General features: G+C 55.8%; 3 protein-coding genes across 9 annotated transcripts in view; 1 reads left to right on the forward strand and 2 right to left on the reverse strand.

Moving 5' to 3' along the window:
- Positions 1–620: 620 nt before the first annotated feature.
- MAPKAPK3 (MAPK activated protein kinase 3) lies at positions 621–28678 on the reverse strand. Its single transcript, XM_034998533.1, has 11 exons — positions 28529–28678; positions 27978–28254; positions 9920–10059; positions 8063–8127; positions 7517–7596; positions 5529–5652; positions 4251–4326; positions 3793–3917; positions 3051–3136; positions 2701–2781; positions 621–2019 (listed from the first exon to the last, which is right to left on the reverse strand). Exons 2-11 carry the CDS (start codon positions 28200–28202, stop codon positions 1867–1869), a joined length of 1155 nt encoding a protein of 384 aa, XP_034854424.1. The 5' UTR covers positions 28203–28254; positions 28529–28678; the 3' UTR covers positions 621–1866.
- A 5264-nt stretch (positions 28679–33942) lies between these two features.
- On the forward strand, positions 33943–40803 carry CISH (cytokine inducible SH2 containing protein). Its single transcript, XM_034997145.1, has 3 exons — positions 33943–34080; positions 37139–37359; positions 37606–40803. The coding sequence occupies exons 1-3, from the start codon at positions 34061–34063 to the stop codon at positions 38136–38138; spliced, it is 774 nt and encodes a 257-aa protein (XP_034853036.1). The 5' UTR covers positions 33943–34060; the 3' UTR covers positions 38139–40803.
- Positions 40804–60407: 19604 nt separating this feature from the next.
- Positions 60408–68644, reverse strand: part of HEMK1 (HemK methyltransferase family member 1) — a 10973-nt gene continuing 2736 nt past the window's right edge. For 6 of the 7 annotated variants that reach the window (XM_034996907.1, XM_034996906.1, XM_034996905.1 and 3 more), the window contains 7 exons: positions 64792–64926; positions 64402–64466; positions 64081–64130; positions 63006–63114; positions 62063–62158; positions 61798–61911; positions 60408–61633 (listed from right to left, as the gene is read on the reverse strand). In XM_034996907.1, the coding sequence (XP_034852798.1) occupies positions 61540–61633; positions 61798–61911; positions 62063–62158; positions 63006–63114; positions 64081–64130; positions 64402–64466; positions 64792–64926 (663 nt within the window). In that variant the 3' untranslated portion in view covers positions 60408–61539. The remainder of the gene's footprint in view (positions 61634–61797; positions 61912–62062; positions 62159–63005; positions 63115–64080; positions 64131–64401; positions 64467–64791; positions 64927–68644) is intronic. The other variant, XM_034996904.1, reaches the window with a different exon arrangement.

Raw genomic sequence — 68644 nt, forward strand, 5'->3', positions numbered from 1 at the left:
TTCTCCCTGCCTTCTACCATCTCCACCCCTTCCCCCACGCCTTGAGGGGACAGGAGGTGGAGGGAGCGCTGCAGGTGCTAGTTGAGCTCTTGGGAAACTGGGAGGGTTCAAGATAGGAGCTGAGGGAATATGCCACAGTCAGGCCCCACCTCGAGGCTGCCCGCAAGGGCTCCCGAAGGCTGTAGGTGCTCTACTGCAGGAATAGTCAAAAGACAGTCTCCAGCGTCCCGCCCCCCCCCCCCCCCCGATATTCTCGCTGCCAAATGAAATCTGGCAGCTTCTGAAAATAGCTCAGTGCTGCAGCAGGCTCTCCGCCCGCCCTTCAGCAGGCTGGCATGCAGCTGGGGGTGGCCGCTGTGGGCAGACGCTGGCGCACGCGGGGCCCGGGGGTGGGTGTCACACACACGGTGCGCCAGGCGCCCCATAGCTGGTGGCATGAGGAAGCTGCCATGCGTCTGCCTCTCTGTCTGACCTGTCCACGCCCGGCAAGGCCACAGTGACCCTGGAGCCAGCCCGCATGCTTACTAGGCCTAAGGGGGGGGATCACTAGTAGGTGTGAGCAGCTGCCCTTGGGCCACTTTTGTCCACTCGTGTAGACAGAGACACCCAGGAACCAGGAGGAAACGCCAAAATGGTGTTTATTACTATCTACATGTAAAACCCAGCAGTGTTTTCCTATCTGATGTGGGCTAGGGTTTCCCAGCCAGCGAGAGAGAGGTCAGGGACCAGGCTGGGTGTCAGGCACTTGTCGGGCCCATATCAGGCACTGAGAACCCTGAGGCTACCCGGGGCAGCCGTGGGACTGGGTAAGCTTAGACCAGCAAGGAAGGGATCCTCTCTGTTCCGACTCAGGCTGGGACTCAGAACCAGACCTTCTAAGCATCACTCAGTAGCCCTCCACTGCCTGGAGTCTGACCCAGAGTGTAGAAAGAGACCCCTGATTAATGGGGAGCCCCTGGGTCCTGCCCCCAGCCATCCACTCTCACAAAAGTCCACGAGGAGGCAGCCCCTGCCATCAACCAGGACAAGGTGGAGGATGAACCATTACAGAGAAGCTTTCCTGCCTGGGAACCGGTGAGTGGGTAGGGGCAAGAGAACTGTACTGGCTTGTGTCACAGTGACATTTTCCAAAGTAGAAAAGGGTTAAAAATACCTCCCACCCTCCCCTGAGATGAGAGGCCACTCTTTGGGTAAGGGGTAGTAACAGCATCATTAGGCCCAGGGACTCTGCGGGGAGGGCGTTCCAGGGGCCCTATGGGATGGGGTTGCAGCAAGATAGGGCTGGACCACCCAGCGAGGCAGGCAAACTGACCGTGGGCCTCAGGAGACCAAAGGGAGGGAGCCTGAGAGGGTGGAGCAGTGTGAAGGAGACCAGCCGCCCCAAGGACGCAGAGGCAGACCCCCATTGCCCCTTCTCCCTCCCTTGCTCTCTCACTCAGCATTCACAGACAGCAAGCCGGTCCCTGGTCACCATGGCAACCCATGGCCAGATGCCTTTCCCAGGGCCAGGCCCATCTGTCCACCCTACAGGGGGGTGTCTCCAAGGGAGGAGGGAAGCCCGCCACAACTGCCGGTGGCCTAGAAGTCTAAAGCCATGCCCCAGCGTGCCCAACAGAGCTACGTCTCACTCAGGCTGCTCTGGCCAAAGGCGCTGCAGCTGGGGCAGGTGGCTCCCTAACTCCAGGGCTCCCTCTCTAAGGAGGTTTGGAGTCACGGTCCCCCATCCTGAAGTTCTAAGTGACAAATTAAAACACAACAAAATGATCCTTTTGTTAAAAACAGTGACCCGGGGCGTCAGCACGCTCCTGTCTGTCCCCAGGCTGAGAGGCCCGGCCCATCCAAGGCCCTCATCCAAGGCCCGGCGGGCTACTGGTTGTTGCAGCCCTGGGAGGCTGAGGAACCGCCTGCCTGCTTCTTTCTCCGCTTGTTGAGCAGTCGGTTGTTAGAGGTCTTCAGGTCCTTGATCTGCACCTGGTCGTAGTCCACACGCATGGTTGCCAGGGCACTGGTCATCTCCTCCTGGTGACAGATGTCCGTGGAGGTCAGGACAGACTGGCCTCAAGAGCCATCACCCTCCTGCCTCCAGCCCCTTACTAATGTCAACGAGGGCGGCAACAGTTCTGCTGCCTGAGCGCCCACTGCGCGCCTAGCACTGGGCCATCCCCTGTGTCCCCTAATCCACACTGTAGTGCTCTGTGGTGGACACTGAGCTTATCCACCAAGGCACAGAAAGTATAGTGACTCCCTGTGAACCCACCTAGGGTAAGTAGGTCAGGGACCTGGACCAATGTCACCTGCTAAGAACCACAGGTCTGCAGGGGACACCAACTTGTGGGGCACACAGGGCACTAAAGCCTGAAGATTGGGCCTGGGGTGCCCTGGGGCTCTGAGCTGCTGTCCCCTATGCTGAAACCAGGCTGACCACCCTCCCAGATGTAGATTGTAAGGGGGGTTATGGCCAAAGCCCCTTCCTTCACTGAGCCCCCGGCCCCGAGTCCCAGTGAGCCAGGAGCACCACCCTGAATGCAGTAGTGCGGCCCAGTGCTCTGGGTGCCCCAGCTGGACCCCTGGTGCAGTCTGTGACACCCCGGGCTCTCACCCCAGGGGAGGGGATGATGACCCAGGCTCTTGGTGGCCACCACCCTGGAGTCCCTTTTCCCAAAATCCTGGGAGACTGAGACAGCAACAGCGTCCACCCACCTTGACCTCATCCCAGTGGTCTCTATCCTCCTGCAGCACGCGGGCCGTGTGGAGTGGGGTCTGTGGCACCACCATTGATTGCTGGAAGGAGCCCCAAACCCTTGGATTAGAACAGGCACCGGAGACGGCCCTGGCTCCCCAGCCCCACCCTCTCTCCTGGTCTCAGATATGGGAAGCAAGGCTCAGGGAGGTGAAGGAGCCGGACTGGAGCAGGGGCAAAGTCAGGCTCTCGGCGGGGTCCTGCTGCGTATCTGTGGCCTGCACCAGGGCCTCCGGAGCCACCACCCTCCTGCCCACAGCCCCCCCTCCAGCTTGCCACCCTGCCCACCACAGGACAAGGAGGCACTCACATTGATCCAGGGATGGTTCATGAACTGTGTGATGGTCAGCCTCTCTGTGGGGTCTGTCTTCAGTAGGAGGCGGATCAGCTGCTTGGCTGGGGAAGACAGGGGAGTGGGGAGGCTGCAGAGTTCCTCAGAGCCAGTCGCCCCAGTTCTGCATGGGCTCCCGAATTCCTAACCCACAGAAACAGTGAGCTAACAATTCACGTGTTTGGGGGTAACACGTTAAGCAGCCATGGAGAATGGGTACAGGGCAAATTTGTCTGTGGTCCCCAAAAGGGAAATACTAAGAAGGGGTAGGAGTTAGAGGATGTTTTGAGGAGGCAAGTTTTGAGCCCATTTAGCAGATATAGAAACTGAGGTTCAGAAAGTTTGGGTGACTTGGGGCGCCTGGGTGGCTCAGTCGTTGGGCGTCTGCCTTCAGCTCGGGTCATGATCCCAGGGTCCTGGGATCAAGCCCTGCATCGGGCTCCCTGCTCGGCGGGAGGCCTGCTTCTCCCTCTCCCACTCCCCCTGCTTGTGTTCCCTCTCTCGCTGTGTCTCTCTCTGTCAAATACATAAATGAAATCTTTAAAAAAAAAAAAAAGGAAAGTTTGGGTGACTTGCCTAGGTTCCCTAGCTGGGAGATGGGACGTGGGATGTCACACACCCAGGATGTGAACACAGGTTGCTTTGACACCAACGTGGTAGGTCCCAGAATGAAGGCTAATGGGGTCCAGCAGAGCAAGCTGGGGCAGAGAGGTTCACTCACCATCTTCAGAAACCTCCGACCACTCAGGATTGGGGAAGCCATACTGGCCTAGGCGGATCCGCCTCTTCATCCCTGGGGAGATGGCCTGGCCCGTGTTGGAGTAGAAGGGCGGGAAGCCACACAGGCTGGGAGAGAGTGGAGGTCATTCGGCACAGGTGTGAGGGCAGCACCAGGGTGGACCCATTCTCCTCCCCGAATCCCTGACTGGGAAGACAGGCAGCCACCAAGGTAGCCACCTGGGCAAGAAGACCAGCCCTCTGGACTCTGGGCTCGTCCTAGGAATGCCATCTGCCCTTGGCAAGGAGAGACCTTCAGGCACCCTGAAAGAGGGGTGTCCCCAGCCTGCATGAAGAATGACCCACTCAAGCCCCTCACCAAGGGTTGGGGGAGAGGAGGCAGAAGCGGTACTGAGGGTAGCAGGGGGCGGTGGTGTAGGAGGCAGAGGCCGTGGTACTCACAGGATGTACATGATGACGCCCAGGGACCACATGTCACACGATTTGTCGTACTTCTCTGGACCCAAGACCTCAGGAGCTACCAGGGCAGAGGGCACAGGAGGGCTCTCAGCCCCAAGGGTCTTGGAGCCCAGACAGGAGCCTGAAGCCTGAGCAAGGTGGGGAGCAGGTACCTGGGTTGGGGGGCGGGGCAAAGCAGACTGGTGTCTGGCACCTTCTGGGAAGGCAGCATGTGTGTGAAGTTGGGGGAGGAAAAACAGCTCCCAGAAAAAATAAACCCACTTTTAGGCTGGGCTGTAAGGAATGATAGCCTCCTAGCTTCTTTGGGCCACTATCGGCCTTTGGTGAGGGAGGAAAGGGAGGAAGGCCAGTCTGGGATTTGGTGGGGTCCTGCCATAGGCAAGAGGGCCTCCTCCCCCCAGCAGCCCCGTGTCCCTTGTCCCCCTGAATGCACATCCTAGCCCACGGGCAAGGAGGGGCCAGGGCAGGGCTCTGGTTTCTGCTTTCAGCTTGGCTACCATCCCATGGGGCCTTGCTCTTCCCACCTGTGCAATGAGATGGGTAGGCCAGAAGATTTCTGAGCCAAAATACTGCAAAACACGTCCTGGTAAACAGGATACCATTTCGGCTGTCTTGGGGGCTCCCCACTCCTTAAGCAGCTCTCCTGGAAGGTCTCCCCTGAGGGGAAAGACCCTCTGTAATGCGAGTCATCGCCTCTCGGATAAGGAGCACCTTCAGCAGGGGCTTTTCCAGATCTGGGCTACCTGCTCATAAGGGAGCAAGGAGCTTCTCCAAGGAAGGAAGCATGGGTATGTGACACCCCCAAGTCCTATCCCTGCCCTGGCCTAAGGGACCCTCGCCCTGGAGACAAGGGGCTGGTGCCCTGTATCCTTCTAATGTAATAGGAAAGTCCTGCCTACTTTCTGAATATGAATCCCAGAAAGATAAAAACTGGAGAAAAACAACCGCGGTTGGGCTCTGTCCCAAGCTGATGGCAGCCTTTTATCACGTATATATTTAGAGCTGCTGTGATGTCATTCAGCTCACAGGCCACAGCCAGAATTTTCCTGGATCTATTTTCAAAAGCAGAAGCTGAAGTTTGGGAGAATATTTTTGCAGCCTCCGGCCCCCCACATCACCGCCTCCACGAAAACAGAATCCCTCCCTCCCTCCTTACTGGGCTTTAACCCTTTGGCTTCTGCAACCCACGGGCTGCCTGCCCCACACAGCAACAGGGTCCAGTGGGGGTAGGGACGTACAAACCACGTCCCAAGGACTCACCCACGTAATAGGGAGTGTAACAGGGTGTCTGCAGGGCATTTTGGGTGGTCTCCTTGGCAAAGCCAAAGTCGGTGAGCTTGAGTACTGCATCTTTCTCCTTGGACGTGTAGAGCAGGTTTTCAGGCTGGGCCAGGAAGATAAAGCATTGGTCTGAAGTTAGGCACCAGGTGGGGGAAGAGTTCCCAAGATGATCTTCAGGCAGACTTCCTTCAGCCCAATCAATTCAGGAGGAACCAGCTCCATCTCATTAAAAAGACCTGGGCCTTGGTCACCAACAATGTAGGTCAAATATGGAGAAGACCAAGGTGGCTGGGAGGTGATGCCTCCTTTCGCAGAAGGGAAACAGAGGCAGGTGTTCAGCCAAAGCTGAGAAGAGCTAAGTACCACAGAGAGCCCAGGAGTAGGAACTTCAGAGCCTGAGTTGGTGATGCTGTCATGAAATACCAAAATGAGGGTTCCAGGCAAGGTAGGCAGCTCATGTTGCCAAGCACTTGTCCAGTACCCAACCCAGAACAAGGCAGCAGGGCAGCCCACCTGAGGCCACTCGGGGAGAAGGCCCCTGCCCCTCAGGCCCCAGGCGCTGCACAGAAGCCGTTCTTCCTGGTTGCAAAGCACAGAGAGGCCTAAGAGGAGAGGGCAGTGAGGAGGTCTGCATGGAGGAGGCAGCCCTGAAGCTGGTTTTTAATGAATGGATAGGACCTAGGGCCATGGAGGAAAGGGGGGACCCTCAAGCAGAGCTGGGGTAGAAGGACAGGGTGTTGGATGGAGTTCCAGTTTGGGGCCAGTGAAAGCCTTTTCTCTGGTTCTATTTGAGATTATCCGACCTTGGACTGGGGTGAAAACAGGAAAGCACATTTAGTCTATACAAGGGAGTCACGTCTACAGAAGACTGTTCTCTCCTTGGGGAAAAAAAGGAAGGCAGGGCCAAAATAAAGCAAGGGTTCAGAAGGTGAGTTTGTCATGGCTCCACGTGTACCCAGAATCAAGGGATAAACGGGCTGGTGGTACTCAGCCAGAGGAGGAACCTGATGCCACAGCTGGGCCCTCAGCAACTCTCGGCCCAGTCTCAGGACGAAACAGGCCTCAGGGTAACGCTCCAGGCCTGGGGCAGCGGGCTCAGGACTCGCAGATTCTGCTCTATGGTGGCTGGCACGTACGTGCGTATGCACGTGGGGGGCCTCACACGGGTCGCGTTTTTCCCATCTGGTCCTGATGACCTCTAGGACCCAGCCCTCCCTACACAGGACATTTGGAGAGCTGAGCCTCCAGAACATGTCTGAAGCCCATCCACTGAAAGGGCAAGCAGGCCCAGGAACTGGGACTACCTCTGCTCGTTCCTCCTTGCCTCCCAGCTAACGGCTTCTTTCCCTGAAAATGCTGGCATTGGGGGCGCCTAGGTGGCTCAGTCGGTTGAGCCTTTGACTCTTGATTTCAGCTCAGGCCATGATTTCAGGCTCCTGGGATGGATCCGTGCTCAGCCGGGAGTCTGCTTGAAGGATTGTCTCCCTCCGCCCACCCCCTCACCCTCTCTCTCTCTCAAATAAATAAATAAATCTTTAAAATTAAAAAAATCCTCACTGAAAGAATGAATGAATGAATACCGGTGTGGCATCTGCGCAGGCTTAGGCAAGACACAATCTCTCTGAGACTTGTTTTCCTCATCTGTAGAATGGGTAATGGCAATGATCCCACAGGGTTATGTGAGGATTAAACAAGATGCTTGTCAGGGCCTACTGACTTGAGGTAGGCACTCAGTTGTTCTAAAGCCTATTGGGATTACACAGTGTTTGAAAGAAACAAGGAGACCCACCTGGCTAGGGCAGGATGAGTATGCTGGAACCATGGGAGAAGTGGCTGAGAAGAGCAGTCTGGGCTAGGGGACAGAGGCCTTGAATGCCAATCAAGGAAACTTGCCTCCATCTAGTGGGTGCTGGGAGCCGCTGGGGGTTGTGTACTCCCTTCTCTGGTCCCCTAACCTTGAGCCTCACCTTGACATCTCGGTGGGCGATGTTCTGGCTGTGCAGGAACTGGATGGCAGTGCCGATATCCCGCATGATCTCTGCAGCTTCTGCAGACACAGACAGAGGAAGGGCCAGTGATGCCAGGCCAAGGTCGGGCAGCCTGGGGCTTCCACCCAATCATCCCCCCTGGAACAGCACAAGATGGTGAGAGCAGTCCTGCTACCCAGGACCCATCCTATACCCCCACCCCAGTCATCCTAATTTCCTCTGGGGATGTCACAGCCCACCTGGACCTCTTTCCTCAGGCCTGGGCCACCTCTTCCCAGCTCAAGTGTTGGTTGGTACCAAGAGGCTTTGAAGCCTCCATCCCAAGGCCATGGACAGTCCATCTCTGACAAGGTGTTATGAACTCATAGAACTCCTTGGGGTATGGACACTCTGTCCCATCCTCTCTTGTTCAGTGGGGGAGACTGAGGCATAGAGAGGAGCAGGGCCTTGCCCAGCATCACACAGCAACTCTGTGCAGCCCGTCTCAGTCCAAATGCCCCCTCTGGTCCTGCTGCACACACCTACCTCTCTCGGTGAAAGCCTGGTCGCCACGCTCCTGAATCCGGCTGAAGAGCTCACCACCTTCCATGCTAGAAGAGAAAGTGACTAGAAGCAGGGCCCCCTGAATCAGGTGTCAGCCTGCTCCTGGCCTGAATCATGGGCCCAGAGCTTAGGCCCGGCCACCCTGCCCCTGGGAAATGGTTACGGGCAGCCTCCCTGTGCCCTGCAGAACCTGGTGCATAGGAGGCCATCAGCTTGGGTGGGTTGATCTGGACTCTTAGAACTAGGGTAGGCTCAGGTCCTCAGAGGGGGGGGGGGGGGGGGGGGGGCTTGTATTCCCACGGGGCTGCCCCCACCTGGCTGAGCCTTGCGCAGCCCAACCCTCATCCAAGTCTCAGCTCCCTCAAATAAGGGAGGAGATGTCAATTGTCATCATCATCACCACTGTTTTCTGAACACCTACAGCGCTATGTGACCCTGGCCTGGTCCCTTTACCTCTCTGCGCCTCAGCTTCCCCCTTCGTAAAATGGGATTTAGAGCACCAGCGTCACAGAGTGGACTGTGCAAAATGAGTAAGCAGTACGCGTGGAGCCCTGAGAATGGAGTCAGGTACAGGGCGAATAGCACGTTAACATCTTCCTCCACGTCTTATGTGGCAGTTACAGAAATTCAGAGAGGTTAAGAGCTACCCAAAATCATAGTTAGTTGGTGGTAGAGCCAGGATCTGAACCTCAAATCTGACTCAAGGGCTGCTAACCTATAGGATGAGGGCTGCTTAAAGGTGGATCGGGAGGAGCTCGAGGTCCAGACACGAGACCCAGCATCTGAGGAAGGCTAGGGCTGAGCCACAGTGCTGTTGGGAGAAGCCCAAGGTAGAAGAGGCCTCTGGCTCCTGGATTACCCCGTGGTCTCCTGGGACCACGGGAGCCCAAACCCAGGTAGGAAGGAGAAGGTGGAGGTGACAGTGTGTGTCCTGCTCCGCCCAAGGTAGGAGGCTTTGAAGCCTCCATCCCAAGGCCATGGACAGTCCATCTCTGACAAGGTGTTATGAATTCATAGAACTCCTTGGGGCATGGACACTCTGTCCCATCCTCTCTCTTTTTTTTTTTTTTTTAAAGATTTTATTTATTTATTTGAGACAGAATGAGAGAGAGAGAGAGCACATGAGAGGGGAGAGGGTCAGAGGGAGAAGCAGACTCCCCGCCGAGCAGGGAGCCCGATGCGGGACTCGATCCCGGGACTCCAGGGTCATGACCTGAGCCGAAGGCAGTCGCTTAACCGACTGAGCCACCCAGGCGCCCTCTTTTTTTTTTTTTTTTAAAGATTTTATTTATTTATTTGACAGAGAGAGACACAGTGAGAGAGGGGAACACAAGCAGGGGCAGAGGGAGAGGGAGAAGCAGGCTTCCCGCTGAGCAGGGAGCCCGATTCGGGGCTCGATCCCAGGACCCTGGGGTCATGACCTGAGCCGAAGGCAGACGCTTAACGACTGAGCCACCCAGGCACCCCTGTCCCACCCTCTCTTGTTCAGCGGGGGAGACTGAGGCATAGAGAGGAGCAGGGCCTTGCCCAGCATCACACGCTCAGGGCTCGGCTGCCTTCTCTGACCCCTCTTCCAGCCCCTCCTCACAGAGTGACAGCACACCCACGGAGGCCACACTGGAGCCCCTGGAGTTCCCTTCCCACACAGACGGAACGGCCTTGTGGCCAGCTGCACAGCTCCATGGGCAAGGCCTGCAACTGCCCTCCATTACTCCTCAGGGGCTGGGGTGCCTCCCGCAGCTGCTATCTTGAGAGCAGAGAGGGCCCCTAGAAGAAGGGTGGGAGCCTGGGGGCCACAGGAGTACCGATGAGGCCCCGACGCAGGGTGGGCCAGCATACCACTCCATGACGATGAGGAGACAGCGCTTGCCATGGTGCATGTTCTCATACACGTCCAGGATGCGCACAATGTGAGGGCCCCCCGAGGTCTGCCAGTGGTGGTCCACCTCCTGCCGGGCCTTGGGGCTGTCATACAGGAGCTGAGGGCAGGTAGGCACAGACAGCATGAGGCACACAGCCCACTTCCCCAGCAGCCCCCCACTAGTGTCACCGCCCTCATGTGGCAGACAAGAATATGTAAGCTCAGAGAGGCCTGTGACCTGCCCAAGCTTGCCCAGCCTATGGAGGGCAGAATGAGGATTCAAATCCAGGTCTCTCTGACTTGTGGTCCAATGACCACAAGAAAGCCCCGGGAGGTGGCTGACAATTGGAAAGGCTCAGAGGCTGCTTACAGAAGCCCTGCCTCCCTTCTTGGGGGCTGCAAGTCAAGTGGCAGTTGCGCGGGCTTTGTAGACAAATCACACATCAGATGTGAGACCCCAGGCCAGGGGCCACACATCCCTGGAACTGCATTTTTCCAATGGGATGGCATAAGAGTTGTAGACCCAGAGGTAGAGTCTGGGGGCAGGAGTGACAGCCTGGTCGGGTGAGGCCTGGGTTTGGGGCTGAATTCCTCCAGTGACTCAGTATGACCTCAGGTGAACATTCACAGCTCCAAGCCACAGCCCACAACTCCGTAAAATGGAGTCATAACGGAGCCATCCCCACAGGATGCATCACGGCAAGGCACGCAGTGGGTGCGCGGGCATCAGGATCCCTGCTCAGGTTAACTCAGCCCTAGGCTATGGCCGCCAACCAGAAGGCCAATCACCAGAAACGAGCAAGGCCCCGGAGGTCCTGCTCAGAGGAGGAGGTGTAGGGGAGGAAAAGTCAGCATGCAGGGTGAGGTGGTCCGGAATGCGGACAGCAGGACAGGCCATCCTCCCACAGCGCTGCTCACCTGAGACCCCGCCCCATTTGTTTTCTAGTTGATCAGGGTTGAGGACCAGGGTCAGAACTCAAGACTGGGGCTCAGAGCAGCTTCATCTTGCTCAGCCCCCACAGGACCCTGGGCCATTCCTGGCCTTGGTCTCCTCGTCTGCAGGATGGTTTCCCCTCTGCCAGGGCACTGTGTGGGGCAGACTCTGGGACCAAGCTCTCTAGGCAGAGGCAGACTGAGGCACGGAGGAAGTCAGCAGGTTCTCGCATCTGCTGCCCCGTGGCTGTTCCTCCATCTCTGGAGCTGCTCACCTTGACCCTAGCCTGGGGGTGAAAGAAGCCGGGCAAGTCCCTCCACCAGTTTGGGGGGTCCCTGCTCCATTAAGCAGTCCAGGATGGGGGTGTGCATAGAGGCTGCTGTGGACAGACTCCCAGCCTGGAAACCATGAGTCCCTTGCTCATGCTGCCCTTGCCTCCCAGAACGTCCTCAGCTCCGTGACCACACAGCTCCTGAGCACCAGCTTCTTGCTCACGGTGCTGGGGGCAGGGGCTCAGTCACCCCCACTCACCACACCAGCTCACCCCCACTGTGGCTCTAGCCAGGGGTCCCCCAGTCTTTAGCCACAGGACCCAAGATGCACCATCCTCCCTCCCTGCTCTGTCTCTTCTGCACCCTTTTCTGCATGGCCTCCCTACACTTCTCCCTGCCCCCCTGCCATCTCCTCCCCAGTCTGGCCTGACTCTCCAGGCTGGCTCCTGGATCCCCTCCTCACTCCGCCCTGCTCCTGGCATCTCACCCCTACACCCAAGTCCTCTCTCTCCTCTCAAAAACTCCCAAGTACACAGCTGGAAACCTCCCAGTGGGGTCCCAAGCCCCACCTATCCTTGTCCCCACTCTTTAAATCCCCACTCCCATTCCTCCAAATAATGGCTACCTCCTCCCCTGGCCTTCAGGCTTGTCTTGCTCTCATTGCCTGCTATCCCTTGCCCCCAGCCCTTCCCATTCTTGTCAGAATGATGTACTTGCTGACCCGAACAGCCCTCACTCTGCCTATTCCACGTACACTCTTGCCCTTCTCCTTCTCCATTGGGTCAACGCCCTCTTTTTGAGGAAGCTTCTGGGCTCAGTTCAGATGTCCCCTCCTCTGGAAAGACCTCCCAGCACCTCCCCTCTAGGGTTTTTGCCTCTATACCTCCCACCAGGCTGAAGGCAGCTTTAGGGCAAATCAGGGCAGGTTGGCCTGCAGGTTCCTGGCTAGGGCCGACAGAAAACACTGGGCTCCTGAACAAACAAAGGGTGGGAGGGTGGACATGGTGCTAGAAGGAAGGTGTGGGAGGGAGAGGAGGAGGGGAGTGTATGGCCAAGGAGGGCCCCAAAGGCCTTATGGCCTGGGCCTGTGCCCTGTCTTTGCTGAGGTGGAGAAGCAGGTGGAGCTGCCCTGAGCTGGAACCTCCGAATGCCCCCCACCCGACTTAGTCCATATTTAGGAACCCATTTCCCACATGGATTAAAATTGTCCTTTTCTGAGTGCCAAGACCCTAAGAACAAGCACAGGGGTGGGGAGAGGGCTGCCCCCAGAAAACACAGTAAATGTCCCCACTGGCCTCCCTGCAGGGGAGATCACAGGGGCCAGAGCCCAGGCCCAGCTGCCAAGAAACCTCCTGGGCTGTCACTCTTGATCCCTGAGTGTGGCCCTGAGTGTGGCCCCAAACCTCCTAAGCCTCAGTTTCCTCATCTGCCTTCTCCATAGCCAGAGCCTTCTCCTCTTCCAGGAGTCCCCCCAGTATCACCTCCTCTCAGAAGCCCTCCCTGACCACCCTGACTGAAGAGGACCTCAAGGATCCCTCATTCTCCCTTCAACTCTTCTTTACATATATATATATGTGTGTGTGTGTGTGTGTGTGTGTGTGTTTGTGTGTGTTGTTGGTTGAGGTACACTTCACGTACAGTAAAATGCACACGTCTCAAGAGTCCAGCTCAATGAGTTTTGACAGCTGCACACCCCGCCATGACCCACACCCCCAGCAAGTCAGAAACACTTCCAGCTTCCCAGCGAGCTCCCGCATCATCGCCCTTTTTACCTCCCTCCTGTGCAGCGCAGGCTCACAACCTACAATTAGTGTTCCTTTGATAACTCTTTAAACAAACACACGCATATAAGTATTGCACTTTCAACGTACTTGGCTCTGTTCTGAGCACTTTATAAATATTAGGAGGAAGGGGCTTCATTATCCCCGTTCCTTAGCTGAGAAATGGAGGCACAGCAAGGGGAACTAACAGGTCCCAGACCACGTGGCTGGTACCCCAGCCAGGCTGGAGGGAAACAGAGGCCCAGAGAGGCAAAGGAAGGGCAAGGGCACCACCAGCCTGCCTGGTCATCCCTGGGTCCCAGTACTGGGCCTGGCACAGAGCACTGGCTGATGTAATATTTGTAGATTTATGGAACAAATCTATGAAGTGGGGTTAAGAGGAAGAAACACTCACAACCCATCATGAGGACAGAATAAGATTAAATTGAGGAAGACCTAGGAAGGCTCAACAACGAGAGACATGACAACCTGGCCGAACTTGCTCCCCACTCCACCTCACCCACCCTCCCTGGTGAACCAGACTTTACCTCCTCTCCCAAGGAGCCCATCCTGACTGCTCCAGCCCACAAGGCCATTGCTATAAATGGCAATTCGTTGGCTTCATTCACACAGGTACATGAGTCCACACAACCCTTCATAAAAGATGTCCCCAAGCAAGAGCCCCATTTTCCCAGGCATGGAAATGAGCACAGGGCTAGGAGATAGGAGGCTCAGATTCTACTCTCACTGTCAGTGTGACCTTTGGTGGCTCCTTTGCCTCTCTGGGCCTCTGTTTCTCTAATGTTGAGCTACAGTGCTTGAGCTAGATTGGAGGAACAGAAACCTCTGGTCAGGGGCTCCTTGCAAAGTAACTACTGTAGCCCCCCTCCCCCATCACCGCCCCCATGGAGCAGTCCCTGAGGCTCCACAGACCCATATCCAAATTCCTGAAACAGATGGGCACCACCTGGTTCCCAGTCACAGCTGGGAAGAAAAGAAGATGGCATAGCCTTCTGACGAGCCAATTTGGCAGACCCCACCCTAACCTCACTCCCACCACATGTCCCTTGGGCCCCCTAGGGGTCCACCAAAGCTGAGGGTCTGTGATGGCTCCTGGGCAGCTCCATGAAGCGCCCAGCAGGTACCCACACACCCATGAGGCAGAACCCTGGCTTTCTCCCAAGGGAGGGGCTCCTGGCTGTACTGAGGTGTGGGCCCCCAGTGAAGTTAGATGAACATCGAATCTGAGATGACATTTCTTTGAACAAACGACACTGCTCTAGCCTCAGGCTTTGACGAAGCAGGTTCAACCTCTCCCTTCTCCCTCGCTCTCCTCTGACAAATTCTCCAAGCTGCCCCCAGAGCCTACAGCCGAATGGCCGAGACCCCTGCCAACCCCGTCAGTGGACCCCAACAAAGGTTGAGGCCGAGGGGCCCATGGGCCCCCCCGCCAGCAGCACCAGGCAGAATGGGAGGCTCAGGACTAGCCAGGCCCCCTCCCTCCGTGCATGCTGCATCCTGCCCCACCCAAGGACAGGCTTCACATGTGGGTGGAGGAGCTCCCCAGTCCAGGAGCAGGGAAAGCGAGAGCAACACTGGACTGGAAAACAATCTGCAGTTTACAAAACAGTCTCCCCCCTCATCTCATGGGAATGCTGGCACTGCCCTGTGAGGTGAGCCGGGCGGGGCTGGCAACCCCAGTTTACAGACTGAGGAAAGAGAGGTTCAGGAAGATGAAGTCACAGCCCTGGGGCCACCAAGCCGGAGTGTGGCAAGACTGAACAAGGAGAAGAAGGGACTTTTAAGAGAGTGTCCAGACAACCCCTCCCTGAGGGGAAATGAGAGGATGGGGTGGCACCAACCAAAACTACCGCTACAGGCCTCGGGAGACCTGCTCTGGAATGAACGTGTGCACAGGTGTGGGTGCGCAGGGGGTGGGGGGCACGGGAACATGGATACAGGCAGGTATAAGGGTGTGTCCTGGGGGTGCATGGGTATAGGGAGCATGGGGGTGGGGGCCGTGGGCATGCATGTCTCCTACCCCTGCAATAGTGACTCTGAACCCCCAGAGAGTGGGACCCATCCATCTGTCCATTCATTCATCCAATATTTTCTCTCTCTCCGGTGCCTACCAGAGTACTGGGCACAGAGAGGTGCCCAGGAAAGACTGGCGGTCTTGCTGCCACTACTCACCCTGTGACCGCCTTGCCCAAGCCCAGACCCCTCCACCCAGACCTCCTCTCCCACTGAGGCCCTGTCTCCTGCATCACCTCACATTGCCCAGACCTGTAAAAGCACTCCATCCGCTTTCCTAGAGCATCACAGGGAGCTGGGATGTCTGTGGCGGCTCTGTGAGGACACAGCTTTGGGACAAGCCCCCAACACCCTACTCCAGCCACCTCCCAGCCCCAGAAGGGCCACCTACCCAGGCCCTTATGCTCACCCATGTATCTAGTGTCCACATCCAGCTAACCCCAGGGCCGGGCTCTTCTCAAGTAAAGAGTGTTCACAGTCTCCCCATCTGTCTCATACACAGGAGGCCCCCAGGCCACCAGCCTGGACAGGCAGCCTCCCCTCACCCAACCTCCATACTCCCAGCCAATTAACCTGCAGCCCAGGCCAAGCTGCTCTGTGGCCACTGTGGGAACACCCACTCCTTCCGGGGGAAGAGAGCTGGCTTGCAATCTCTCCCATCAGTGAAGCACTAACAAATTAAGAAATATTTACTCCAGATTTCACGACAACCCACAGCCTGAGAGACATCATCCTTACAGCAAAGAGAACCTCCTGGAGGCCAGGCATCCAGGTGCTCTCACTGCCCAGTGAGCCACTCTAAGTCTCATTATTTCCACTGCTCTACTCATTGACAACAGGAGTTCAGGCATTTTATAACCCTAAAAGCATGACTAAAACAAAAAACGTCAGATTCTCTTTAGAATACAGAGAAAAATAAAATGTACCAGAAACCCATGTAAGCTCGTAACTATAATTGAGGACATCTTTTAATTCTGAGCTTCCTGGGAGTCTTGGCAAAGAAGGAAACCAGATAGGTTCTGCTGCTTTTATCACCCCATGAAGAGAAGCACAGACATTCATTGAACTTTTTCCAAGACCAAATTCTTTTTTTTTTAAGATTTTATTTATTTATTTACTTATTTATTTGAGAGAGAAAACAGAAGCGGTGGGGGCGGGGGGGGTTGGGGGACGGCAGAGGGAGAGGGAGAAGCAGGCTCCCCCATGAGCAAGGAGTCAGATGCGGAACTCGATCCCAGCACCCTGGGATCGTGACCTGAGCCCAAGGCAGATGCGTAACCACTTAACTGGCTGAGCCACCCAGGAGCCCCTCAAGACCAAATTCTTAAAGGGATTTAACATCAGACCTTACATGAGGGAAAAGTATAACATTCCGACAACATCTTCAATAATAATTCTGCAAGATACAGAAGGATTCGCATGAACTTATCTGATACAAATTCCCTCCTAAAAATTGAGGCCGGCACGTGGCATGGTAGCCTGGCACGACCACCAGCAGCCCGAGGTAACATCGCCAGACCCTCTACTTTCTGGGGATTCCAGCTTTGTCCTGTGCCAGAGTACAGAGAAGAGAGAGGCGGAAGGACCGGTATGTCCCCCCACGACACCCCTTCTCCCACTTGGGGGCCTCATCCCAGCCTCAGGCAAGGGCAGACCAGAACACTGAAGAGCTGCATTTCTGGGCTATCGATTGCATCGTGGTGCACCCATTCAACGCCAAACGCTCGGGCAGCAGAACTGAGTGGAATGGTATCGGAAAATACAGGTCTTCAACTCCCATTTTGTTCGTTGTGGGAAACCTCTATCCTCCAGAGAGAGGTCATAGGTAAGAAAAAGCACTTTGAACCTACCACGCTCCCTCCTTGACAAGAGCATTCAACTCAGCCATGTCTAAGGTCCCTTCGGGCTCCCAGTTCTGATTATTTAGGATTATTTGTCCCATTAGACAGAGCTCTGCTTTTATGAGAGACACACCACTGGAGAAGCTGAATTCATTTTATAGCCAGCTGTTGAGACCACTCCTGCCTTGTGCGGCTAGCACCAGTGAGGGGTCCCAACACACTTCACCCTGGCCCCTGGCCGGCCCCTGATCCTCACGAGCTGCTCTGTCCACTCAGAGCCGAGGCCACAGCCTCCGGGATGGGACGGTATAGACTGACCTCAAGTCCAGGATTCAGGCCTTCTGGCCTCAGTGTCTCCTTATAAAGCCAGGGCCGTGCCCCCCGCCCCCCACCAACCCCACCCCATCCGAGGGCGCCAGTGCTGTTTAGAGAGCTGCTGACCGTGTCAAGTCTAACTTTTTCGCCACAGTTTTGAATGAGAGCCTCCAACATGTGCCACTGTTCTCACACATACTCATTTCCCCAGCTTTTGTAGCTCATGAAAGGAGCTAACGGAACCAATTTTGCAGCTATGGATTAGCTGGCCTCGTGCCAGATCAGACCTCACTTCATTAAGCTCTGGCCGTATCCTGGCCTCCAGCTTGCCCTGTCCATTCACCTCTCCTCCTCAGAGGCTAAGTTCCAGGGAGGTCAGCTCACATGATACCACTGACCCCGAATGCCCAGGCCCCAGCTAGGTGCTCAGGGACCGAGAGCGTCAGATCCGTTTTAGCCGCCCCTTCATGACAGCTATCTCTCCCTGGTTCTCGGCCAGTGGTGTGTTGGCCACGGCATCTGATCACAGACCCCACCTCATTCAGTGCTCACCATATCCTGAGAAGAGCCAGTATCATCCTTTTAACTGTGGGGAAACTACGACTCCGAGAGGTTAAGTGGCTTGTCCAAAGTCACACACCGGGGCAGTGAGAGTCAGGACTTGAACCCATCTGTTGGCTTCTAGGCAGTGGGGACCACGCCGATAGCTGCTTTGCTCCTTTTGTGTGTGGGGTTTGGCCCCACACTTCGGGATCTAGATGAGGCTCTGCCACTTGGTGGCTATTATAACAGTGGCCCAGGAGACTGAGGCTCAGGGAGGTTTTGTGGCTTCTCGGGGTCTCACGGCTCACACATGGCCACCTCTGCACCTGGGAGTCTTTTGGGAACCAAGATTCATCCCTCATGCCTAGGGAGGCCTACCCATTTTATAGATCCCTCCCCCACTTCTGCCAATGTTTACTGGCCCTGCCTGAGGGCTAGGCCCAGAGCTGGGGCCGGGAATGCAGCCGTGGGCACTCTGTCCCCAAGGATTTGGGAGTCTATGGATGATTTACTGCCAATCAGAGTGCTTGATGAGGATGTAAGCCCTAGGGAACTGGTCCTGGCTCCTTCTCTCCCTCTTCTTTTCTTTCTAGAGCCAGAACCTGGCAGAGCAGACAAGACGGGGAAGCCCAGCCAAGGGAGCCCAGGAAGAAGAGGAGCCCCCAAACAACCCCCTTCCAGGCCAAGGCCAGAGCACCTGATGGCAGGGGGTGGAGTGCAGGAGGGAGGGTAGGACTGCTGATAGGCTGGGTGCCTCCCACCACAGTCCCAGAAGAGGAGAGAATGGCTGAGGCTCCGAGCCTACAGGAGATCCAACACACATTTGGAAATGGTTAAGTCTCAGGAACACAAGACTCCTTCAATTTGCTAAATTTTGATGGCCTCAGTTTACCTGTTTCCCACCAGCCACACACGACCGAGAAACAAAGGCAGAAGTGCCAGGTCTGGGGAGGGAGATGGCTGGAGACACGTGGGAGAGGGGAAGAATGCTTCCAGAAAGAGGGAGTTGAGCTGGGCTCCAAGGCAGGGAGGGAGAGGGACAGCAGGAACATAAGTGCTAGCTGGGGCAGGCCCAGGGGTCCCCGTGCCCCTGGCCGGAGACCATGTACTATGAAGGACCAGCTGTGGGCACGGGACTCCAGGGCAGACATGGACTGCCATCTTCCACTTGCCTCTAGCTCTGAGCAGGCCATTCAACCTCTCTGAGCCTCACTGGTCCCAACTGGAAAATGGGAACAGTGACAGTACGCATGTTCCCTGGTGGCCATGAGGATGGAATGAGAACACAGAGAGAGCTCAGATTAGCACAGTGCCAAGTACATACTGAGTGGAAATGGCCCTTGAGGTTTGCTTGGCTCCAGGATTCCCCTGGGTCTGCCCTGAAGTGGCCCCATACTCTTCACCTGCAGAACTTGGGGAAATCCAGATGCAGCCTCTGGGATCAAGGGGAGACAGACCCCCTGCAAACCAGCAGGTCACAGGAAATGGTCTCAAACCCTGAGAGGGGCAGGACTGGACATGGCTTTGCAAAAATGGACTAAGAATCAAGAGTCTATGGACCCTGCTTTGCTGTGAAAGGCCCAGTGAGGAAGGGACAGACTCTCCAGGGTGGGGAGAGGATGAGATGGCTGACCTCAGGGGAGGGGGCCAAGGGTCAGGTGAGGGAGCAAGGTGGAGACCTGGGGACCCCAGCCAGGGAACCAGCCCAGCTCTCAGCGTGGCAGACTAGGGGAGGGGCACAACTTCACTCTCTCAGGCGGCAGCCACCTTTATACGCCTCAACTGCCCCCATGCATCCTTTTGAGCAATGTCCCTTTCTGCAAAGTGTGTGGTGACTCTGGGCCAATCCCTTAAGCTCTCTGAGCTCCCGCTCCCCATCTATGGAAATGGATGTGCAGTCTCCTCACACATGGCAATGGGGACAGGACAGGCAGGTCTGTGACTATCAGCATCTACTTCACAGGAGGGTAAAGAGGCCCAGAGAGAGCTACAACATCCTCTTTCTCTCTCTCTCTCTCTCTCTCTCTCTCTCTCAGAGATTACACCAGGAGTAAGTGGCAGGACCAGAATTCCCTCTGCCTGAGGCAGGTACCGGATCCCAGCACCCCACCCAGAGACTTCTGAGAGGGGGTTTGAGGAGAGCCCACTCAGGGGCCTTGTGAGGCCCCGGAGTGCCTCCTCAGAGGGTCCAGGTTCTATTATCCTCCTTTAAACTTCTTAGGGGATAAAAAAAAAAAAAACTTCTTAGGGGAAAAAAGCATTTTTCTGTCAAAATCAGCTATGTTATCGGTGAAACATTACCCTAGTTCTATTTCTCCTATGACAGTGTAAAAATAGGACATTTTCAGCCAAGAGTGGAAAATTTCAGCAAACGCAAGTGTTTTATTCTCATCTCAGAAGTAAGGTCCCTTTAATGGTCCCTCCTCGTGAAGAGAGCCCCACCCCAGCCACAGTCTGTGCTCCCAAGGGGCCAGCTCTGCCACAGGGATGCCCACATAGCCAGTGGGGCTACAGAGGGCAGTGGCCACCTTCCCTAAGCAGGGGGTGACCAGGGCAAGTGAGGCCTTGCCCGGGGGACCCCTGCTGAGGCACCCAGCAGGCCACGCCTCGGGGCTGGCCGTAGAGACAGGAGACCCAGCACCCTCTAGCTCTGAGAAGAGTGACGGCTGGTCTCTGTGCCCTGGAGGAGGTGTCACAAAGATAACAAAGGAATAAATGTGTGTGCTCGGGGGGAGAGGGGAGACAGACGGGACTACTCCCAGAGGCATAGTGCCAAGACCCTAGGGAACCTTCTGACTCCCCACCCCTCAGACCTGCTCTTTCTGAAGCCAACAGCCAACATCATATCTGCTAGCATCTCTCCCATTTCCCTTGGCTTCATCCACGTCCCTGCAGCTCCCCACACAGGCTTGGGTGAGCACAGGCCACCGTGGCCTCACTCAGGCTCCTCCCAGAGGAGCGTCCAACCTCCACTGGCCCCTGGTCGCTCTGCCTCTCCTGCTCCTCTTCTGCTAGAGGGCTCTGAGGGTTCCAACTCCTGGGAAAATGTCCTGGTCTTTGATCATGCCATGGAGCCGTAGCCATGAGGAAAGGGAAGTCCTCGGAGAGGCCAGGGTAGTGGCCTGGCCATACTGAGGGATGCTCCTGCCATAGGAACAGGCAACAGTGATTCATCCCCACTCTCTCATGCCTTCCTAGGGTAAAGATGCGCCCTGGGACAGGCTCAGCCTGACTACAGGCTTTAACTGGGCAATGGAGTACAGTGGAAAGGGGTCTTCCAACCTAAGTCATAACCCCAGAGCTCCTGTCCGTAGCTGAACACAGACCTTGCTGGCGGAGTCACACAGCTGACCGTCCCCCTGGCAGCACCACTTAGCAGCTAGCTTACGAGAGGCATCTTGGGGCTCCCTCTAGCCAGTCTCCACGCTGCCCGTCTATTGCCACTATTTACCTGCCTGCTTCCCTAGCAATGCCCACAATCACTGCCCACCAAAAAGGTCTGCACAGCTAGAAGGGGAGCTCTTGTCAAGCAGAGCGCCCAGCCCCTCATCTTATAGATGGGTAGGCTGTGGCCTGGGAGAGAGGTCTGGCTCCTGATCCCCAGAGATAGCTGAGAGCCACAACTTTGCCGCCAGAAAGGCCAGGGGTTCCAGCCCAGCCAGGGCATGTCCCTACTCTGAGACTTGGAGTGAGTTACTTTACCTTCTCGAATCTCAGCCTCTGCATCCGTGACACGGGGGTGATACACCCATTCTTAGATGTTTCTGTGTCCGGGTTCAGCATGTAGGAAGCACTCAAGGGATAAGTGGGTGCTCTTATCCCCACCCTCCACCCCCAACCTCTGCCCCATGTGCCACTGCCTGCCAGAGAGCATGGAGGCTACCTGCCTGTCCCTCTGCCACACCCTGAGAAGGGGGCTTGTTTATGTTGCGGGAACATCTACAGAACAAGTTGTGAGTCCCTTGTTAAGAGGCTGAACCCTTATGAATGGGGTGATGAGTGTGCAGGTCCAGGCCCTGGCCCATCACACCCGTGAAAATAGCCTCGAGTGTCACAGGTGACGGGGTCAGGTGCAGAGTGCAGGCTAGAGAGTCAGGTGCTCTGGGGTGCTCGTCCCGGCCAGTGCAGGGCAGCTCACATGCAGTTTTGTCCCCTAGAGTAGTGGGAGGTTGCACCTCATGTCCAAGCCCTCCCAGTCCCTCCACAAGTTCCTCCCACTAAGAGGAGGCTCTGAGGCTCTGGCTCTGACCCCAGCCCCTTCTCTCCTCAGCCTCAGCCAGAGAATCCTTGGGAGTCACAGTGCTCCTAATCTCACACTGTTGTCCAGAGCATAAGTCTCAGACCATTGAGCCATAAAAGGAGACCCAACAGAGGAGGCCCCCGCCGACGTTGACTTCCTACACTCCACAGGGGACTCCTCGGGTTACAAGCTTGGCCCAAATGTTCCTGACTCCACTGCTCTGGCTGCCAAGGCCACCAGCACCTGGTCAAGGCCAGCAGCAAGGAGGGGACATTGTGAGTGGCATGGGTACAGATGCTCCTCCTTCCTGTCCTACTCCTACCCTACCCTGTCGGGGGGAGACTTCAGGGTGACCCCTTCACGGTGACTCGCGTGAATCCCCAGCACCTAACCAGCCCCCATCTGTCCGCTGCCTGCCCTTGGCCTGCAAGCTGCAGAGAAGAGGCCCATTAAGCCTGAAACTCCTGAGACAGAGAGTAGCAAGGCCAGAGAGGGGAGGAACTAAGTGACAGCAAGGGTAACAGAAAGGGGAAAGAAGAAATGAAAGCAACAAGGAGCTAAGAAGAACAGAAAGTGCCACAAAGAGTAAGCAGCAATGACAAAAGCCCTAGTCTAAAGAAAAAGGCAATCCTAACACAAAACCCGCAAAAAAAAAAAAAAACGCAAAATCAATATTCTCAGCGTCTCTGGCCTGTCCAGTGCTGGAAAGGCCTCCTGAGGCTCCTTGTTCCCCCAAACAGCAGTCTCCTCTTGTTCTCCTGCTCTAAGCAAAACCCCCACGGTTCCCAGCAGCAGGATTTTATTCACAATTACACAGGGCCTAATCCACTTAGTTCTAAAAGGATGGGAGGGTAGGGAGGAGAGTCCAGGACCCAAAATTCCTTTCACACTATCCTTTCTCACCCCACAAGGGGCTGGCTTCCCCAGGTGCACGATGAGCCCAAGGGAATCCTCATAAAGGCCAATAACATGCCACCAACAAAATGCACTCAGGCAGCCTCTCACGTGGGAACACATAAGATCTCAAACAGGAGCAAGGCCAGCAGAACCAAAATTCGCCTGGAAAAAACACAGGAGCCGATGGGAGCCATGTTCTTAGTGCCCCGAGAGCAGGAGACCCACACACGCAGGAGGGCTGGGTGCACACTGTTACCACACCTAGGGATGGCCGCTGTCTTCAACTCTTGCCTGGTGACCACCACCTTTGGACACCCGGCAGCCAGTCACCAGGCTGGAACCAAAGGAGGTGAGGCGACTGCAAAGCCAGGTGCTCCACCTGCGGCCCCCTCACAGGTGTGTTCCATGATGATATCCCAAGGAGGCCCTTGGAGAAAAAGATGAGGGATCCAAGTAGGGAAATCGCTTCCCCAAGTGCAAACCTCAGCAGAGACATAACAGACCTCTGTTGTCACAGAGACCAGGCCCTTCCCACACGACCTGAACTAAAGGACAGCTCAGGTGACCCAGGAGCCTCTAGAGCACCCTAAGCAACAGTGCTCCACGAGGGTTCTGGCGATGTTAGGAAAGAAAGCTCTGGGGGAAGGAGGGGGGATTTCTGCCCACTTAGTGAGAGAGGACATCAAAGACAGACAGAGGTCCCTGGGGGCGCGGTATGAATCTGAGTTGTGGGAGAATGAGGGGGGGGTCGCTGACCTTTTTTCAAGGCCCTATGTAAAAGCCTCTCCTTCCACACAGCCCTCACAGTCCCTCTATGGCTCGCAGCGTCTGTCAGGGCCTGGACGCCTGCCCCGCTGAGATCAGCCTCATCCTGCCAGGACCCACGGCTGGGAGTGGGGAAGTGGTACTCCGCAGCAGGTGCTGAGTGGTGCAAATCAGACCTGCCATCACACACACCCTGTGCCCTCCTCTGTCGTCCACATCCTTCTCAGACCAGAGGCCTGGATTAAAGCTGGCAGTCTCTTCCAGGAAGTCTCCCCTGGCTCGCCCAGCCCAGACAGTTTCTTCTCGCCCACTCACCAACCTCACTTCCTGCTTGTGGCAGTCCGGGCTCTGCTGGGCTGGGCTTGTCTGAGACTCACCACGCTTGAGATGAACCACACAACCTCTCTGAGACAGCCCCACAGCCATCATGGCCCTTGTGTGCCGGCCTGTGGGACCACTGGTCCCCTCACAAGCAGAGTCCTGCACAGTGAGGAGAGCTGAGGAGAGAGAGACAACTATGAACAGCACCACTTGGGCTCCCAGTGGAGCCAAGGATGCCAGCACCCTTCCGGGGGCCAAGTCTTAGAGACCCCCCCAGAAACTAGCATGAGGTGTGGGGTGACTTAAATGCGAAGACTCTGGCATCAAAATGCATAGGCTCACATCACAGCCCTGCCACTCTTCCCCTGTGCATTATGGGCAAGTCGTTCACCTTACTGAATATCAGCGACATTACCCATAAAATGGGAACCACAGGAATTAGGTAAGAGAACACGTATCATGCACTGGGGACGGGGCCTGCTGGACAGAACAGTCTGGAAAACTGCTAACCGTCTATGAGAATATTAGCATCCACAGCACCAAGGCCTGAAGCCTGGAGAGATGGCATCAGCTCCTGGATAGGATGGGAAGATTCTGGCACTCCCAGCAGAGGGGATCCCCAGCAGAGGTGTAGGCTTTGAGCACAGCTTCTAAACCTGTGAGCAAGGCCAGCTGGGAAGGCGTGAAGCAGCTCAAAACAACGGACCTCTGCCCCAAACCCTACTACTTGCATTCTTTAGGGTTTGATGCCCTTCCTAGGATCTTTGTTTAAACAGCCAATTGCCCACCCCTGACAGTTCCGAAGGTTCCACTGGCCTGGAAGCACACGAGCTCCAGCGATTCTTTCCTTCAAGGAGAGGGGCAGCCCGGGGAGGAGGTTGGGTACAGTGAAACCCCTACTGGGGGCCTCCATTGGACAGGGCTACCAGCCCCTCCACCCGCTTCCTGATTGGTTGACTCGGTAACAGATGGCCCTGCCAAGGCTGATCTGACCGGTCCCGAGATGGCAGGTGAGGGGGCGGCAGCTGCCAAATGAGAAAGTACCTGGCCCGCCTGGCAGCCACACCCAGCTTCAAATCCAGCTCTGCGGCACCAGCTTCAACTGGCCGGCCCCACCCAGGGAGCCATGTGGGTAACTCCCCGGCCTGCAGCTCCAGCACCCCACCACTCCACTCTGTCTGATGAAGAAGTGAAAAGGAGGGCACGGGGAGCCCCAGGGGCCTCCGAAATACTCCAGTGGTCAGAGAGGAGGGCCCCAAGCCCCAGAGCCCGGAGAACAGGGGCAGGAAAGAAGACTCCCCTTTCCCCAAGGCAGAACCCCTCTGTCCTCTCAAAACCTTTCATTGTGTTTATTTATCTAAGTGTCATGGTCACTCCTGCCCGCCAAGAGGCAGGGGACCACAAGTGGGCTGGGCAGGAAGTTGGGAGGGGAGGAGACTCTGGCCTCTGCTACAATCTGTCATCCCAATCAAGCTACATGATTTCTGACCACTGACTCCAAGTCACAGTTTTCATATACGTGATAAGGATGGAGGGGTTGTGTCTTGGATGTGGTGGGGTGACTGATGGGGGGCAGATATGCAAGGTCATGCCCAGCTAGGAGTAAAACTGAGGGGTACCAATTCATGAGTGAGGCCTAGGAGGGGGCACAAGATGTCGGTAGGAGGCAGGGGGCTCCTCTAGGTCCTGCCAAGGGGACTGCAGCAAGTGCTTAGGAATGGAGAGTGGAATGACGGCACCAGCAGCAGAAGTGGCCTTGGGAAGGAGCCACTGAGTGGGAGCGAAGCCAAAATGGACCACAACAGTGGTCAGGGGCTGAGGGGAAGAGGCTCAGCTCCCTGGGGAGGAGCCTCCCTCCAGGGCCCCCAGGGAATAGTAACAGCTACAGGGACACTGACCACAACTCTTCCTGTTTTCGGAGTGCCTGCTACATTCCGGGCTTCAGGCTGAGCACTCTCTGCCATCTTGAGCAACAGGGCCAAGAGGACAAGCAGGGAGAGAGGCCGGAGCCCTAGGCCTGTACTACCAAGAAGGGCAGAGACGGCAGGGAGCAGAAGCTAAGCAGAAAAATGCCACTCTCCTCATCCAGGCTGGAGCCACCATGCACAGTACTGGTATGATGTTTCAGAAGCGGTGCTAGCGCCATCTTGGAAGATGGTAAAGACCTGCCAGATGGTAGAGACTTCCAGACTCGCCCACTAGACCAGAGGGAGACTGGGGGCAAGACAAGAAAGGTGTTGGAGTGGGAGCCACATCTAATCCATGTCCTCCTAGGGCCAGCTCCTGAAGGTCCCAAGGCAGTAGCCCTAGCCACACTCACCCATAAAGCCTAAGGGGGTATAGCAGGGGAATTTGTTCTAGGCCTGTCCTAGTTCCCAGTCTAGAACAAAGAAAGCACTGAGGCCCTAGATTCAAGAGGAGGTGTTTTAGAAACTGATACAGTCAGAAGTTCCCCCAAGTCATTTGTCAGACACAGCGTCTGTGGAGAAGGGCCTAGACCCAGGCCTGCTTAAAGCCGGTGCTGCCTGGGCCCAAGATCTCTGGCCTCCCACTCCATCCCTGCCTTGCTCACAGCATCTGGAACACCACAGGGGCTGGTCAGAGCTCAGCCCTGGTTCACAGGGCCAAAGCCTTGGTATTAAGAGGCTCTCTGGCTTCACTTGGCCCCTTGTCTATCTACCCAGACTGCCCCTTACCCCACTATAGGTGAGAGCGCTAAGATGGTGCTGAGCGAAGGGGTAGAGACTCCCCCCTGAGAAGAGCCATTTTCTCCTGAAGGACTCAGAGAAGGCCCCCCCCAACCCCATTCCACTGCTGGGTTAGTAGGTGAAGAAGCTGTGCCTGAGATTCAGCCTCACCAGCCGAGCCCTGAGCCTCCTCCAGACACATCGTATCAGCCTCGTGCCCCTAGGAAAGACACAGGGAGTTGGACCCAGGTCCCTGCTCAGATACTTGCAGACACTGTGCCCAAATAAGTCCCGTAACCTCTCCAGGCCTGCATCAGGCCCTGTACCAATTACTCTACAGGCATCATCTCGTTCCAAGTTCACATCAACTCCTTATCTTTCCCCCTGAACAGAGGCAGAAACCTGATTTCCAGAGTCCAGGACCTAGTCCAAGGTCACGGAGCTGGCAAATGCAGGCCAGAGATTAGAGCCACGTCCACAGAACTCTGCACTCAAGCTCATAATTGCAATGTCTGTAAAATGAGATCCTTTGCTGTATTCTAACTTTCCTTGCCATGATCTATCCATCCAGGTGGCCACTGGCACAAACTGCAGTTGAGTGAAGTTCCCAGTAACAACAGATTCAAGGCATTCTGGGTATGGGGCAGGGTCCTGGACCCAGAACTAAATGACTTAAGCCAGAACTATGTGGCTAGATCAGCCACCCCCAGAACTCCCCGGATTCCACCTATATCAGTTGAGCTCTTGGCCTCCAGGGAGCCTATGGTGTGACACAGATACATGGTTGGCCCGCCCTCTGCCCAGGAACCAGGGTGAGCCAGGCTTGGAGCAGGACCTGCCCTTTTCGACATAGGGCCGGTGACTCAGCTGGAGCCCATCAGCAACCTCTTGCTCACAGGTGTGATGGACACCATCCTTGCCCACCAGCCAGCCCTGGGAGGCTCCCACCCAGCACTCCAGCCCAGGCAGTCAGGGGCCATGAGAGAAAGCAGCCCTACCCCAAGCCTCGGTGGGGACTCAGCCTCAGGTAGAGGGAAACTCAGATCCATTCCAGTCAAAAGAGCTTCTCATGGAAGGAACAACCAAGCTGAGCGAGAGCACCCCACCCCCCCTTTGGCAGGAACACATAGGCCCAGCCATAACCCGCGTCAGGAACCACTCCTTCCCTGTTTCCGGGTCCAGCAGACTCTACTCATACTGACTCCACCCCCTTGCTCTCTGGGAGAGAGAGCTTAGCTAGGCTAAGCCTTGTTTTCCCCATCTGTAAAGCAAGGAGTACCAGGAGCCTGACCTTACAGGGGAGTATAAGAATGAAAGGAGATACTGATCATAAGAAGCTTAGCAGGGGTCCTGGGTACACCTTGCACCCACAGGCCTCTGCTGTTGGGCCCTCTAGATCACCCACGGAGCAGTGAGGGGTCACTGACCTTCAGGGCACATTTCTGCCCAGTGCGCCTGTGGAAGCACTCCAGCACCTTGCCGTTCACACCCAGGCCCAGCACCTGCTTGGACAACTGGTAGTCATCGGTCACTGCATACTTCTTGGGCTCCCGCCGCCCCCCGAGGGCAGGAGCGCCGGCTGAGCCTGGTCCGCAGGGTGCACCTTGCGGGGGCACATTGCCCCCCTGCTCCTCTGCTGTCTCGCCATCCATGGCCCCCGCGGGGCGCTCAGAGTCGACCCCAGCCTGGCGCGTCCAGGGCCACCTGGGGGAGAAGGGAAAAATGAGTTCCGCTCAGACTCTTCCAATACACCGCTGCCCTGAGCCCCTGAGCCTGGCTGGGCTGCGGGCAGCAGACAGGGCCGGGAGTGGGAAGCGAACTGTCCGAGAGTACAGACGGGAGGCGGGGGGCGGTGGTTGCGCAGCCCGGCACTAGCGAGTCCTGCCCGACTCCTGTCAAGAGGGGAAGGAAGGGACTGGGCGCCGAGAGGCCGCGAGTTCTGGGAGCAGGAGGTGGAGGGAGCCCTATGAGGGCGTACCTGGCAAGAGCGTCCCTGACAGCAGGGTACCTGGCTGGCGCCGGCGAGGGACAGGGACCGGGGCCCCGGGAACCCGGGGCGGGAGCTCCTAGAGCCGAGTCTTGCCGGCGGCGCCCCACGTGACCGCTCCCCTTCCCCCACCCCCCACCCCCCACTCCCCATCCCCCGTGAGTCCTGGACTTGGGGCCGGGCTCGGTCAGCCTTAAAGGGCCAGGCGAGTCCTGGCAGGACCGCGCGGGGAGGGAGGCCCTAGCGGGCCCCGCCCGGGCACCCGGACAGGATAGGGGGCGTGGCTTCTCGAAGGGGGCGGAAACCTAGGCGCTCGGGACATCCGCTAGGGCGGTGTGAGCCCCGGAGTTTACCAGCGACCTAGGAAGTGACAGTGCAGGAAGTCTAGTTTCTCTCGGAGCCTCAGGAAGCCACTTGAGTCGGGCGTTTTCCCTGCACTCTGCAGACGGCCCTCCAGCAAGGCTTGTAAGGCTTGCGACTTCCTTAGTGGTGGCCCACCGCCGGCCTACCTAAAGTCTTAATTTTTGCCATCAGGCCAAGTGAAATGGCATTTCGTTGTGATTCGCCTTTTTCCAATTCCTGGGGGCTCTGGGTGTCTCTCACCTTCTGTGCATTCTCCTGCTCATTCCGTGGCTTATTTTTTTCCCTTGGGATACAGCATCCTTAGACCAGATATCCTAAATTCCCATTTTGTCAGATCCATTAACTTTTCATCTTATACTTTGGGCTTTTGGTGCCCTGTTTAAAAAGTCTCCTCCTGACACTCCGTATACTCTATATTAACGATGTGGTGTTCCCTTCCACTTTTAGGTCTCTATTCTGAGCCCATCTTAGACTATCTTAGGTATTTTGACCCAGTTTTCCCATCACAGGCTGTTAAACAACTCTTATTTCACAGATGAGGAAACTGAGGTCCCCGGAGAGGAAACAACTTGTATAGAGCCACAGGGGGTGTTGCTCTCTCCTGTGACAAATCTGCATTACTCCTGCACACCCGCCCACTCCTCAACCCTCAGGCTGAGGGACTGGAATGTGGTGGTTCACTTGGGACTGGGAAGGAGAGGCTTGGGTTAAGGTCCCTGCGCGGGCCTCTTCTGCCATCTACAGGCCACTTGTAGGACTGCAGGCGCTGAGGCCTCAGGCCCAACCGGTTCTCTGAGCACTTCTTTTTTTTTTTTATTCTTATGTTAATCCCCATACATTACATCATTAGTTTAAATGAAGTGTTCCATGATTCATTGTTTGTGCATAACACCCAGTGCTCCATGCAGAATGTGCCCTCTCAATACCCATCACTAGGCTAACCCATCCTCCCACCCCCCCCTCCCCTCTAGAACCCTCAGTTTGTTTTTCAGAGTCCATCGTCTCTCATGGTTCCTCTACCCCTCCGATTTCCCCTGCTTCATTCTTCCCCTCCCACTACCTTCTTCTTCTTCTTTTTTTTTCTTAACATATATTGCATTATTTGTTTCAGAGGTACAGATCTGAGATTCAACAGTCTTGCACAATTCACAGTGCTTACCAGAGCACATACCCTCCCCAGTGTCTATCACCCAGTCATCCCGTCCCTCCCACCCCACCCCCCACTCCAGCAACCCTGTTTGTTTCCTGCAATTAAGAATTCCTCATATCAGTGAGATCATATGATACATGTCTTTTCTCTGTTTGACTTATTTCACTCAACATAATACTCTCCAGTTCCATCCACGTCGTTGCAAATGGCAAGATCTCATTCCTTTTGATGGCTGCATAATATTCCATTGTATATATATCCCACATCTTCTTTATCCAGTCATCTGTCGATGGACATCTTGGTCTGAGCACTTCTTCTGGCTTTGGGATTGGGCCCAGATAGCCTCCCGCCCACCTCCCCATACGCCAACACACACACACACACACACACACACGCACACACGCATGCACGCACGCATGTGGATGCACGTGGATTCCTGGGCTGCAGGTCCAAGGCTCTCCAGACCAGCACTCCCAGGAGAGCTGGTACTCCGTGTGTGCAGGCGTAGAGCCAGAGGAAAGGGCCCAGGGCTCTGCCCTGTCTCCTTGAGACAACCTTCAAGCTAGCAGGGTTTGGTGAAGCAGAGACCCTGATGATGGCCTCAACTGACTAAACCCTTCTTTCGGACCAGACACTGAGTGGATGTTCTACCGGGGCACTCCATGACCTCACTGGGACCAGAGGAGGCAGGGCTGTACCCACCCCACATAGCCTACAGGACAGACACGCCCTGAGAGATCAAGAACCTGCCTGAGATCAGTAGCTCTCATGGCAGGGTCTCCATCCCAACCCCCAAAGAACAACTCCAGGGCCCAGATCTCACCCTTGAATGATACCCTCCTCTCCTGTGCCTCCCTGCCCCCTTCCTACCTCCACTTGTACAAATATGCTCTTACACGTGTTCACAGATGCACACACATGCATAAGCGCAGATTTGCACATGTGCCCAGACACATGGGCTTGCACGTGCACCACACGCATACAGACATTTATGCCCAGCGGGACCCAGAACCTCAGTCCCAGAGCCCCACCTGAGAACCTGATCCAAGATCTCAGAGACTGTGATCTGGAAGCTTTCACAGCTTGGAGACTGGAGAAGGATCCTGCCTCTGGAGGTGACTGGTTTGGGCCAGGTGAAACCAAAGCTGAGCAAGATCTCATTCTGGACAAGCAGGGTCCCAGTCACAAGCAGAGTGCTGGGCAGCTGAGGGTGGGGGCTGGCTCCTTGTCCCAGCCAAATTATCTCAGTGTATGTTGTGGTTGTTATCTTATTTTCTAAAAATAGAATCAGATTACAATTGTTCTAAACATTTTATAACTGTATTTTTTTTAAGATTTTATTTACTTATTTGAGAGAGCGTGAGAGAGAGAGAAAGAGATCACGAGCAGGGAGGAGGAGTAGAGGGAGAAGGAGACTCCCCACTGAGCAGGGAGCTCGACGTGGGACTTGATCCCAGGACCTTGTGATCAAGACCTGAGCCGAAGGCAGACGCTTAACTGACTGAGCCACCCAGGCACCCCTATAATTATATTTTTAAACTGATCTCTTTTTAATTCAAATTTTAATTGCATAAGTAAAATTTGCCTGTTATAATAAATTCAACCATAGGGAAATATAAGAAGTAAGCAATGGCGATGCCTGTCCCTTTGCAGTCTCCACCACCAATGCCAATTCTTACACAAGCACACACATTTCCCATGTAGGTAGGTCCATCATAGACAGATGTTTTGCAACTGTTCATTCAACCCAAGAGACTCAGAATGCTGCTCATTTTCCAGCAACCACTTGCACACTGATGGGAGAATTCACTGTTTGGGATAGCTGGGCTAGGGCAGGGGTGGGTTCGTGGTGTCAGACTTTGCCGCACAGCCCTCCATGATAGCTGTTTGTCCAAGGGGCCGAGGGCTGAGGCCTTTGGAATAGCTTACAGTGACGAAGGGGTCCTGTGTGTGTGTGTGTGTGTGTGTGCGCTCTAGCATTGGGCAGGGCGGGGGGTGGGCAGTGTAGAGGACTGAATATAGCCCCTACACATACACACACACACATTACATGTGTAGACTATTCTTCCGGGAGAGGAAAGGCTGCAAATGATGAGACTAGAGAGACCAAATGAGCCAGACTTTGAGGAAGGCACTGCTGTGCATTATTGTGACTGACCCATCTTGTGACTGTTCCTGGTGGGGAGGAGCAGGGAGATCCTGCAGCAAGGCCAATCCCTGGAGTGTGGGGAGGCCTTATCCTGGAGAGAATAAGGAAATGTGTCGAGTGAAACCATGAGAGGAATTGCCACTGGGTGGCATCGTGGGCCCAGCACTCAGAGCAGGGATGGGTAGGGAGCAGCCAGAGCAGGAGAGGTGATAATGAGATGGCCAGAGGGACCCACAACACCTGGGGCAAAACAGGGGCACACCATAGACCATGCACACAGGTGAGGTGCGTTACTCTGTCAAATTCACCAAAGGTGTTTGGAGGGCAAAACCCTCGGGGCCATTTAGTTTAACACACAGAACTGCATAATCCCTGACATCCATAAGGGAACTTTCAAGGGGTCACCCACGGTGCTCTGACACTGACTGGCCTGGCGGCAGGGAAGCTTCACTGTGGACCTTAAAGCTGGATCTTGAAGGATGCCTAGGAGTTGTTAGGTCAAGGAACCTAGAGAGGAGGCAGGCGGTGGTGGGGGCTGGGGTCCAAGCACCAACTCATCACTTGCCAGCTGTGAGATCTAGGGTACATTCTCACTTCTCTGTCCCTCCATCTCCTCACCTGTAAAGAGGACACACTATGTAGTGGTTAGACAATGAAATGAGGCTGGAAATCACTGATAGTACATGGCACATCCAAAGTGTTCAGTGAAGGGAAGAGGTAGTCCTGGGATAGAGAGCTTGGGATTTGGCCCCATAGGGACCCAGCTTCAAATCTTAGTTCTGTTGCTTGGCAGCTATGAGGGCCCTTTGTCTTCACAGTAATGGGGCAGTAGACAGTTTCTACTGAAGAGACTGCACCCTACATAGGTGCTCCATGCTGGGGTCTCCCAGTGCCCCAGCCATCAAATGCATAATGAGGTCGCCACACCTGCCCCATCCCAAGATTGGGATGTGCCTTCTCTCCCAACTCTTTCAGAGAAAACATTCTCTCCTGGATCCTTTTAGCTGTGGTGGATCCTTGACCCCCGCGGACCTGTTCGGATCTGAGGCCCCCCTCTGCACCCCTCCCCTCCTCCCACGTCCTTCTCCAAACCCCACCCCATGCCACCGACTTCCCCACCACCCCACACAGAGTCCGGGGATCCAAATGCGGCCCACAGGGGGCGCTTGCTCACCGGACAGACCGCTTTGGGGGAGTCGCTAGCTGGGCGGACAGGCCCGTGACCCTGCCCTTGCGCTGCCACGAGTTCTGCAGAGACAAAGGGGACTGTCCCCAACGAAGCGGAATGCCCAAAAGTAGTCTGGGCTCGGGCGGGTACAACCCCTGCCCCTCCCTGGCCTCCTCCAACCGGGTCTTTCCCTACTGGTCTCCAGGTCACGTTCTACCCGGCTCGTTCTTCAGCTTACGATCCCAAAGCTGCAATTGGCCCGCCCCGGCCACTCGGCTCCGCCTCCTGAGCTGCGATTGGTCGGCGAGCGGGACCCCGCCCCATTTTCCTGGAAAGTTCTTGGAAATCTGTCAAAGGTGTTGGCTTTAGCAGCCGTCAGCGCCACACTGGGGAGCCGGCGCCCCCACCCACGCCCCTCCCCGGCCCGGCAGCACAGCCGGCGGTTCTAGGAAGACGTCGCTTCCGGGAAGGGCTGGGACACAGAGGACAAAAGATTAGGCGGCACGCCCCGCCCTCCCGGCCCGCCCCCCGCGCCCTCCCGGCCCGCCCGCGCGGTCGCCTCTCAGTCCCAGCCCGCCGCCCGAGCGCCCAGGGAGCCTCCCCTGCGAGCGAGACCTGCGCCCACGGGCTCCCTCCAGCCGCCGCCGTCCGGCCGAGCCCCAGCTCCGGAGCTGCTGCTGCCGCTGCCGGGACATGGTCCTCTGCGTTCAGGGGTAAGCGCGGCTCGCCGCCCCCGCCCGGCCTCTGCGGCCGGCATTCGGGAGCGTACCGCCTCGTGCTCGCTGCCGGCCAGTGAGAGGGCTTGACGGGTCGGAGATGACCGAGTGCGGAAGGACCTCGGGGTGACGACAGGGAGCGGTGACAACACCGTCACTACCTGTCCTCGCACTGTGGGTGGTGAAACTGGGGGTCGGCTGGCGACGGGAGGAACACGGGGTTGCCTAACCCTGGGTTCTGGCTGGAGCAGTTGAACGCCCGCGAAGCGCGTACTCCAAGACGTGGCTCACCTGCCCAGACCCCCTCTGGGCCCAGAGCTCTCTACCCTACCCTGCAGGCCGCAGGGCCTACTGGTGACCTTGGGTTAGCCCCTGCCCCTCTCTGTCCCATCATCCGCTGTTCTGCCACCGGCTAACAATTAGGCTTTTCTTGGGAAGCCAGCCTGAGATCCATGGCACCCCCCAGGTTGGCACCTGCTGACCAGCAGCTCTTGGAAGAGCCTGAGTTTGGCCTGATTTTACCTGTGGTACCCCCACAATTGCGTCACCCCTCCTCTCGGCCCAGTCTGGGATCCCACTGTGAGGACTTGGCTCCTGCCTCCCTTCTCCAACTTTCCCCAAAGATGGGGGTGGGGTGGGGGCTGATAAGACAGAGTCTTGGCCTCAGCTGAGCATTCTTGGTACATTCCTTCTGCCTCAGCATCCCCCTTCAACCAATAGGTCTGAAGTTCTCCAGACTGATCTGACAGGAACTCGAAAGCTCCAGGGAGAGAGAAAGGAGAGATGAGTGAGTGTCCACACCCAGGGAGAGCTGGGTGGCCCAGTGACTGTTGTTATCAGAACTGGCATAGTACCAAGTGAAGAAGGGTAGAAGGTGGGGCAAGGCTGAAGTGCCCCTTGCCCTGAGCCGTCCTGTTTCCAGGGAGGCAAGCTAGGAAGATTGTGCTACTATACTTTTCGCTGATTGTCTCCAGCATCTCCCTCCTCTGAATTTTGGACTCCCGAACACCCCCACACCCTTGTCCTCAGGACCCCTCCCCCAATTCTGGGGTCCCACATTCTCCTTTTACTTTGTTCCAGACGAAGGCCCCTTGGGACCTCAGGGCCAGTGTTCGGTGTCAGGGAGCAAGATTTTTAAGACCTCCAAATACACAGCCACAACCCAGCTGGTGCCCTCCTGGGGTAGGGAGCAGAGATTCCCAAATGTAGGTTTCAGCTGCTGGCTTTGCTTGAGGGGCCCACCCTCAGGGCTAAGTACGCTCCCCCGGCCTGGGTCCCCAGTCAGGACTCACAGGCGGGGCTCCGCAACAGGTACACACACATACAGGCACCACCCCTGGAACACACAAGCCATGGCCCTTGCCATGACGATGACAGCTGTGGACACACCCCTCCTCAGGTACAAGTTACTGGCCAGGAGCTTGCAGAGAGCACTACAGAGACACCATGTTGACCCTAGAGGTGCCCACACCCACAAGGGTCCTGCTGAGCTGTCTGGACGTGGCCACACTGGAGGCTCTGGCCTGAGTGGCTAGCCTGAGCTGAGTTCGGGGACCCAGCAGGCAGGCCACCAGCTGGTTGCTTAGAGCTTGGCCTCTGTTGCCCCCAGTAGGATTCCAGAGCACCCGTAATGCACCCAGAGTGGCTGTGGAGAAGTACTACGCAGACTATGGTGGACCAGGGTCTTGTGACCCCTTCTCCGCGTTTGTTAAAATCTTCTAACGCTCACCTATAACCTACACTGTGAGATCTGGCTCGTCTGCCTGCCTCCCACCAAGGCTTCTGTCCACCTCTTCCCGCCTCCTAAGAAGTCCCTGGCACTGTTTACCTGTGCTGTCACCTCTGCCTGGAGGGAGTGCCTTCCCCCTCCTCCTTCCTTTGGCCTCACAGACTCAGCTCAGGAACAGGCAGACCTTGACCCCCCATGACACCCTTTGCATTTATGACTTCGGGTTATAAGTCCTCCTTGAAGGCAAGGCCCATGGTTTTGTTATCTTCGTGTCCTGAGGCCCAGCAGGGGACCACACCCAGAACTGAGGCCTGAGGATGTATTTCCTGAGGAGTGAGGAAGGACCAGCAGTCTCTTCCTTGGGATCCAGGGCCCATGCCCCTCACTCCCGGGAAGCCCCAGGATCACCATGCTGGGTGGCCTTCCCCTAGAGAAAGGCTACTGCTCAGATTGGGGCTGGCTCAGCAACCCAACTCTAGCCACCTGAGAATATGGTATAGCCAAACCCCGCAGGACCTGGACTGGTAGCATCCCTCATTAGGGGGTGGAGAAGCTGACAGCAACGTTCGCACAAGATCATAAAGCCTAGTAGGGCTGGCTTGCCAGGGTGGGAACTGGAATGTGGTGTGAGTACCCTGCCCTTTGCGGGAAGCTTATGTTTGTGGGAGGTGGGACTTGCCAGTGCCTTTAGAGGTCAGTGTCCACCCCAGACTCCCAGCTGGGAGGAGAAAACAGGATGGGAGTCTGACCTGTTTGGGGAGATTGGTCCAGCCTCTCAGCCCTGGCCAGTGTGGACCTAGGTCCCTCTGACAGATACTTCTATCCAAGGGGAGGTAGCATGTGACCTCAGGCATCCTACCATAATTTGGGGGCCTCTCTGGAGCACCCCATGAAGGCCCAGGCCATGGCTCAGGTGGGACCAGTGCCATCTAATCAGCCCCCCTCAGCCCACAGGGCACCAATGGGAGGCTTCTTTGCACTGGATCCTACCAATGGCGGGGACACCAGTTGCCCATCCTGAGCTAGAAATGCCTATAGGGAATGATCTGTGTTTTCGGTTGGTACGCAATAGAGAGATTAAGTACTGTTCAATAAATGCAGGAGGGTGGAGAAGGCTCTTTCAAAAGAGAATCACCACCTGGGGGAAGCCATCAAGGAAGCTTCTGTGGTGACAGCTGGGAGGTGGTATGCTGACCTCATTGAGCCCACAAAGGGGACACTGAGATGGACTGGCCAGAGGTCATGTCGCTGGTCCGGGGCACAGGGGGTCTCTGGAAATAGGGCGAGCACAGGGCCTCCACTCACTGCCCATCCACCCTCTTCTAGACCTTGTTCTCTGCTGGCTGTGGAGCGGATCGGGCAGCGGCCCCTGTGGGCCCAGTCCCTGGAGCTGCCCGAACCAGCTATGCAGCCTTTGCCTGCCGGGGCCTTTCTGGAGGAGGTTAGAGAGGAGACCCCAGCCCAGCCAGAGAGTGAACCCAAGGTGCTGGACCCTGAGGAGGATCTGCTGTGCATAGCCAAGACCTTCTCTTACCTCCGGGAATCTGGTGAGTTTGAGGAGGGAAGCAGGCCTTGTTCTGGCAAGTCCGGTGGGAAAAACTTAGCTCTGTCCGTTGAGTCTGATCTGAGAGACATGGCCCTGCCCAGGAGAGTCTGATGGGGGAGGTGCAGCGCTCCCCATGGAAGCATAAAGGGGGAGGCAGAGTTCTGCCCTGCCCTGCCCGGCCCTATGTTGTGCCCCCCAGCCGAATTCCCCTGTGACCAGTCTCTCGGCTCCCTCTCCACTTGCCTAGGCTGGTATTGGGGTTCCATCACGGCCAGCGAGGCCCGGCAACACCTGCAGAAGATGCCAGAGGGCACATTCCTCGTCCGCGACAGCACCCACCCCAGCTACCTATTCACACTGTCGGTCAAGACCACCCGAGGCCCCACCAACGTGCGCATCGAGTACGCCGACTCCAGCTTCCGCCTGGACTCCAACTGCCTGTCCAGGCCGCGCATCCTAGCCTTCCCCGACGTGGTCAGCCTGGTGCAGCACTATGTGGCCTCCTGTACCGCCGACAGCCGAAGTGACAGCCCTGACCCTGCGCCCACCCCGGCCCCGCCTACCCCGAAGGAAGACGTGCCCGGCGACCCGGCGCTGCCCGTGCCCGCAGTCACGGCCGTGCACCTGAAGCTGGTGCAGCCGTTCGTGCGCCGAAGCAGCGCCCGCAGCCTGCAGCACCTGTGTCGCCTGGTCATCAACCGCCTGGCGGCAGACGTGGACTGCCTGCCGCTGCCCCGGCGCATGGCCGACTACCTCCGACAGTACCCCTTCCAGCTCTGACGCACCCGAGCGTCTGCCTAGCCTCACCCGGCCGTACCCCGAGGGGACAGCGGCCCCAGCTGGACTTGGGCTCCCGCCGTCCCTCCTCCGGTCAGCCCGGTGACTACGTGCCCCTGAGCAGCCGGACCAGGAAGAGCCAGCAGGAGCAAAGGCTGGGGGGTGAGGGGCAGGGAAAAGCATCCCACAGCCGGGAGGTCAACCCCCGCCCAGCTCCCTTGTGGCTCGTTGTGGAGAGCCATGGGTCAGAAGAGAGGGAGACAGGCAGGACCTTGTCTCACCCTGTGGGCTGGGCCCAGGCCCCCACTTGCCCGCTATGACCTCCTGAACTGTGTAGACTTTGCCGGCCCTGGTTTCTCAGTCCACAGGGTGGGGCGGGCCCCCTCCTTCCAGCCACCCTGTCTCGGGATGGCGGCCAGAGGAACTGAGGTTGGCAGTGACCATCCCCCAATGGGGGAACAGGCCAGGCTGGGGGATGGCAAAGTTATACAGTATTTATTTATTTATTCTCCTGGGGTTGGTCTCGAGGTGAGCCAGCCCCACCTCTCTGCCCTGAGCCCTGAGTGCTCTGGAGACCCCAGCTCTGCCCCAGCTTCTCTGGTTCCTCCTTGTGGAGAGCCCCATCCTGAGACCTGTTGCTGGACCCGAGGCAGTTCTGGATATCCTGGCGCTGACCCACCCACCTGTGAATGTGTCCCCTCTCTTCTGCCCCCAGCCCTGCTTTGGGAGGGTGGGTAAATGGACAAGAAAATGGAGCCAAGGTGTCAGTGCCCAGCAGAGCCCGCCACTCACCCCGTCACAGGGCAGAGCCCTACCTGCGCAGGGCTGGTCTGGCTGGGCCCCGGGTCTGCTGGGCCCGCTTCCTGCCCAGGAAGGCACCTGCACATGAGAGGGAAAGGAACACGTATCTGATAAGACTTTATAAAATAATTATTATTATAACAGGCAAAACCCAGTTCAGTAGTCTTTTTTTCTTCTACTGATTTTTTCTGTATCGACAATAAAATTGTACTTTTCATTTAAGGAGCCCTCAGTGGGTCCTCTTTTGAGTTCTGATATACAATTTGTCCCATTTGATATTATTATTATCCCCCACTTTACATCTGGGTCAGCTGGGGCCCAGTGACCTTATATGGCTGAGCAGGCCCTACTAGGGGACCCACTAAAAGTTGGAGGGGAACAGGGAGCAGGCTTCCTCTCCTGCTACCTCTTGTTCCCCTTGGAGAACGGGAGGCAGGAGGTGAAGGGCAGCGGGACTGCCTGCTGGGTCACTGCCCAGGCCTCTGCCAGCTGGGGGTGGTGGCAGCAGACCACCCGGCCTGAGAGATGTGTAAACAGGAGATGTCAATTAAAGACTGAAAGTGGAGGATCCTGGGGGAAGGGTGCTATGGGGACACCCACTCCTGGAGGCAGTGTCTTTTGAGATGAGGCCAACAGAGAAGTCGGGGCCAATCATTTCGGGAGAAATACAGGGAGTGCAAAGGCACCAGGGCGTGACCACAAGGAGGTGTGGGGAAGGGTCATTCTGTGCGGTGGGGCAGAACAGTGGAGCTGGGGATGGTGGCCAGTAAGCTGGCAGGGTCTGGCCTGAGGTGGGACCTGGAAGGGTTCTGGCACAGGCTAGTTGGGGTTGGGGGGACCCCTCTCCTCTCAGGGCCCTATACCCCAGAAGTAGATGGAAGAGCGATTAAAATGAAAATACTCTCCATCATCTGATGGTCTGACTTTGTAACACTTCCGTATCTGAAATTCCACTGTGTCCTGAAGTTTTCTGCACTTTCACTTGAATAACTCACAGGAAAGCTCTTCTGAAACTCATTTATAGCCTTCTAACCCTTATTTTAGAAATAGTTTTAACCTTCCTGTTTTCTTGGGCTTTAGATGATTAGAAGGGACAAATGCTGGAAGACTGAGAGCAGAAAGGTATAAGGAGCAGTATACTGATGACAGGAGGAAGCAGGAAGGGATAAAAAGCCAGAACTGTGGAGGCACAGAAATTTGTGGGCATGGAGATAGTTCTAGCAAAGAATAGAGCTGATACTGGATGAGAGTGAATAAGAGGTGAGTGAAGGCTGACTTTACTGGGACTAGTGCCCAGGCCCAGGTGCCCAGCCTGGCACCCTCTCTGTTGCTGGCTGCAGGGCCTGACAGCACGCCTCCTCCAGGTCACCATGACCCTGCCAGGGATATCTGCTGTTCCTCATTGCTCCAGCCTGGATCTCAGCCCCTTTGTAACTCCTCTGTCTGCTCCACCCCCAGATCTGAGGCACCCGATGGGTGAGTAGTGGACACAGAGGGGCCAAAGGCCGGGTGTTCCCCACTTCGTGCCACGGCCTGGACAGAAAGCTCCTGTCGCAGGAGGAGGCCCACAAACTCTTCATTGTCTGTGGGGGTTGGGGGGTGGCTCAGGGTGCCCGCCAGGTGCTGGCAATGGACGAGGGCTTTGCACCTCATGCAGTCCTCGCCACAACTGTGGGACTAGACCTAAATATGACCCATACTCCACGGAGGAGGAAACTGAGGCCCAGAGGGGGCAAGGCACTGGCTGGGGAAGTGAGGCACAGAGCAGAGCTTACCTTGAGGGGTCCCAACGGCCCCCTGCCCCTGGGCTGCTACATGAGCTAGCAAGAACAGGCAGCTGGGGGTGCGCCTGGGTGGCTCAGTTGGTTAAGCGACTGCCTTCGGCTCAGGTCATGATCCTGGAGTCCCGGGATCAAGTCCCGCATCGGGCTCCCTGCTCAGCAGGGAGTCTGCTTCTCCCTCTCCCACTCCCCGTTTGTGTTCCCTCTCTCGCTGTGTCTTTCTCTGTCAAATAAATAAATAAAATCTTAAAAAAAAAAAAAAAAACAGGCAGCTGGGGTTGGCAGCTTTCAGGCAAATTGATCTTAGATGCTGGGTTTATCCCCCTGTGTCCTCGAGTGCTCAACCAGTGGGGTCAGGAGAACTTTCTGGAGGAGGCAACAGGGGCAAGGGCTGGAGGCCGGGCCCTGGAGGATTCCACCAGGCCATGGGGAGGTGGGTTTGGAGAATGATCCCACGTGATATCCCTCCCTAGACTCATAATAGCCTTCCGGAATGACTTTGGGACAGAGATACCACCAGGCCATCCAGATTTCTCTCATCAGTGAGGTCTTACTGGGACGTTTCTCCCATGATCACCAAGTGTCCTGCCACCCCTAGGATCATCAGTGCCCCTGTACCCAGGCTCAGCTTTTAATCTGCCAACTGAGTAAATCTCTCTGGGCCAAGGCCGAACACGAGTCTGGATCGGGCTGGGGGCAGAGCTGGGCAGCTTGCACTCTCAGGCGGAAATGCTCCCAGCCTGCACAGCGGCCCACAGTGAGGGGCAGGGGCAGGCGCTTGAAGTAAGTCCCGACCAAGAAAGCAGGAGGATTCTGGGGACCTCACAAAGGCCATCTTCCTCCAGGAGACGTGGAACCTGTGCAGGCCTGGGCAGTCCCTTCACACCAACCTGTTAGACCAGTTTTAAACAAAGCAGGTTCTAGCTTTGCCAGAAACTCAACAACCTCTCACGGTGAGTGAGTCCTCACCACCCCGACTGCACGGTGTGGGCCTTGCTCCCCAGCTTAGGCAGGCCACACGGCCAGCCGCCCGAGGGGTCTGCCTAGCTGCCCTTGTGCAGCAGGCTGAGCCTCCCACATGTGAGACTCAAGAAGAGGCCCTGGAGGTTTAATCCTGGCCGACAGGACCCCACCCTGGTCTTACCCCGACCGCCCCCCTGCTGCTCCAGTTTGGATTGTGTGCCATGCACTTGGTTCTGGGGAGTCTCCTTCAACCTCACTGACCCTGAGAAAATTCCTGGCTGTGAAGTGAGGAGAGTGACAGGGCCTCCCTCAGAGAGGACTTGGGGAGCCTGAAGGATTTATGTGGTGATGCTGAGGAGAGCTGTTACAGCTGTCATTATAACTATTCCCTGTCCATCGTTTTTGTCTTTTTTGAGAGGAGGGCTGGGTGTCGATGTCTGCTGAGGTCCCCATGGGGCTGCAGGGGAGCTGGGCTGGCACCACCTGGAGCTAGAAGTGGGCCCTCTCCCCATTAGCTCTGCCCTCTAAGCCCAGCCCTCCACCCTCAGGCGTCAGTTGCCAATGACCTTGGATTCTGGTCCTTGGTGAACAGACCCCTTGGTTGGTCTCTGCATGGGCTGGGGTGGAGGTGTGGCCAGCTCTACCTTCTAGCAACTTCTCTCACAGTAACAGTAAAGATTAGGCCATTGGCGACCCTTGCCCCAGACCCTGGGGGTGATCTCCTTCAAGGCCTGTTCCTCTCCCGGCCCTCAGTGGTCTGCGCCCTCAGAGGTGAGCTACAGGGGACAGAGGTGAGCTGAGCAGGTGCCTCTGGGTCTGCCCCATTTCAAAGATGCAAGCCTGAAACCTAGAGAGGCAAAGTAGCTTTCCATAGTCACCGAGAGGCAGTGGGCATATGGGCTTGGAGCCCAGGGTTCTGAGTCCCACGCCAGGGCTTGTCGCCTTCCCCCTAGAACTCTTGAACTGGAGTCAGCTGCCTGCTGGCTGGCAACTTGAAAAGCCTGGTTCATGGCGCCTCAGACTCGTCCAGACCTGGACTTTTCTTCCCGGAGCCTTAGTGTCCCCATCTAACAGAAATAGCGGTAGTGCCTGTGCCCCAGGGTGGTTGGAGAATAGCTGGGTCTGGCTTTGGGGTAATGTGGAGTGAGTGGAATGATGCTCACCTATGAGCCAGAGGAGATGAGCTAGGCCCGGAGCAGGGGGAGCATTTTTGGTGTGGCCAAAGCTTTATGCTTAATGGAAAGATAGTTGCTTCCATGACCCTGGCCTGGCTGAAGCAGGCAGGGCCCAGAGTGCTAGAAGTGGTCTCTGAGGGCCGATGGAACTTGGGACTGCCACGACTCCTCCAGACAGTCCTCTAGGACTGTTCCACCACAGTCCGCACCGGCGAGCCCCACATTGGGACGGTATTGCCGGAGGGGGAGTGGTGCCCAGCAAACGCTCCCCAGGCAGAACCCTATTCCGAGGACTCTCCCTTCACACAGCATCAGTGAACCAGACTGGGCTCTTCCTCAGCAGAGCTGGGCTCCTCCTCCATCAGAGGTGAGAATTTTTACTCATAGTCTGGGTTGGGCCAAAACTTTATTCTGGAAAGGGCCTCTAGGCCCGCAGCCTCCTCCCAAAGAGCACTTCACTGATCCCTACCCTACCCCCACCAGTCCCACCTCTGAGCAACATCACTATGAGCTTGTGTGTGTGTGTGTGTGTGTGTATGTTGACCTTTCCACTTGGCCAACATTCCTTTGTTTTTCTCAGCTTTTTGCGTTGATGGCCATGGCAGGAGGAGCTATTAGGAGAGCAGGTTCTCAGGAAACCTTTTCTCCAAAGCCCCAGGGACATGGAGCCCAAGGAGACACTAGAAGATGAAGGTCTATTGAAAAGAAGGTGGGTTCCCGGGGCAGTTAGAGGACTGTGGGTAAGAGACAAGGACCTCCTCACAGAGAGCACTCTGGCCCCGATGCGAGTGCCTGTGGACGCTGCCCCTGGGCATCATTGTTGTCAGCCTGGCCAGCAAAGCTGGGTGACCCTGCTCAGGTTGCTTTATCTCTCTTTATGTCTTAAAGAAGCCAAAGTCCTGGGTTGGGTTTTTTTAAAGACTATTTATTTATGAGAGAGAGAGCTAGCAAGGATGAGCGGGGAAAGGGGCAGAGGGAGAGGGAGAAGCAGGCTTCCCGCCGAGCAGGAAGCCCGATGCGGGGCTCGATCCCAGGACCCCGGGATCACGACCTGAGCCGAAGGCAGACGCTTAATGACTGAGCCACCAAGCGCCCCCAAAGTCCTGTGTTTGCTGCCAGCGTGCGTGACCTCCCTACCCCAGAAGTGCCCAGGCTGGGTCTCTATAGCCCTTTACCTCTTCACTCGGGGCCAGCGGGTCCCTGATTGGTAGCTGTGGGCTTTGGGGGCAGTCGCACCCCTATCAGGACCTTGACAATCACCCCCTTTCTCCCCTGGGTCTCAGTGGGGGAACCAGGGCATGCTGGGCTCCAGGAGGACCCCTGGGCCTTTCAGAGGGCAGAGAAGGCGTGGTGCGGGCACCCCCACCCCCACCCAGGGTGAGGTGTTTTCACCAGAATCGGAGCAGCTGTGGCTAGAGGCCTCTTCCCAGGAAGAAAGAGCAGAGCGCCTCTTCCAAGAACTCAGAGGAGGCCCACAAGCAGGGGAGGGAGGAGTGGGGGAGTTAATTTTAAACCAAACAGACTTCAACGCTTCTCAGGAACTGGTTGCTCAACGTGATCTGGCAGGTCCCAGGCGGGCAGGCAGGCGTGCTGCCAGCTCAGAGGTGGTGGGGGTGGAGGACTCGCCCCAGAGGAGAGGCCCAGTGACCTTGAGGGAAGTTGGGCCCTGTCCTTGCCCATGAATCCGAGCCTGTCACCCCAGACCTCCACCAGCCTGACCTGACTCGCTGAGGTATGGGGTGGGGTGACTTCCTCTGTCCTAACCAGGCTAGGTGACATTATAACAGGATTAATAATATAGATGTCACATCCTTCCAAGGGCCCCAAGCCTGACCGCCCCAATCCCCTCTCCCTGCTCAGAACCTGCCACGCCTGTCCCCAGCCTGTCCCTCTGGAAGTCATTGATGAAGGCCTGCTCTGAGGCCAGAGTAAGGCCCTTGCATTTTGCCCAGAGGGTGGGACCCTGGGGTGCCGGGCTTGTGGGGGGGGCGGGGGACAGAGGGAGACGGAGGGTGGAATTGCAGCCAAATTTCTGGGCCCAAGGAGCGAGGCTCCAGGGTGTGCGGGGAGGCTCTGAGCTGAACTCACTGGACTTGCCCCCCCCACAGCGAACTGGGGTCAAAGTGCTTTCACACTCACTGACCTCCTGGCCTCCATCCCCTCTGGGCTGGCAGCCTGGCCCCCCTCCCAGTGTCTGGTTCCTACAGAGGCTCCTCCCAGGGTCCCCCCTCCTCCACTACCTCCACCAGCTGCCCAATGAGACTCCAGCAGCCTGGGCGGGGCGAGGCCTGTGTTCTAGGAAAGGATCCTGAGCAAGCACTGCCAGGAGCTGCAGTTCTTGGAATCAGCACTGCAGGGTGAGGGGACACTTCCTGGAACCTGCTGGCCACTCCAGGGAGAGAGGCTCAGAGGACAGGCAGTGACCTCGGGGAGGGGGGGGTACTGAGGCCTCCGCTTGGGTCCTTGCCTCCAGGAAGCCCTACCTGACTGCAGGTGCCTCCTGAGACTCCGCCATCTCAGCATTAAGTCTGCTGGGCCCCAGGAGAGGCCCAGTTCTGGCACGGCCTCTGCGGTGCCCAGCGTCCAGCCCAGGAATAGGTACAGAGTGGACAACCAGAAACAGTAGGGGAAGAGGGGGGGTGCGTGGGGGTGGGGGGTGGGGCAGCGTGCGGTGTGGGCACACAGGTGAAGGTGGGATGTGCAGCCAGGCTGGGAAGGGCTAAGGAGAGTAGGAGGGAGAGCAAGGTGGGGTCAGCGGGGCCAGGCCTGGTTCGCAGAGTTCCCCTTCCTGAGGGACAGACAGCCTCTGGCCAGCACTCCTGTCATTTGTATAGGCCTTTCCCTCAGATCCCTGTCCCACTGTTGGGGAACAGGCCTCAGCTTTTAGCGTCAGGCCACGCAGAGTCGTCCCAGCCCAGTGCCCAGTTGTGCAGCCTTCAGCCCACATCCAGCCTGTTGGAGCCTCAGTTTCCCTGCCTGGGTAATGGAGAGGAGATGCTACAGGGCCCCCAGGAAGGCCCTGGGGACTATGACCCGGCTCTGGGACAGGGTTGGGGCCCAGCTACACTTTGCGGGTGTGGCTCAGTGTTCCCAATACGGGGTCCCAGGATCGGCACCGTCAGAGCAGAAGCCTGGAAGTCTGGCTGAGGGGGGACTGAGGGCAGGTCAGGATCGGCACAGTGGGCAAGTAAGGGCCTCCCTCCCTGGCTGTGTGGCCTTGGGGCAGCCTTCTGACCACTCAAGACATGTTTGCCTCCAGAAGAAAGAAGAACCCTCCCTAGCCAAGGCTGGACAGGGGCAGGGACTTGCCTCTCCCCTCATGCCCTCAAGTCACTCTTTGCCTCTCACCGAGCACAGCCCCAAGCCTGCTACCACCCACCCCCAACGCATCACAGAGAAGGGGGCCCCCAACCCATCCTCCAGGGCCAGTCGTGGAATTGAGAAGTCCTGAGGTTCAGTGCACGGGTGGGGCTGTGAGGCAGGGCTGTGACAGAGAGGTCCTTTGACCCCTGCAGGAGGATGGCGGGGCAGCCTAGGGACCCAGTTCATCACTGTGCTTGCGCTTGGGAGTGCCGGTTCTCAGGCTACCTGACGCAGCTGGCGGTGGGGGGAAGGCTGCTGTGGGGGGAAGGCTGCGTGCTCCACCAGCCGGAGGCCCTGGCACCTGCACCCAGGTCAAGCTGGCTGGGAAGAAGCTGCCATGGGAGACCTGGACGTGGAGCCCACCCATCCTGAGTGAGAAGGGCTGCTGGCTGGCACCTACTGGGTTTGCAGAGGGATACGGGTGCAGGGGGATACACCTGCTCTAGGTGGTTTCAGAGCCAGGCAACCTGCGTGACTTGAGCGAGTCACGAACCCTCTCTGAGCCGCCCTCTGTAAAGTGGGGGCGATGTTATCACTCACCTTTATCATGGTAAGGAGTAAATGTGTAGATCTGGTGATTTCCTTTCTCCTTGGGGTTTCCTCCCTTGTCCCACCCCACCCCTCCGCTCCCCCTTAACGGGAGCCCACGGAGACACGAGCCCCAGCAGCGCACTTTCGCTGGCCCTCATTGCATCAAGAAGTACCCATAGAGGGGCACCTGGGTGGCTCAGTCGTTAAGCATCTGCCTTCGGCTCGGGTCATGATCCCGGGGTCCTGGGATCAAGCCCCGCGTCGGGCTCCCTGCTCCGTGGGAAGCCTGCTTCTCCCTCTCCCACTCCCCCTGCTTATATTCCCTCTCTTGCTGTCTCTCTGTGGCAAATAAAATCTTTAAAAAAAAAAAAAAAAAAGAAGTACCCATAGACACGTCTGCTTTTCCCACCAGAGCTCAGGCCTGATGCCCGTAGTGCTCTGGGCAAAAGGACACATGGAGTCCCACATTACAGAATCTACATATATTTTTTTTAAGATTTTATTTATTTATTTTGACAGAGAGACAGAGAGAGAGAGGGATCACAAGCAGGGGGAGTGGGAGAGGGAGAAGCAGGCTTCCCGCTGAGCAGAGAGCCCAATGCGGGGCTCTATCCCAGGACCCTGGGATCATGACCTGAGCCAAAGGCAGATGCTTAACGACCGAGGCACCCAGGCGCCCTCTAAATATTTTTTTAAGATTTTATTTATTCATTTGAGACAGAGAGATACAGAGAGAGAGAGCCTGAGCAGGGAGAGCGGCAAAAGGAGAGGGAGAGCCGGGAGCCCGATGCAGGGCTCGATCCCAGGACCCTGGGATCATGACCTGAGCCGAAGGCAGACGCTTAACCGACTGAGCCACTCAGGTGCCCCCAGAATCTAAATATTACATCATAAATCAAGCTATGGACTGCTAATAAAATATGTTCTATCCTCCTATTCAGTAAAGAAACTTTCATAACAATACAAAATCTATAAATCTGTAGTTTTTCTATGTCTGGAAGTCACATAAAAATATCAGAAAGTCAGGGCGCCTGGGTGGCTCAGATGGTTAAGCGTCTGCCTTTGGCTCAGGTCGTGATCCCAGGGTCCTGGGATCGAGTCCCCCATCGGGCTCCCTGCTCCTTGGGAGCCTGCTTCTCCCTCTGCCTCTCTCTCTCTGTCTGTCTCTCATGAATAAATAAATAAAATCTTTAAAATATATATATATATCAGAAAGTCAGATATCAAAGATGATTGAGTTTCATGATTATTGCTCATGTCCAAGGCGTTCAGGGGTATGAGATGAGTAAGAAAATAAAGACATACCGAGTTCATAAAGTATTATATATTTGTTCTGTAACATTCACTGTTCTTGTTTTATTCCAGTAAAACTATTGGCTATGTTATTATAATCAAGATTTTTCATATAATTACTGTCCTATTGGCAGTAATGATTTAAAGTGAAATATATTCAAAGAGCACAAAAATATAAATTAAATTAAATATATTTAAAAATTGAAAAGTATTGGGGCACCTGGGTGGCTCAGTCGGTTAGGCATCTGACTCTTGATTTCAGCTCAGGTCATGATCTCAGGGTTGTGAGACTGAGCCTTGCATCAGGCTCCCCGTTAAGATTCTCTCTCTCTCCCTCTGCCCCTCCCCGCAGCCCCTCTCTAAATAAATAAATAAATAAAAACTGACATGTATTTAAAATATACTCCACAAAGCTATTTTAACAATAATCAAAATTAGTAAAATTAAAAGGCAAAATATACATTACAAGTTACAATGAACTAATGTCAACATTTAAATTAAAAAGATTTAAAACTAAAACTTTATTTAACTTTTTGAAACTTTTATTCACTATTAACTATTTTTATAGAAGTAAACCTTCCAATTCACATTCACATCCTCTGTGAACTCTGAGGCAGGGTCACAACCTTCCTGCGCTTCCCCGGGGCCCAAATGGTGTCACCATGAGTGGATGTTTGGTGTTTGGGTCTGTCTCACACTGTGTCAGTGCTGAGTGTCAAATCCCCAGGGTTGGTGATGCCCATGTGTTCTTAGTCCATTTATTGTGAATTGATCGTTTGTGTGTTTGTGATACGATCTAAACGACAGGCCCCAGGCAGATGAGCAAAGAGCGCTAAGAGACCAGGCACAATACCCAATACGTGGTATTGGAATGCTTTGGAAAAAAAGAAAAGTCCAATGTCTATGTCACAGAGGCAACCACCATAAATGTTAAATATTTAAACATGAAAAAAGAAACCCTAAGAGCCCTTTAGAGCACCTCCCTCAGGGTCACGACAGTATTGATTCTGGGTGAGGCAACCTCTTCTTCCTTCATGTGCTCCCCTGAATTATTTGCAGGGCAGGTCAGTCTGGGGAAAGGAGAGTCACATCAGAAATCCATTAATGTCCTTTTAGGGTCATCTCCCTGCCAGAGGTAGGGGGCTGGGGAAGAGTTTCCCCCAGCAATAGGCCCTAAGACAAGGATCCAAATACAAGTAGCTTATTTGAGAGGTGATGCCAAGAATCACCAGTAGGGGGGTGCCTGGGTGGCTCAGTTGGTTCAGCGTCCGACTGGGTCTCAGCTCAGGTCTTGATCTCAGGGTCGTGAGTTTAAGCCCTGCATTGGACCCCACACTGGGCATGGAGCCTACTTAAAAAAGACTCACCAGTAGGGTGTTGGGAGACAATTCTCCATGGTTCTCTCCCATTTCTGTATCCTTGCCTTTGGAGGAGATGACTCCCTGTCCAAACAATCCTTTCAAGGGTGATGATTATACCAAACAGCCTTAGAAAACAGAGACAGTATCTCCCTCTAGGGAAAAAGGCAGATTTCTTTCTTGTCCAGCACAGCAAAGACTGTAGCTCCCCCTGAGTCCAAGGTTGGCAAGTTTGCTGGCAGCCTATTATAAAACATTCAGGCCCCTGACCCCAGGGCTCCTCTCCTGTAATGCAAACCCACTGCATGTGCACGCACCATCTGGCGCTTCCTGGGTCACCCTGCGGGAACTGGGGTTCAGGGAAGTGGTGCAACAAAATGCTGATCCTGCTGTTACTGTAACAAACTGATCCTTATTTCTGAACCATGAGTCTAGTGCCTTCTGCCAGCAGCCTTGGGAATATAAGGGGCTAACTTGTTAGCCTGCGAGTTGGGCAAAATCTCAGAACCTTCCCGGTTCCTGATGTAGAGGAGAGGGGAGGGGAGGCAGGAAGGAAAGCATACTTATTAGCCAGGTGTGTTAATGAGTGGGTTCCCTCCGTGGGCCACTGAGGCACAGTCCTCAGCTGAGAGATGGAGTAGAACACACCTCACTGTTGCCCCAGCAAGGAGTGGGGAAGCGGGGGTGGGTAGCCAATGCCCACCTTCCCTGGCTTAGGGCTGCTCCAGGGGATGGGCTTTCAGCCACTGACCAAGCTGCCTTGTGCATCAGAGAAGGCCTCAGGCTGAGCACGGCAGCTACTGGGTGGGAACTTCAGTGGGAGAGGATCTGACTCCACCAGGGGCTCCAAGGGAGCAGGGCCTTATCTGAATACTGGCCATCCCCAGTGCCCCGCATGGTGCTGAGCAGACTGCCGTCGAGTGCAGGCCATGTGGCCCAAGGACAAGGGCCTGTTTACTTGCCTCTGTCCTCCACTAGGCCGTGAGCTCCCTATGGACAGCGTCTGTGTCAATTTTTCCTTCATCCTCTGGTACCAAGGGTAGGCCTGACAGCAAACATTCACTGAAGGTTTGTTACACAAATGATGCAAATAAAGAAGCTTCTAAAATAAATGAGCAGGGGCGCCTGGGTGGCTCAGTCGGTTAAGCATCTGCCTTTGGCTCAGGTCATGATCTCAGGGTCCTGGGATCGAGCCCCGCATCGGGCTCCCTGCTCAGCAGGGAGTCTGCTTCTCTCTCTCCCATTCCCCCTGCTTGTGTTCTCTCTCTCTTGCTGTGTCTCTCTCTGTTAAATAAGTAAATAAAATCTTTTTAAAAAATTAATAAGATAAAATAAACGAGCAAAGCGGAGTCAGCCAGGAGTAGATGGAGCCATCCTTAACTAGAGAAAGACTGTCTCTCTCTCTCCAAAATCCAAACAAGTACACTTGATAGGGAGGCACCAGAGGCATCAATCCCTGTGTGGGAAACAAGACACAAGTGCTCTAGCCATCACTATGTTTCAGTATTATATTGAAGATGTTAGCCAAGCCAAAAGACAAGGAAAATAAATAAGAGCTATAAATATTAGAAAGGAAAAGGCAAATATGTCATTATTTTCAGTAGTAAAACATCAATGTAGAAAATCGAAGAGACGCTACCCTATGATCTCACTCATGTGGAATTTAAGAAAGAAAACAGATGAACATATGGGAAGGAGGAAAAGAAAAGAGGGAGAGAGGGAAACAAACTGTAAGAAACTCTTAACGACAGAGAACAAACTGAAGGTTGCTGGGGGGAAGTGGGCGGGGGATGAGCTAGATGGGTGACGGGCATTAAGGAGGGCACTTGTGATGAGCACTGGGGGTTGTAGTATGTAAGTGATGAATCACTGAATTCTACTCCAGAAACCAGTATCGCATTGTATATTTAACTAAAATTTAACTTAAAAAAAATCCAAGAGAAGCAACAAACAACAGATCTAAGAGAAACCAAGAAGTGGCCAGTTATAAGAAATCTACAGAATATACAGAATATACAGAAATTAACTTTCCCATGCATCAGCAAGAACCAGTTAGGCCATCCCCCTGTATAATAAATAACAACGAACACTGTATAATAGATAAGCAGCAAAGCTAACTTTTCATGAGGGGCATGGGCCTCCAAGAGCCAGGGGAGGAAATGAGGCGTGAGAAACTGAAAACCACCTTCCTCTTGACTGTGAGTTTTACCCCCTCTACCCCCCAGAACCCACCGAACTTTTTCCAGGGCCCCAAGCCAGGTGCACAGGCAAGATCCTGATGTCCTCCCCTGCGCTGGACCCTCTGCACGAGAGGCTGGATGCAAGTCGGCCGTTCCAGAGGCTGGGCCAGCTGGGTCCGTTCCCGGAGACCCAGCAAAGCCACCCGCTGTCGCCCTGGACAGAGTTCTTAGCTCTTAGGGGTGAGGAGGAGCGAGGACATGGCCAGGTGGCGATGGGGCCTGCAGCCTCGTGGGGCAAAGGCAGCCCCTCTGCCCCCTTCCCGAGACCAAGTGGAAGGGAAGAGCTCTGCAAAGGAGCAGAGAACTTGGTCCGGGGCCATTTAACGGAAGAACAGCACCCACCATACCTGAGGGCTCTGTACACGTCGTCAGCCCCCACCCTTCATCTGGCCAAACACAGGCACAGGCCTGGCGCACCTCGGAGGGGCGCTCCGGACGCAGAGGAATAAACACAACCCGGAATGGCAAACTCAGAGGGGCCCATCTTGCCTCGAGTGCAGTGCCCCAGGCCTGCTCTGTCAGCCGGCAGTCTTCTCCTCCCTCAGAGGTCACACAGGGCCTTGCTGGGCCTTCAGAGAAGGAGCGGAGCTGGGGGCAGGTGATGCAGTTTCCTGTCCTAGCTCCAGGCCCATCTCCACCACAGGCAAAGTCTGAAGGGCTGGGCTGGCCTGGGTGTGGCTCCCACTGTCCCTGCCTCAAGCACTCTCCACTGCCAGCCTAGGCCTCTAGACATCAATTTTATGTTTAGTAGGTGGGTGAACAGAAGGTGGAAGTAAGGGGAGAGACACTCAGGGGAATCCAGAGACAGGGGAACCTTCCATGGGGCCAGAGAAGGTGGAGGAAGCATTTAACTGGAATATGGAAGTCTGGGTTTCATTCAGGGACTAGAGAGGGAGAGGGAGAGGCAGAGAGAGCATTCTAAGAATCTAGGACAGCCCAATCAGAGATGTGGTGTCTAGGAAACCCCTGGCAATGGTCCATAAAGCGGGAATACCCTGGGATTGGTCCTCAGGTGAGTTTGCTGGGAGAATCACCGATCTCATCTCCCAGTTTAATGCAGTGTGGTTGTCAGGGGGTGTCAAGCCCCAAGTGCCAGGTCAAAGAGGTTAGGGATGTAGGCAAGGCACCCGGGTCTGGCTCCCTCCCCTCCCAGATCTCCCCTAACTTGCTATGTGATCCTGGCTGAGGCATGGACCTTCTCTGGACTTCAGCTTTCTTTCCAATGAAATGGGGGCACAGAACTCAAGCTCCCATGGGCTCCCATGACTCAGAGACAGTGGTTGGACCTCCAAGACAGGGTGTCACCCCACACACACACGCACACGAGGTCCTGACCTGGGTCCCAGAGCCTAGAACTCCCCCAACCATGGGAGGCCCTGCACGGACACCTGTGATCATGGACATGGACCCAAGTGCTCAAGTCCCGTACCTATGCACATGCACGTGCATGTGGGTCCCTGTGTAAGGGTGTACAGGTCTCTACAATGTGTGTGTATAAGGTGGCCTGGTTCCCCCAAAGCCTAAGGGCTCCCATGGTTCCCCATTGCTGACCAGAGAAAACCTAAGGACCCAGCCACGCACTGGAGGCCTGTCCAGAGTCCCTGTCCAAGTTCACGAGTTCCTCAATGATAGGCCCCAGCTAAACCACCCCACCCCCTGGCTTGGTTTACAGTTGGTGCTCAGTGCTTACAGGTGAACAATGGGCCTGGCAATGGGAGGGGAGTGAGGACAGATAAGGACCTCAGTCACCCCTTCCCCAAGCTTGGGAGGTAGCCTCAGCCCTCAGTAACCTCAGAGAGGATGTTGGCGGGAAAAGAGGACTTGTCCCAGATGCTGCATCCTCACATGACCCTGAATTCCACCCCACCCAAGTGGCCCCAAGAGGAGGCTGAGGTATTGGGCTCTTGGCTGTGACTCAGCGGAAGGAAGGCAGGAAGGGGGGTGGTGCTGGGCCCTAGGGTTTTGCTTCTCATTTCTCTCTTTCCAAAGCATAGCATGTTCCCAGAAATGAAGGTACCCGGAACTACAGAAACCTCAGGATTTCAGGGGCACTGGGTTCCCCAGTCCTCTCACCCCTGGAGACACCACCATAGGACCCAGGGAAGCCCCTAGTCCCTGTCCCCTGCTTGGAGCCTTCTTCCCGGCCCCAGAACCAGGGACTGAGTACCTGGAAGGTCCACACAGGAGCCAAGAGGGGATTGTGGATTCCTGAGACTTTTCAGGAGCATGTGGCCCAGATTCACTTGCTGAGAGAGATGCTAGGCGAAAGGAGGCTCTGGGAATCTCTAGGATGTGTAGGGATAGACCAGCCAGGGCGGGCTTCCCGGGAGAGGCAGAGGTGGAGGCTGCCGTCACCAAGAACCCAAAGGAGCCCCGTGAGTTCCCTCCCCCATCCCTTCCCCTTCCTCCTTTCCTTCTCTTCCCTTCCTCCTTTCCTTTCCTTCCTCTTGCTTTCCCTCTCTGTTCTTTTCATATTTTTAGTTATTATAAAGAGCCCAATTTAAAAAAACACACACAGGGACCCCCGGGTGGCTCAATCCGTTAAGCGTCTGCCTTCAGCTCAGGTCATGATCAAGTCCCACATCGGGCTCCCTGCTCAGCTGGAGCCTGCTTCTCCCTCTGCCTGCCACTCCCCCTGCCTGTGCTCGCTCTCTCTGACAAATACAAATAAAATCTTTTTAAAAAATAAAATAAAAAACCACACACAGACTCAAATGGACATAACACCAAATTATGACACATGTGTCCAGAGAACTGGGTTTGTGCTGAGCTTGAAATAAGACTTCTCCTGCTGTCCCTGTGAATGAACGAGACTGCAAGGTGGCCTTCAGAAACACTGCCACCACTTGTAACCACTTATCTGTGACAGTCGGGGGTCACATGGTCCTGTGTTACTGAAATCAAACACAGAGAGAAACTGATCTCTGAGGCTGACATAAGATGGTGGTTTCTATCCCAGCCCCCAGTTCAAACGTGTGTTCCCTGCTGGGTTTTTTGGTTTTGTTTTTTTTTTAAGATTTATTTGAGAGAGAGAGAGAGCGCGCGAGCAGGGGAGTGGCAGGCAGAGGGAGAGGGAGAAGCAGGCCTCCCACCGAGCAGGGAGCCCGACGCGGGACTCGAGCCCAGGATCGACTGAGCCACCCAGGCACCCCCACTGCTCTTCTTGATGGACTTAATGCTAAGAAGATGTTGAGAATGTGAACTTTAAAAATAAATTTATGTTTGGGGCGCCTGGGTGGCTCAGTTGGTTAAGTGTCTGCCTTCGGCTCAGGTCATAATCCCAGGGTCCTGGGATCGAGCCCTGCATCGGGCTCCCCGCTCAGCGGGGAGTCTGCTTCTCCCTCTCCCTCTGCTGCTCCCCCTGCTTGTGTGCTCTCTGTCAAATAAATAAATAAATCTTTTAATAATAATAATAATAAATTTATGTTTAAGATACTACTTTTTATCTTTGTAAAAATACATTTTTGAGTTCCACCTGAACTTGGTTTGAAAGAACAAGCCCCGTGGCTCTAAGTGGCTGGGCAGAACGAGGAAGAGAAGGTGGACTTCTGTGCAGGCAGAGAGAGGGATGTGTAGTCAGTTCTTGAGCTGTGGAACGCCTTCAAGAAGGGTGGTAGGCACATCCACCTGGCGCCTCTTTCCAGAACCCCCCAGGCCCGGGGACCTAAAACGCCTTGCCTGCCACAGCAGGCTTCATCCGCCTCATGCTGAGATGGGACTCACTTTCCTCACCTGCCTGTCAGCCAAGAAGCAGAGTCCGAGGTCTGTCAGTCCCACCCCACAGCCAGAGGACATCGGTCTCCTTTCAGTAGCAGCTGCTCTCACTGCCCTCCCCTGCCCTGCATGCAGGGCCCTTCGCCTGGTTCCTCTCCTGCTTAGCAGAAAGCTGTGCACCTGGGAGGGAAGGCAGCTTGCTCTACACCTGGTGCTTCTGGATGATTCGCCACTTTCCCCTTTGCCTGGAAGCTCCGGTGAGCCCTGCCGCTCCCCCACCCGCAGGTATTGAAGCTTCTCTGGGAATTGATGCCCTGGGCTGTAGTCAGCCCCCAGGGCCTGCTCACCACCTCCCCCCACCCACCCCCACCCCAGGCCCCCAGCTGGGACATCAGAGGACTAGGTTCAAACCCCACCATGGCCACTTCCTGGTTGTGTGACATTGGGCCACTTAAGCCTTAGTCTCTTTACCTGTCTAGCGGCCAAGGACGCCATTCCTGATGTGCAGACAGGATTTATACCAGGGTGTGCAGCACCTGGTCCAAGCTGGCACGTGGAGATGCCTGGTTACTGTTGCTGGCCGTGTTCAGGCATGGGAGAGTGGTCTTCCCAATTCCACTTAAAGGGCTGCCTCTGACCTCTGCCCCCACTGGTCGCATCTGGATCTCCCAACACCTGTCCATTGCCCGACACTGCCTCTGAGATGTCCTGATGGCATCCCACACTCTCTTAAGCTGACTATCTGAACTCCCCCACTCCCCAGTTTATGGTGGCTCCAGGCACCCCAGGCTCCAGTCAGAGTCACGGGCCCCATTGTGGTCCTGGCCACCCCCTCCTCCATCCAGCCGCTCAGCAATGGCTGAGCTACCATGAGGAGCGACCTTAGGAGCTACCTGAAGAGCCATATGAAAGAGTCACACCATCCAAGTAAATGACCACAGGCCCTTGGCAGCAATGGAGGCCGAGAGCACTGCACCAGGAGTCAGGAGGCAAGTGCTATGCGACCCTGAGTAACCTCCTTCCTTCTGTTTAGAAGGAGGGAGGATCAGGGAGTAGACATGAGTCTTGCTACAATCCACCCCATCTATTACGATCAGGCCCCTCTGGGCTTCGTCCAAAGCATATCAGGAGAATCCACATTCTCAGACCTGCCATGAGGCACACCAGCCCATGTCTGGCCTCCCAGCAGCTCTCCCTGCAGCTCCTGAGTTAGGACTGTGGCTTCAGGAGCCCCAGGCCTTGGCCAGGTGGGATGGTGCCTCCAGAGCCCCTGAGTCCCCTTCATCTGTAGTGGAATCTTGGTCCTAGCCAGGGTCAAGGACTCTCGTTGGTCACTTCAGCTTTGGGAACCACAGGCTGAAAATCCCGGGAACGACTTAACTCTATCTGAGCCCAGTCCGGGCCTGTAGCAGGAGCTGAGCACTGGCTGGTGGCTGGAAGAAGCCGAACCCTCCACAGCTTACATGGAGCGGTCAGGTCCATCAGCTTGAGGTCAGGGACTGCTGTACCCATTTCACAGATATGGTATCTGCAACCCAGGGAGTTCACATACTCAAGATGTGCTGGGCCAGCCATGTGACTCCACGGGGGCCAAGACCAGGCTCAGATCCAGTCTCTGCGATCCTCTCTGAAGGCCACCATCGATGGACTGTGGAAACCAGCCTTGCTTCCCCTCCCTTGATCACAGTCCCATTCCCTAGCTGCCCCTGGTGCCAGGTTAGCCTCTCCCGAGCCCACTCTGAGCACTCTTCTAGTCTTTTCGCTGCAAGGGCCAGCTCTCTACCGTATGTGAGACCTGTGGATGGGGGGGCCTGGGCAGCCTAGGTCTCCAGATGGAGCAGGGTTCCCCACCCCCCACCTGGGCACTGCAGCCACCCCAGCTCTCCGAGCAGAGGTATTCAAGGCAATCTATCATGCACCTCAAACTCCCTCCAGCCCATGGCCATTGCCAAAGCTACTTCCATTTGCAGGTATCTGTTAGGGCAGCGCTTCCCTTCAGGTACTACCATCTGTAGTAGTTTCCTGTTGCTGCTATAACACGTTACCACAAATCCGGCAGCTTCAAACACAAACTTATCATCTTACAGTTCTGGAGGTCAGAAATCCAAAATTAGCTTTACTAGGTGAAAACCAAGGTACTGGCAGGATTCTGTTCTTTCTTGAGGCTCTAGGGGAGAATCCATTTCTTTGCCCTTGCCAGTGTCTGGCGGCTGTCTGCATTCCTTGGCTCGCGGCCCTTTCCCCCCGGCTGCCCGTGACGTCTGCTTCCCTCGCATCTCCTCTCACTGACAGTCCGCCCCGCCTCTTCTGAGGACACTTGTTGATTACAACTGAGCCCATTTGAATAATCCAGGCTAATCTTTCCATCTCAAGATCCCACGAAGTTCCTTTTGCCGTGTAAGGCAACACATTCACAGGGTTGGGGGATTTAGGACACAGGCATCTTTGGGGCCATGTTTCGATCTGCCACAGGAGGGGTAGGGTTGCTTTGACAGTCCCCAGCTCCGTCCAGAGGGCCGATCCAGGACTGAGGATCAGGCCTCTATTAGTGACAAGGGATCAGGCCGTTCTTCTGGCCAAGACTCTGGCTGGGGGCTGGCTGGAGCCCAGAGCTCCAGGAAACCTGGCGCCTGCCCCTGCTGCCGCCAAGGACAGCCTGTACTCCTGGCGCAGCCGCTGCGCACAGATCAGGTGCACTTGAGCCCATTAGCAGCCATGGCTCAACTGGGACAGCTGCCTAGCTCGGCCGGGCCCTCATGGCTTCTTCTCCCTACTGGCCAGAGTATGCAAAAGCTGCTGTCAGGTCAGACGTGAGCCACACAGGAAGTCCCAGCTTCATTCTAGAAAACACATACGTTGCTGGTTTATTAGTGGATATCACTGACCGTGGGGCCCCGGAGAGATGAGGGAGGTTTCCAAGTACATGGGGCAGACTGTCACTGGTGTTGGCTAGGGGCTGGCGGTGAGAATAGAGAGGTCAGGGCAGGCGTTCTGGAGGAGGCAGCTTCTGGGTTGCAGCCTGAAGGAGGGGACCGTTTGGACTGGCGGGGGTGGGCAAGGCACTCCTGACGAAAGGCACTGCTGGGTGAAGGGAAGGAGTTGTGTTTAGGGAATGGAGAGTTCTGCAGGGAGGCTGCAGTCCAGGGCAGCGGACTGAAGAATCCAGAAGTGGACAGGGAAGGACATGCTGGCCTGAAAAGGTTAAATCAGTTCTCAAAGCCTGTTGAGCAGTGGAACCCGCTGTTCTGAGGGAAGCTTACTCAGAGCACTGACGGGGCTTCGAAAGGGTCTGCAAGGCCTTTCCCATAGCCATCTTCCCCCATCTCTTCAGACCTGGACTCTGTAGGATACAATGAGCACACTCATGTCATGAGGAGACAGCCAAGGGTTTAGGGCATGGATTGGCAGCAGTAAAATGGCCCAGGGTCCAGCTACAGGCAGGTGGTAGAAAAGGGTTTGGGAGGCACATTTCAATAGAGCAGCTAGATGGGCCCCCACAGAGAAACCCATGGGCAGCTAGGACAAGCATCCAACTGTGAGGTAAAGCCTCAGCTTCCTCAACTGTCAGCAAAGGGGATGGAGTTGCTTTCAGAGTACATCAGTCAAGGACTCCTACGGCCCCTGCCCATGCTTAGGGCTTGGCTGAAGGAGGCTGGGTGGGCAATAGGCACATCCCTCAAGACCTCAGGGGCCTGACGAGCCTGGACTCTACCATCAGCTCCGTGACACATGCTAGAGGGGGTAATTCATCTCTTGCTCTGGCCCCAGGAAGGTGGGAAGACAGGGCAGGTGAGCCTGGCTTTCCCCAGGGAGAGCCATTGGCTATTGTGGCCTGGACCTCAGAGCATTCAAGCCCTGTGAGGAGGGACAGGAGGGGCCTCACGGTTTTCTGGGAAGGGCTGTCCCCAAAAGTGGCTCCCGCTTCAGTGACCCCAGCTGTCCCTACACTGTTACTCTCCTCATGTTACCGTAAGGTGCCATATCTACATGTTTGCCAAGACATTTCCTCAGTGATGGGTCTGAGGCCAGGAGGGTGAGACCATCAGGGAAGCCAGCACTGGCTGAGGTGTGGCCCAGACTGTGGGACAAAGGGCAACAGACTGCTGGCTCAGGGCAATTGCCCTGAGATGCTGCCGAAGACAGCAAGAGCCAAAGGGCACGGGCAGGAGGAGAAGGGCAGTATCGGTAAGGCCCTACGCAGGCAGAGGTCTGAGAGCACCAGGGCCTCCAAAAGCCAGGAGCCTCACTCTGGCTCTGCCCTACAACACCCGCCCAGGTTCCTTCCAGGTAGCCATGACAGGGAGTCCTTGCTCCTCCTCAAAGGAGGCCACGCAGCTGGGGCTGGGCAAGGGGCAGGATACTGGAGCCCCGGGAGCCACCGTGTGGCCCCTGCTAAGGCACACGTGACCCCCAGCCACAGTGCGTGTGGCGGGGGGTGGTCAGTCACGCCAGGTATGACCCCAGCAGTGTAGACTCCCAAAGGCAGGGACCTTACTTCCCATCTCCACTTGGCTAGCTCCCACCACGGGATGTGAGGCCCCACCTTCTCTTGGGGAGTGCCTGCTGGGAGAGTGAGCATTCAGATGCCAGCTACCCACGCCACCTGGCTGACTAAGAGTCAAAGGAGGCTGCTACCTTGCGCTGCCCTTGGAACCAGGAGAGAAAGGAGCTGCCTGAGGTCCCGGTGGAGACACAGCCCTGGAAACCAGCAGCCTGGCCCCAGCTGAGGATGCCGCCCACTAGACCACACTGCCTCTGGCCACCGCACCACCAGATCAGGCCCTTCAAAGTGCCAGTGGGTGATATGAGGAATTTGAGAAACAAGACAGAGGATCATAGAGGAAGGGAGGGGAGAATGAAACAAGACAAAACCAGAGAGGAAGACAAACCATAAGAGACTCTTAATCTTGGGAAACAAACTGAGGGTTGCTGGAGGGGTGGGGGGTGGGAGGGATGAGGTGGCTGGGTGATGGACATTGGGGAGGGTATGTGCTATGGTGAGCGCTGTGAATTGTGTAAGACTGATGAATCACAGACCTGTACCCCTGAAATAAATAATACATTATATAATAATAATTTTTTAAGAAGGCAAAAAACAAACAAAACAAAAAAACAAGAAAAAGAAAGTGCCAGTGGGGTAAGCCAGCTCGGTCTGCCATGTTCCTCAGAACCCAACCTGATGCAGGGTCACATCAGCACCTGCCAACTTGGAGGTTTCCTGCCGCTATGGGCAGGAGGGCTGGGCTTCTAGGCTCCGGGAGGCCACACATCTGCACAGACCAGAGCAGGGGTGGAGGTCACAACCAGATGCCCGCTCTTCTGGGCTTCTCGCTCTCCCCAGCCCCAACCAGGGACAGAGGAGTGATCTGAAACTCCAAGGTCAATTTGGAAGGAATGTTTTAACCAAAAGCTACGATAATAAAAAGTAAACATAAACCCTGCTCACTCCTCACTGACACAAACCTTCCATTAAATAAATGTGGATGTGTAATACCAGAACAGTGCAGGCCCTCAGCCCACTCCCCTCCAGCAAGCAGGCAGCCATCTCTGAGCTGAAGCTCAGATGACATTCCTGTGCTCAGAGCCTAGGCCCAGTCAGGGAAGTGTGTGAGAGCACACCCAGGGCAGTGGAGGGCTAAGTTAACCCCCAGGAGTGAGCTGCTCAGTGCCAAGGCCCCTGGCATCCAAGGCCCAGGAGGGGCACCCATGTGCCTTTTTCCACACCATGCTCCCACACCCCCACTAGGTAGGAGACTGATGGCCAGCCCTGCTGGGGTAGGAGGAAGCTCCTACCCCCAGCACTGCCTGGGGACAAGGGGTCAGGCGACCCACAAATCACAGTGATCACATTAGATCACTACTTGTTGGTCTCTCGACACTTTATTGGCCCTATCTCCCAACATCCCCAAGGCAATTCCACCCACAGAGACATTGAGCAACCTGCCCTTGGCAACTCTGATGGGATGGAACCAGACCAGGAACCTGGGTCTGCTCAGCTCTGGGTCAAACTATGGATGCCCTTGTTCTGTGCCACCCCAGGAAAGACATCCCCACCCTTGCTTCTACCCCCAAGTCTCCTAGAACATAAAAAAATGTAGAATCACAGAATCATGGGAAATGTCATAAGCATCTGGGTTCTGGAAGGTACCATCACCTTCCTCCAAGTAGCTCTCCAGGGAGAACTATCAGCCAGGCACTCTGGCAGGCTGGGGCCCTGGCCAGGCATCTGCGGGGCAGCCACGCTGTCGCCCAGACTTCCGGATATGCAGGAACCGGGGCCTAAGGAGACAGGGACAAGAGGCCAATTACTCACTGCCTGGGTCCCAGGGGATGCGCAGAGAGTGGGAACGGTACACTCTCCCTACAGTCCTACAGCCAGAGCTGTGGATAGCCTGGGTAGAAAGACCGGTGTGGTGGTGGGGGTAGGGGTGGGTAGAGCTCACCTCCCACAGAAGTCCCTGCGCACAGCCACGAGATCAAGGAACAGGTTAGGCCGGCTCTGAAGCCAGCTGCCAACAAGCTCTGGGTGTCTTGGGTCCACTTCTAAGAAAATGCTCCTACATGGGGGAGAAATGGGTCAGCTCAACCAGGCAGGGCTGGGACCTGTACTTCTGCGTTGCCTGGGCTGGGAGGGGTGGGGTAAGAATGACTGTTAGGGCAGGCCCAGTACACACTGGGACAGACCCAGGAGACCTGCCCTATCCATACCCAGAGTCCTTCAGGAGCCAAGGTGCCAGGGCCAAGATGTGGGTAATGATGTCCATGCCCTCCTCCCCACCATCCAGGGCTAGTGGGTCTTCATAGCTGAAGGGGAAACAGAGGAAGGTTAGAGCCTCTGAAAAGTGTGGAAGAGCGGAGCAGAGCCCTCCACAAAGGGACCCTGTGGAACTTACACTCTCAGCCTCAGAAAATCTGAGGACTCAGAAGAGAGGGCCCCCAAATGGCAGCTCTGATTCTCTTACCTCCTACAGGTAGCACCCCACCAGGCAGTGCTGGGCTGCTCAGTGAATCCCACTGATGGATATAGCAGGGCATGAGGGTCTCCCCACAATAAGGCTGCTCCTATGCTTGGTCTGGGGAAGCCTGTAGCTGGCCCAAACCACTCCTGAAAACCTGGAAAAGGGGAGCCAGCACCCTGACCCACATTACCGCTGCCTTGTCCAAGGACTTCTGGGCTACCCCTGGTTCTCAGATCGTTTGAGAACAGGATGTTCAGTGCAAAGCCTGGAGTAGGGTCTTAGTCCCCGCTTTCCTGTTAAGCCCCCACATGACCTTGGACCAGGCATCTTTCCTCTCCGGGCCTCAATCTTCTGTAAAATGATGTACCCATCTGAGCACCTTCTATGTAATTCTATACCACATCTGATACATGAGTCATTGCTAGGTCCTCCCCGTGGCCCTGCAAAGGTCTACCACTACCCTTTCAAAGGTCAGGCTCAGAGAGGTTCTGTGATTATCCAGTGGTCTTCAGTGGGAAGGCAGAAGCTGAACCAAGTAGGTCTGTGGGCTCCAGAATGAGCCTTTCTTTCAACATCGCTGCCCCTTTCAGTCCCTTCTCCCTCCCTGTACCTCCCAATGGTGTAGTCCCCCAGGGCAGACACATCCTACTAGGCCCTCTCAGGCCCGGCCTCCCTCCCACCACACCCTGCACCTGAGGATCTCAGGGGCCAGCTGCTCCATGTCTTGGTGGAAGATGTAGGGAGGGTTGCTGACGACCAGGTCCATGGGGCCCCAGGGCAGGAGGTGCGCCCAGCTCCCCTCTACAGTCAAAGGGAACACAACGCAGAGAATGGGTGGTAGCTCTACCTGCCACCAGGTCCCTTGGGTAGTCCCTCTCCCCAAGCCACACCCTGGGCCTATCTCTGGACCTGATAACCCAGGCTTGCAGATTAGTGCCCAGGGTCCCCAGCCAGCAGACTGGTCAGGAGCGTGTATACTCTGACATGGCAGCTCTTCCCCTAGAATATCCTTGCCCTCTCTTCTTCCTGTCAAAAACCTCCTCAATAAGCAAAACTCAGCTCAAGTGCCACCTTCAGGAAGCCCTCTCTGATTGCTTGGGCAAAGCAAGAGCCTCTGTCCTCTGCAGCCCCACTGGCCCAGCCATGCACTGCCTCCTAGCCAATATGGACTGAGTGTACGGAGGACATGCCTGGTTTCAGTCAATTCCTGGCAACTCTGTTTCCTGGTTCCATCCAGATGCCATGTCCTACACCAGGTGTACCGCACTCTAGGGATGGCACTTATGAGGCTCAAAGATCCTGTGGATACGTAATGCAGCCAGAACCAGAGCCAGAACCCAAGGACACTCTGCAAAGGTGTGGCTGAGCTGTATGTACCGTGCCTGGGCCAGACACAGGGGCAGGGTGGGCAGTATTAAAGTATTTTGGTCCTAAAAGCTTTCTCTTGAGCTTCTGCTTATCTCTCAACAACAAGCAAGCCCTAGTTAAAAACTCATTAGTTATGGGGGGGTTCAGAAAGTAAGAAAGACCCTGTGGCCGGTCCCTGCATGGGTCAGGTCAGCCCACAAGGCAACAGGGACTTGCCTGTCCTCAGCAGGGATTGGTCTGAGATCCCCCGTATGTGTACGTGTGTGTGTGCATGTGTGCACGGGCATGTATAAATGAATGGTGGGGAAGCCCTCCTTCCATTTCTGCAGAGTGCCCATCCACCGAGCAGCACCAGTGCCCAGGATCCAGCCCCCCAGGGAAGACCAGTAGGGAAGATACCTAAGGTCACATCGAGGGGGACGATCCGAATTCTGTCCAGCAACCGAAGCCTGGAGAGATGGGAAGTGAAGTGAGCACCGGGAAGACTCCTACCCATGGCTACCAGGACTATGAGAATAAACCCTTCTTGGACTGACAGATCTCTGGTGCCCACCGTCCTTCATAACCCTGTGGGGTCTATGCCAGGCCGCTCCACCCCACCTCCCCTTTCTTAGGAGTGGAAAGCAGACATCAGTGAGTAAGACATCTAAATAGGGATTGAGAAGAGGCCCCAAAGCTGGACTTCCCCAATCCTGGCCCTTTTTACCCCTGTCCACCTACCTTTGAGCATTCTCCTGGGTCAGGCAGATGGCAGCTTCTCCTTTATCCACGGCAATGACTCGGCTCTGCCCCAAGAACAAACAAAGGGTACATAGGAGGCAGGGTGCCCAGAGAAGCCAGGCCTGGAGACCAGAGCTCCCCTCCATCCCCGTACCAGAGAGGAGGGAAATACCCAACAGCTGTCCCTTCTTTGTAGCCAGGGTCTGGCCAGACAAAAGGGGATGGGGGCTGTGACCATGATGGGCTGGGGGCAGCCCTGTCCTCCCACATCTGGCCATCTCCCATCAAGTGCTTCTAGCAGAGATGGGTGGGGGAGGATCAGTGGGAGGGACAGTGAGTGGCAGTCCCAGTCTACTCAGGGTGGGGCACAGGGATGCAGAGGGGGCTCACCTGGGGAAGCTGACTCAGCAGGCTGAGGGCGATGGCTCCCGATCCGCAGCCCACCTCCAGAATGAGGGGGCCACCTTGGGCTCCCACTGTACAGGGACTCTGGGCCACCTCCTCCAGCACCCATTCAACCAGCTCCTGTGAGGCAGAGGGGTCCGAATCAGAGTCAGTGCCAACCTGGCCCCCCTGGGGGTCTTGGTACAGAAGCCCAAGCACGGTTAGGCCCTGTGTGAAGGTAGCGGGGGTGGCTAAAGCCAGACTGATATTCATGTCAGGCCGTGGGCAGGTCACTCTGCCTCTCCATGCCTCAGATTCCCCATCTGTAAAACTGAGCAACTGAGGATAACCAACCTCATTGGGTGGCAGGGGGATTAAACAGAACCACACTCATGAAACATAGATCCCATTCCCAGTATATGGTAAGTGTTCAATAAACCCCAGCGAGGCCCTTTACAGACAGCCTCCCATCTTGTGCTCATAGCAATGCTAAGAACCATACCTGATGGTCCCTGGCCACTTCCTCTGTGACTGGCCCTGCTTCCAGAGCTTTCCCTCCATTAATCTGTTGTATCCTCACAACCAGCCATTGAGGAAGCCAAGTCCCCTCCTGGAGCCCAACTTACAGCTCACGATTGCTAATTATCAGGAGCCAGAGTGTCCCCAGCTTCTTCATAGAGCTGAACTTAGGACACTCCCAGGAAGGTTTCCAGGCCAAAAGGACATGGAATTCCCTTCATGGGGGTGGGGCACAGTAGGGAGAAGACAGTCCTGCCTGAGCCCCATATCCAAAGGGACTATGGTATACACAGGGCACAGGGTAAGTGGGCATGATGTGACAGGAGATGCCTGACTGCACCACCCCTGTCTTGGGGGCCGGGGGACACTTCTAGACAGTGTCACTTTGGAAACAACAGGCTTTCAAGTCTTGTCCACCATCTGCCACCTGCAGAGACTGTGCATGGAAGCCAACAGAGGGTAGAGGTGAGGGTGGAGGGCTGCTGCCACCCAGAAGCCAACTGTTTCTAATGAGCAGTGGAGTGAGGGCCCAAGTAGCCAGGCGTGGAGCCGGGGAAGGGCAGTGTGCTTCGTTCTCAAAGGCAGCCCTTAGGAGAGGTCGCTCTACTTGGGACTCCAGGATCCCAGGCAGGGCTGGCTCAGGGAATGGGCAGAGGGATCAGCAAGTGGGTGCTTCCCTCATCTATAAAGAGGTCCACCTCCTCCAGAAAGGCTTCCTCACTCCCTGCCAGGCTCTCTCTCATGGCTTTCCTCACCATTGAGTCTCAAGTCTAGGATGCGGTTTGCCTCTCCCAACAGACTGAAGGCTCCATGATGGGAAGACCGGGGATCCAACCCATCACAGTGTGTCCCAGAGGCAAGGTCTGACCCTCAGGGGGCCTCTTGGCTACTTCCCAAGGGCTTGGCAAGCTCTTGTGGGAAGCCACCCTGAGTCTCAGACCCCCCACCAGGTCCCCCCAAATCTCCAACGTCAACAGTCAGGCTCAGTGGCTCCAGATCGCTCAGACCCATTTTTCACTTAAGCTCCTCAGTGCTGAGTCCCAAAAGGCATTTCATCCTTCCAGGCCCCCCAATCCCCAGAGCAGAGAGCTCACCTGTCCCCAGGGTAGCAAGTCCAAGGCAGTAGAACTTGGCCAGTGGGTCCAACCCTTTCTATCCCCCCCACCTGTTCCCACCAGCCCTGTACCAGGCACTAATGGAGACTTTAAGGGTGCTTGCAGCAATCTGGGCCCTCAGTGTTGGGACTGACATAGCACAAGCAGCCTAGGGCTGTGGTGGAGACTGTGGTCTCAGTGCTGAGGCCACGTATGAGCAGCTGGTAGGAGAGCTGAGACTTGTCAGGGCTGTGAGCATCTCCTGGTTTCCTGGCCAGACAGACCTACTCTGGTTGGAGAATGACCTCTTGGCCAGCCTCCTCACAAAGACACCCTTGACCTGAGAGACACACACCACATATATGAACAGCCACCCCGGGCAGCGTGTGAAGCTGAGAGACTGGGCCCCCACAGCCACCAGTACCCTCTGTTACACTCCAGAGGATCATCCTGGCTATGGGACCACCTGGGGTCTAAGGGTAGAGACCACCCACAAAAGTCCAAAAACTCTCCTCTTCACCAAGTGAAGAGCCTCCAGCCTCCATCAGTCTGAAACTGGTGGCTCTTTAGGGAAGGCTGAAAGCCAAGTGGTCACAGACCCAGGGCACCTCCTCCAGATGAATAAGGGAAGAATCCAAAACCATGATGGGATGGGGATAGGAGGGAATGTGGGGAACAGGGAGCTTTTGGCTCTGCTGGAGCCGCTGTCTCAGCAGGACCCTATACCCCCTCAAAAGGTCGGCCCAGGCCTCAGCAGGACCTGAGTGCTGTGAGCACCCTCCATTAGGATGCTCTGGGTGGGCAGCCCGAGGAGGGTGGCATTGCCTCCCTCAAGCCAATCACAGACAAGGCATTGAGCCTCCTACACCCCACAGAGCCTCACCTCGCCAGGCTGGATAGGAATGGTTCACACTCCCAGCCTTGGGTTTCCCACTGTACACACTGCCAGGCTGAGGATTGAGCCACCTTCCCACCCACAGGGAAAGCCCAACTCATCAGGCCACATGCCACCTACAGCTTCACATTTCTGACTTCTGCCCCCGTCATCAGAAACTGCCCTTCAGTGGATGGAAAGAACACAGGCACCATGATCTCTTCCCTGCCCCCATTCTCCCTACTCCCTGCCACAGGCCACGTCCTCTCAAGTTCTTGGTAAAGCATCCCCCAGTGTGGCTTCACATTGGGGCAAACCTGGCAAGTTCTCAGAAATGTCTGTACAGTGAGGTGAGGACCTGGCCTCCCAACCACAGCCTCCCCCTCTGTCTTCCCTCCCCCTCCCCCTTGCAGCAGAGCTGCTCTCCTGGCCCAGACCCACACAGGAATGGCGGGGGAGGCCCCACATGGGAGCCGGAAGTCCACATCCGACATTCAGAACCCTGGAGCGCATGGCTGGTGCCGAGTCAGCTCTGAGGGGATTCAAAGGTCATCATGGTTGCTTCCCTCCCATGCCCTGACCCTTGACAGCCTCAGGAGACAGTGAGTGACCTCCCAGCCAGAGGTCACAGGCTTGGGGAAGACACAGAGTAGCCTCCCAAGAGGCTACAGGTGGCAGGCCACATCCTGCTCTGGATCTCTGCACCCCATCCCAGCTCGTCCAATCCCAGATGGGGTAGCCCCAAGGGAGGTTTGGGGCCCTGACCCAGAGTCAGGAAGTCCAAACACTGCCCCCATTCTCCTCCCCTTGGCAGCCCTGTGACTTCAGGAAGTTCTCAGATTCCCTAGTGTCCCTCCCAACACTGGGCTGTAAGGCAAGGACCTGGCTTCTCAACCACATGATGTGGAAGTGCATGGGGTCAGAGGGTTTCTCGGCTAGGGGAAAGAGGCTAGGAAAGTGAGGAGGGGCTCTGGGTCCCTTTTTGGGCAGGTGAATGAAGGCTGATCTTTCCCAGGAATGGTTGTATGCCTGGGTACCTTTCGAGAAACACCCCTTCTCAGAACCTGGTGCCCTCTAGCTCGCCCATCAGCCCACACACAGCTCCATTCACCTGCTCTGCTCTCTGTCACTCCTTACAAGGTCAAGGGGAAGCCCAAGAAGGGCCACAGAAAGCATCTCTCCCAGAATAAGGGTGCCTCACCTAGGGACAGCATGCTGGGGCCACACAATCCCTAGTCCTAGTAATTTGAGGGACAGGAGGGGATTACCTGACCAGACAGTAGATCTAAGAGGACCGCCAAGTCACAGATTCCTTCCACAGCCTCCCTAGTCTGAAGGCCCAACCCTCTTATCATCTGGGCCCAGAAAGGAC

This window comes from Mirounga leonina, unplaced genomic scaffold (genome assembly GCF_011800145.1).
Source record: "Mirounga leonina isolate KUSES-001 unplaced genomic scaffold, KU_Mleo_1.0 Mir_94, whole genome shotgun sequence".
NCBI classification, from domain to species: domain Eukaryota; kingdom Metazoa; phylum Chordata; class Mammalia; order Carnivora; family Phocidae; genus Mirounga; species Mirounga leonina.

Coding starts and splice junctions, on each gene's coding strand:
- MAPKAPK3 (XM_034998533.1), bottom strand. CDS start 28,202: ATGGATGGCGAGACAGCAGAGGAGCAGGGGGGCAATGTGCCCCCGCAA. Junction 3,918..4,250: donor GGCGTCATCATGTACATCCT/GTGAGTACCACG, acceptor ACTCTCTCCCAG/CCTGTGTGGCTTCCCGCCCT. Junction 2,782..3,050: donor TGAACCATCCCTGGATCAAT/GTGAGTGCCTCC, acceptor GGCTCCTTCCAG/CAATCAATGGTGGTGCCACA.
- CISH (XM_034997145.1), top strand. CDS start 34,061: ATGGTCCTCTGCGTTCAGGG. Junction 34,081..37,138: donor ATGGTCCTCTGCGTTCAGGG/GTAAGCGCGGCT, acceptor ACCCTCTTCTAG/ACCTTGTTCTCTGCTGGCTG. Junction 37,360..37,605: donor CTCTTACCTCCGGGAATCTG/GTGAGTTTGAGG, acceptor CCACTTGCCTAG/GCTGGTATTGGGGTTCCATC.